Source organism: Gallinula chloropus (genome assembly GCF_964237585.1).
Source record: "Gallinula chloropus genome assembly, chromosome: Z".
NCBI classification, from domain to species: domain Eukaryota; kingdom Metazoa; phylum Chordata; class Aves; order Gruiformes; family Rallidae; genus Gallinula; species Gallinula chloropus.
The window spans coordinates 24,538,500-24,610,588 of record NC_140089.1 but is presented as its reverse complement, the minus strand read 5'-3'; the positions used below and the strand labels follow the sequence as shown (position 1 = coordinate 24,610,588).

Sequence of the window (72,089 nt, the reverse complement as noted above, 5' to 3'; positions counted from 1 at the left end):
GCAAGAAATTACTTATAGTTTCTTGAATTAAAATGAAGATGTTTTATTGCAAAAAGCTCTGTTCAGTAATTCAGACCTGTATTTATATCCAATTCCATGGGTCTCATTCCACGTGCAAAAATAATAGGTGTTTTGAGGTGTTCCTGTTTATCTTACTGACACTAGCATAGCATACTATTCCTAATTCTTCTTGACCAGCCTGTCAGTTTGATACTGTTTAGTGTCTTAAGACTTGTGAACTGCCTGGTTATTTTAGTAACATGCTGATGTTTTAATTTTTGTTAAGTTTTTCAAGATGCAGATCTGAAACTAGTCATCCCTTCTGTCCTATTCGCGGCTGTGGGAACGGCAGGTCAGAGGTGCACAACTGCTAGAAGGCTGGTGAGTAAGTTTATATTGTCCTGGGTAGCTCTGAATATAAACTTAATTCCGAATTAGCTCAGAAAATGCCTAACAATTCCAAACAATGTGGAGAGCAAAAATAGTATTTGAAATACATTTTACTTTGTCAAAACTCAGTATGATGGGAAAATAACATGGTAGGTTTCATTCCACTATAATTCTAGCACTAAAATGTTTCTTTGTATGTGTTTCCAAATGTACCTCGTGCTAAAACTCAGGAAAACAAAACTTACCATACTTTTTGTGTGTCATTTGTTTTCATTGCGAAAGCTTCTTTGCTTCTGCCTGCTACAAATTTTGGTGCAGGGTTTAGATTTCAGCAGAGCAAGGTGTGTTTCTTAATTTACTGTTCTTAACCATTATTTTTGACAAGTATAAAGTTGTCCATAATCTCAGCCTGTGTCTGTACAGCCTTTTCAGAGTAGGGTTGACTGGGTGAGTATTTGTTGAAATTCATGCAGGTTAACTTTGTGTGTATAGGAAGGGCAGCGACTCCTCAAATTATAGCAATAAATATTACTTCAGTATTTGTCCTGAAACACTTTACTGAAGAGTTTACAGAACACATACTGTTGATGGGAGATGGGATAAAATTAAAGCAGGCTTTTATGTCTCTTAAATATTCAAGATGAAGATTTCACGGTGTTGGTTCTTTTTTTGAGGCCTTGCTCATGTATTTATGTTCAATTTTGGGATTTGCTGAATATGGGCAACACTTTCTGTGTTTCCTCCAGCCCTCTTGAAAGTACATCAGTACTTCAGGAATAGTTAAAAGGCTGATCTGTCTTATGACCTTTTTGCCTAATTTTGTTTAGTTCCTCCATGAAAGCATCCACGACCAGGTGGTGGCACAGCTTCTTAACGCCTATGCCCAGGTCCGCATCGGCGATCCATGGGATTGTAAGTAGCCATTTCCAACTCTTGGGTTTAGGAGGGAAATTTGTGTTCTGTTTCTTTCTTTTTGAAGTCTAAAGGGACAGCAGAGCAAAGCTGTCTAATTTTGGGAATTTACCAGGACGTGGGGATAGCTGGTTTCATTTAGAGTACAAACTGTGCAAGGGGCATGAAGAATCCAGCTAAAACTGCTCATCTGACATTACATAATTAATCCATGAATATCATAAGAAGAATATTTGCAAATGTATTCAGTTTTGCTGTAAGAATGTCTTTGGGTTTATTTTTTTTTAGCTGATACACTGTATGGGCCTCTTCATACTGCAGAAGCAGTGAAAATGTACCTCAGTGCAGTACAGCAAGCAAAAGAGCAGGGTGGAACTGTCGTCTATGGTGGAAAGGTGACTTAATTTTATTCTCCCTGATACATGGACTGCTCTAAGAAAAAAAACCAAAAAAAACTGTAACATGGTGGCTGAGGCCAAGATCATACGTCAGCTTGTCCTGTCAATCCTTACAGGATGTTTAAAGTTGGTTAGTCTGAAAAGATTTGAATTGCAATTCTGTTGTTGGGGTAAAAGCAGGAAGCTACTTACTTCTCCAAGAAATGGCAAAGCACTTTTGCTGTTCCTTGCACTACGCCCCAGTTTTAGGTGATGGGGGAAATAAAAATGGCAATGTAAATAAATATCAAACACAAAACAACGAAAAATGTGGGTCCAGGGGCAAAACAGCCAATATCCAGGAAACAGTGAAGATTCAGGAGATATACTTGCACAGCTTCAGATGTTTAGTTCTTTTGGGCATAATGTTCTGGGAATTCTTGTCTTTCACTGGTACCTTCTTTATTCCGAAAACCTTTAAAATTCTAATTAGCTTACAAGTGGGAGAAAGGAAACTTTTTTGTCAGTTGCTAGACTTTGAGATTTGATTATCTGCTTAATAGAAGAAGTTGCGCTTCTGTATTTTAAATACATGAGTAAAATTTAAGTTTCTGTTTCTGATTGCTAGACACAACATTAGTAATCAGACCATGAAGGATTCCATTCCTATGCTAGTACTAAACCAGGATGTGAGTTTGAATTTACTCTTCTTAATATTCTTTTTATGTGTTTTGAAGGTTATAGATCGCCCTGGAAACTATGTTGAACCAACCATTGTGACTGGCCTTCCTCATAATGCTCCCATTGTCCATACTGAGACATTTGTCCCCATACTGTATGTGCTGAAATTTAAGGTAAAATAACAATGAGGAATTACTTAATTGTCAAGAATGCTAGGGAGAGATTTCAGATGTGTATCACATTCATGTAATTGTCCTGGCATTTCAAGAAGTGGTAACTATTATTCTGCAGTGTGGGATATCTACTTTAATAGCTTACTGCACTGCATAGCTATATTTATGCATTTTCTGGTAAGGTTCTGGAGTTAAGATGAGGAATTCCTGCACAGGAATAGATTTTTATTATCCATGTCAACATGCTCCAAAGCAGGTTGTGTTTGTTGCAGTGGTAGAGTTATCCTATCCATGGCTTGGTGCCACTTCAAATATATTGAATGCCACTTGGTCAAGTGGCATTCAATATATTTGCATCATGGCTGTGATACGTTGGGTTTTTTCTCACAGTGCCTCTGTTGCTGCTTTGCTTTGAATGGTCATAGTTTAACTGTTGACACGTGCTCCTTCTAGAATGAAGAGGAGGTTTTTGCCTGGAATAACGAAGTAAAACATGGTCTTTCCAGCAGTATCTTCACCAAGGATTTGGGAAGGATTTTCCGCTGGCTTGGGTATCACTTAAATTATTTTTCTGCCTTCTGGAAACACAATACCAGTCTTTCATGCCTTCTATAAACCTATGTACAATGCTAGTTGAGCATTTTATAATACTCATTTTAGGGAATGAACCTTTCCTGATCCTGAGGAGTAATAGTGTTGTCTTTGTGCATAGGCCAAAGGGATCTGACTGTGGTATTGTGAATGTCAACATCCCAACCAGTGGGGCTGAGATTGGAGGTGCTTTTGGTATGTTTCTTATGCTTTTTTCTTTATTCTTTAAATGACTAAATCTCCAAGCATCAGGTCCAGAAACTTGGTATTATTCTGTAAGCTGCCCTCTTTTTTTTTAATCTGGGGGTGGGGATTTTTTTCCTAATACCTCTGGAAGAGAGTAAAACACTACCACTGTAAAGCTAGTGTAATTTAGGTGGCATCATCTTATTTTTCAATGGTTTAATCAGTCCATTTAAATGACTAAAGAAATCAATTAAGTTTATTTTAAATTACATTACTTGAGCAGAAATCAGAAAGTGAGTAGAGGTAGTTGGATTTCAGTTTTTAAAAAAACCCTGTATTTGATTTAAAAATATTTATGTATCTTTCTTCCCCTCATGAAGGGAATGTATCTCAAAGTATGTTCTGAATGTGTTTGAGGTGTGGCTGAGTGGAAAACCGTTTAAAACAGTTTGAATTAAGGTCTTGAGCTTTTTCGTTGTGTGTGTTTTCATGTGGATACAAAAATCACAGTGTAAAGTTATTTTATGAGAAAGTCTTTAAATTAGTTTTTTGTCTTTTTGTTTTTTACATATACTGAAGGAAGTGGGAGAAGGGAAGAAGAAATGTTCACCTTAACATTTAAACAGTACAAGAACCAGTGTTTTCTTGTACTTTTCTGTTAAAGTATCTTTAAAACAGGTCCTCTGTGCCAGCATGATGAGGCATTCAGCTCCAGTCAAATGTGTTTTAGATCAAGCATGAGGAGAGAGCTAGCTGTGTGAGTTGATGTTGTAGTGTTATGGTAGTTTTTTGAGAACAAGGGCAAAGGAATACATTTTCCCATTCATTTTTACAAAATCTATCTCCTGAAGTTAGTCCAGATTCACATGCTCAAAAAAATTTCCAAGTTCTCATTTGCAACCTCTCCTTACAGGTGGTGAAAAGCACACCGGTGGGGGAAGAGAATCTGGAAGTGATTCATGGAAACTTTATATGAGACGATCTACCTGGTAAGACAGACTTCTAAAATTCCAAACAGCTGTAAATTGCAGTGAAATCTGCAAAAGTTCAAAACATATAAATCCTTAACTACAGATTGCTGTCTTTGCTAGCTATGATATAGCCAGCTGTGAGTGTAACTTGTCTTCATACAAGAATTTACATTTGTGTTCCTAATAGTAGGTGATTTGAAAGGTCTAGACAGAGACCTTTCTTTACACACTGTTCCTCAGAAGGAAAAGAGAAACTGGCTTTTTTGTCTGGTTGTCGGAGTTTAAACTCAGCTAAAATTTAAATTACTAAGGCTTGTCAGAAAATAAATTAAATTACAGCCATAGTGAGGGGCCATCACCACCAGTATTTGCTCTGGGTTTATCTATCCGTAAATCTCCTGGCATCCTGACCATTTTCACTCTCTGCTGGCCTCCTTGTGCTAACTTTGGTTTCCATGCAAGTGCTTAGGAAAATGAGAAATCCCACCTTGATTTTTCTGTATGGACATTCTCCCAGTAAGAGATTAAATAGAGAATGATGCTTTGATCTCTCAAGAAAGAGATAATGGGGAGTGTGGTCTTTCCCCATGCACAGATTCTGTCTTGAAAATGGGAGTGAATTCAGTTTATAACTTTAAATAGGCAAACTGGTTACCGAAGTCTTCTGTATACATGAGACAAAGTAGGAGCCTTGTACATAGGAAATGGATTGTCTGATCTATGTCAGTGTTCAAGTCTTATAATATGAAATACATATAAATCCTTGTTTCTCTTCCAGTACAATCAACTACAGCAACGATTTACCTCTGGCTCAAGGAATCAAGTTTCAGTAACAGCCTTACGAACAGCCAGCCATGCCATGAACTCTCCTAGCATTTCAGAACCAGCCACTTTCTAAGTCTCATAGTTTCAGATAATTGATTTTTTTCATTATCTAAAATGGGGATACTGACTCTGTCTTCAGCCAACGTTTTTTTTTTCTATTGAGTCTCCTACAGCCAGGTTAACACTATCCTGTAGTTCTTTGTCCTTGGCCATTTAACAAGGAGACATTTCATGAATTGAAATCTTCTAAGGAGACAAAACAATCCAGTTCTCAAATTATTCTGAGAACAGCACAATTTACAGAAGCTGTAGTCTTCTGCACTGTTCTGTGGAACTGAATGTTACAATAAAACTCTCAGCTATGAAAAGTAAGTTCAAGAACTTCTCTGCCCCTTCCTGTTGCTTATTAATAGTTGATAGCTTCATATTGCATCTCTTCTAGAAAATAAAGGACTTTTTACTCTTTGGATTAAATAATTTCATGTATACACTGGTTTAATTTGTGGGAATACATTTAACACATGCAACAGAATACAAGTGGGATAGTGAGTCTGATGTTTGATCTTCAAATTAAAAAAAAAATGTATAATATATAATCAAACGTGTGATATATAGAATCATAGAATATACCAGAGTTGGCAGGGATCCATAAGGATCATCATCCTCCTGGCTCCACACAGAACCAGCCAAGTCAGAGCATGTGACTGAGTGCATTGTCCAGACACTTCCTGAACTCAGCCAGGATCAGTGCTGTGACCCCTTCCCTGGGGAGCCTGTTCCAGTGCCCAACCACCCTCTCATTAAAGAACCTCTTCCAAACATCCAACCTAACTCTCCCCTGTCGCAGCTTCATTCTGATGTTCCCTCAGGCCTCCAGTGTCTCAGTCCCCAGTCTGCATGTGCAGCCAGGGCTGCCCCTTCCCAGGGCCAGAATCTGGCACTTGCCCTTGTTAGACTTCATGCTGTTTGTGGTTGCCCAGTTCTTCAATTTGTCCAGGTCTCTCTGCAAGGCATCTCCACCCTCAACAGAGCCAACAGCTCCTCCAAATTTGGTGTCATCTGCAAACTGTATTTTGAGTCCTGAGTCCAGATGGGTTTTGAAAACGTTAAAGAGAACTGGACTTAAAATGGAGCCCAGGGGAACCCCACCAGTCACTGGCTGCCAGCCAGAGGTAACCCCATCTACTGTCACCCTCTGGGCTTGACCCTTCAGCCAGTTGCCCACCCAGCACATTATGGCTTTGTCTCAGTGTATGCTGGACATTTTGTGCAGCAAGATGCTGTGTGACACAGTATTGAAAGCTGTTCTGACATCCAAAAAGATAACATCACCTGACTTCCCTTGGTCAACCAACTGGGTGACCTTGTTATAAAAGGAAATCAGATTGGATAGACAGGACCTTCTCCTGACCCTGTGTTGGCTGTGACCAATGACTGTGGTGTCCTTTAGGTGTTTTTCAATCGCTCCCAGTATGATTTTCTCCATCATTTTACCAGGCACTGGGGTGAGACTGACAAGCCTGTAATTAGCAGGGTCTTCTTTCTTACCCTTCTTGAAGACTGGGACAATGTTTGCCAGCTGCCAGTCAACTGGGGCCTCTCCAGACTCCCAAGACCATTGAAAAATAATTGAGAGAGGTCTCACAGTGACACCAGCCAGCTTCTTGAGTACCCTGGGATGAATCCTTTTGGGGCCTATGGACTTCTGTGGATCCAGAAGGAGCAGCAAATCACCCACAAGTTCAGGGTTCACTGGGAGTTTATCATTGCTACAGTTGTGGTTTTCCAACTTGAGGCATGTGAAGTCCCAGAGCCCATCCACTGTGTTGAAGAGAGAGGCAAAGAAGGTGTTAAACGTCTCTGCTTTGACTTTGTCCCTGTAAGTAAGGTGACCATTCTTGTTGAGTAATGGACCAGTGTTCCCTCTGGTCCTCCTCTTGTTCAAGTATTTGAAACCCCCCTTTTTTTTCTACCACAGTATTGGTCAGCCTCTGCTCTAACTGAGCTTTGGCCACACAAAAACTGTCCTTGTAAAGGTGAATAGTGTCCCTGTTATCCTCGCACCTTGCCTGACCTTGCTTCCATTGGCCTTATGCTTTCTGTTTCCACCTAAGCTCTAGAAGGTCCCTGTTCAGCCGAGCTGGCTTCCCACTTGACTTCCAATGTTTTGGAATTGCCTGTTCCTGTGCTTTTAGAAGGTGGGACTTAAAAAGTGACCAGCATTGATAGACCCTGATTCCTTCAAAAGCAGTTTCCCAGGCGACCTTACCAACTACTTTCTTGAGCAGTCCAAAATCTGCTCTTCCCATACCTACTGTTGAAGTTTTAAAGGCAGTTTTTCTCATCTCACCAAAGATTTAAAATTCCACTACTTCACGGTCACTATGGCCAAGATGGCCACCTACCTCCACTTTCCACACAAGACCTTCTCTGTTCACAAGCAAGATATCTAGGAGGGCACCTTTCCTTGTTGGCTCCCATGATACCTGAACAAGGAGGTTATCATCCAGTTGCTTTAGGGATCTCCTAGACCTGATTGCATTAGCTGTGTGGTGTTCCCGGTTAACATCTGGCAAGTTGAAGTCCCACATAAGGACAAGAGCAGATGATCTTACAGGTGCCTCAGTTCCTCGAAGAAGAATGCATTGATGTAGTCACTCTGAACAGGCAGTCTATAGTAGATTCACACTACAACATCACCTTTATTTGTTTGTCCCTTTATCCTTACCCAGAGACCTTCAGCAGTGTTGTTGCCAACTGACAGCTCTGTGCAGTCCAGCCCCTCCATTCCATGCACTGCACCCTACCCTCCTCTCCCCCCCCGACCCCATGCCCTGTTTGTCTCTTCTGAAGAGCCTGCAACCATCCATCACCACACACCAGTCACAGAGCTCTTCCCACCAGGTTTACTGAAGCCAATGATGTCATACTTACACAGTCCCCCATCACCTCCTTATCTCTAAATTGGAGAGATGTGGATTTGATGGGTGGGCCATCCAGTGGATAAGAAACTGGTTGACAGAATGTAGCCAAAGGGTGGTGGTCAATGGGTCTATGTCCAGGTGGAGGCCGGTGACAAGCGGTGTCCCCCAGGGGTCTGTCTTGGGACCGGTGCTCTTTAACATCTTTATCAATGACATGGATGATGGAATTGAGTGCACCCTCAGCAAGTCTGCGGATGACACCAAGCTGAGTGGTGTGGTTGACACAACAGAAGGAAAGGAAGCCATCCAGAGGGATCTTGACAGGCTGGAAAGGTGGGACTGGGTGAACCTAATGAGGTTCAACACTGCCAAGTGTAAGGTGTTGCACTTGGGCCAGAGGAATCCCAGACACAGATACAGACTGGGAGAAGAGCTCCTTGAGAGTAGCCCTGCTGAGAAGGACTTGGGGATTCTGGTGGATGAGAAACTTAACATGAGCCAGCAGTGTGCTCTTGCAGCTCGCAAGGCCAATGGTATCCTGGGCTCCATCAGAAGAGGGGTGGCCAGCAGGGACAGGGAGGTGATTGTCCCTCTCTACTCTGCCCTCATGAGGCCCCATCTGGAGTCCTGTGTCCAGGTCTGGGGCCTGCAATACAAGGAAGATGTGGAACTGTTGGAGAGGGTTCAGAGGATGGCCACAAAGATGATTAAAGGGCTGGAGCACCTGCCCTGTGAAGACAGGCTGAGGGAGCTGGGCTTGTTCAGCCTGGAGAAGAGAAGGCTGTGGGGGGACCTCATTGCAGCCTTCCAGTACCTGAAGGGAACATGCAAACAGGAGGGGATTCAACTTTTTAAAAGGGTAGACAATGGCAGGACAAGGGGGAATGGACTAAAGCTAAAAGAAGGAAGGTTTAGATTAGATATTAAAGGGAAGTTTTTTACAGAGAGCGTGGTGAGGTGCTGGAACAGGCTGCCCAGAGAGGTGGTGGATGCCCCATCCCTTGAGGTGTTCAAGGCCAGGTTGGATGGGGCCCTGGGCAACCTTGCATAAATCCAGGCCTGGTGGTTGGTGTCCCTTGCCTGTGGCAGGGGGGTTGGAGTTCTATGATCCTTGTGGTCCCTTCCAACCCATGCCATTCTATGATTCTATGATACCTCTGGGAACGAGCCAGGACTTCTAGCTCTTCTTGCTTGCTCCTCATGCTACTTGCATTGGTGTAGAAGCACTTCAGATGTGCTTCAACATACCCTGCACTTCTTCGAGCAGACATAAGGAACTCCCTGACACATGCTTGATTGTAGTATGCTGTGTCATATTTTATCACCATCCATGTGGACATACTTCACCTGGACTTTTGGTCCCAGCCCTGACTCTTGACATACTGCCTCTCAGCTCCTTTCTAGGTAGCCTGGTTTTACCCCCTTCCTCCTTCACACCTTGTTTAGCAAACATGCTGGTTTTAATATTTTTTTTTTAAGATTAAGTTTGGCATTTTGATACATAACAATCTTCTTCAACACAAATATTTGAGTAGTCTTGCAGAGGACTCAGCTTGAAATGCTTGTGTAGCTAACTCTGTTATTTGTAAGCACACTAGACCGACTTTACCTAGACAAATATGGTCTCTCTCTCTAAGTAGATTACAAATTCATCCAGACATCTGCTGATTATATGAATTACTCTTCCAAAGATCATGTTATCTACACTGCCATTGAACAGCTAGTATGGCATTACAGCAGGTAGTCATAATGCTTCATCTGCTTCCCAGACGGCTCTGTGTTCCTTGGATGATTTTGCAATATGCTTCTCTCCACCCCTCTATATTTAGTTACCTGTTGTTGAAGAATCCTACCTGAATTGACCAGCTGAATGACTTCCAGTGACGTGGCTCTGGGGAGAGTACCTTTTAAAGACAGCTGCAGCTTGTAATAGGTTTTGGCAAGCATTCATAAGACATTGATTATGATGAAGTATGAAACTAAGGAGGTTTAAAGATGCTGTAAGCACCCTCTTTCTCAATTTCTGCTTTAATTTGGAAGGTCCACTCAGGAGATTATAAACTGCGTTAGCTGCCATGGGGCTGTCTCACCCAAGGGAAGCAATTTGAGAATTCATGAAATGTGTCTTGGAGCTACTTGTATGCCCAACATAATGGAACTTGCAGTTTTAATACAAATTCTATCTGCGGCTTCCACAGTTGCATAAACTTAATTACCACTGAGCGTGTAACAGAAGTGAATAACAAGTGTTAAATGACACGTGATCAATAATTCATTTGTTAGCACAGTATTGCTTACTGTGAAATGACCTTGATGAGAACAGTCTTGCAAATAACTTCTTTTCTTTTTGCTGTATTATTCACAGAAGAAAAAAAATGCAAATTCTACTAATGTCACTGATAAACAAGCAGCAACTGCTTTTTTAATGAGCGGTGAAGGATGGGATCTGCAGGCTGTGAGCTGCAGCCTATTGCTCTTCAATTCTACTGCACCCTAACACAACTTCTAATAGCAGAGCTGGTGCCAGAATCATTTTCAGGAGACAGAAATACTACTTGCCCATAGCAGGTCTCATCTTGGTGTTTTTCAAATAGCTGCCCCGCAGTGCTGAATTTGAAACAACTGGGGAAGTGCTCACTGTTATCCTTCAACACTAACAGACCAATGGATTCGTGTTATATCATGTTTTCTCATCGTATTTCTGTCATTCAGTTCTATGTGGTGTTTCTGGATGGGCTCAGATCCATGAGGCTGCAGTAACTCTTTAATTCGAGGCAGCTGCCTCTGTTGCTGTATGAGGCATCATACATATACCTGCTGCATTCAGGTCTCATTAGCCTGCACTAATCTGTTCAAGTCTCTGGGTTAGTCTCAACAGGACCCGTGTAAAAAATAATTTGCACATTACAGGAGAGCTCTTTGCCTGGATTGTTTTCTGAAGTACTGCCCACATCGGTGCTGCACCAGCATGCCAGGCATGTATTGCACAAGTGTATACCCTTATTTCCCTGTGTGGAAGAGGATGACAATTTTTAGGGCAAAGAACGGAACAGAATAGAAATTCAATTAATTGAATTAAATTCTTGAGTCTTGGCAAGGCCTTTTAAAATATCTTTTGTTCAGTACCCTGAGGAGTGTATTCCTTGAGTAGTGAAGCACACTGTCATGTGCGACGTGCTAGAGTTTGAAAAGTAATGGGTTATTTGCATTCAGTTGTCCCCAGACTTCTGCCACTTCTGCAGCAGTCTTGCTTGCCCTGGTGTGCTGACCGTGGCTGCCTCCCGGTGGCTGGTACGATGCTACGTACCCTTTCACAGCCTCTCTTTCTAGTGCTAGAATTATTAGCGCTGATTTTCCACACAGCTTATTGCTTTTCTCCTGATAATAGGGAAATGCTTCTGCATTTTGGGACAGGGACTCTCACGGTAAGGTTTAGTGGAGTCTTTATTTTTTGTTGGGTTTTTTTTTTTTCCCCCAAACCATCGTGTTCCTGCCGGTGTCGCTGTTGGTCAGGCTAAAGCCTCCCAAGGGTGCGCAGCAGCAGCCCCGTCTCTGCGGAGCGTCCCCGCCTTGCCCCAGGCAGACGCGCGTAACGCCGCCTTCCTCGCCTGGATTCCCCTGTGCCACACCCGGGAGCACTACTTTTGAGCGGGCAAATACATTTGATTCTGCAAAAGCCTCAGCTGATTAGTGCAATTGTTCTACACAACATTAACTACAGAAGCCAAAGGATACAAATAACAGCGTTTCATCTGGCTACTTGTCTCCAGGGAAGAAGAAGTTGCTTAGTGCGTGTTTTACCCAGAATGTTGCTGTTCCCTGGTGTTACCGCTGTTTTCCCGCAGCCCGGTTCCAAGGTGGGGTTGTAGGGAACAAGCAGTGCAGTCCCCATCTCTGAAGTTTAGAGGAAGGCACGCCCCTTCATTACGCTGAAGTCTAGAGAGCTGGAAGTCAGCAGTAGTTGTGTTTCTCACCTCCCTGGCACTCTGCTTGCAGGAGTCCCAAACCTCCTCAGATGCAGTAGTGGAGTTAGTGTCACCCCTTCACTTATTCAAGGAAGTGTTACAGAGCAAATGAAATGATAGCATGACAACTTAAACACTGAGGAGCAACAAAAGATTAATTCTCTCTTGCTACCAAAGCTTTTATTTCATCCCCAAACTATTAATAAATTCTTATTGTCTCATCTGTAGCAGATTTTAAGAGGCCACTCACTCGTGTGCCTCAGATTGCCCTATAACGATACAACCCCCACAGGCAGCTGTATTTGAAAGCCAGCTAAAAAGCGTGACACATACCTCTTCTTTCAGTAGTATTTCTTTTAACACTTCTGGACTTTTTTAGTATTTTTAACGCATTTATCACTGGAAATATGCAGGATATGCATATAACCCCAAAACATAGCTCACATGTGACAGTACATGCTCAAAATGATGTGTTTGAGACATGAGGGATATCTCTTTTCCCCATAAAGAGTAAAAACATTCCTTGTCTCAGTTTGACCCAAACAGCACTTGATTTGTGGTCTTGGTTTAAGGCAGACCAAAGAGCAGAGGAAGGTTATGGTGATGTTTCATGGTGCAGTGCAAGCCAAACTACCAAGCTTTGCTATGGCATTGCATCTTTGTAGGTTGAAAAAAAAGACAAGAGGTTCTTAGCTGAAGGAGAGGACATGTAGCATCATGAAGTGGCAGCAAAGGAGACAGAAACTTAGAGCAGTAAGAAAAGTCAGGGGCAGAGCAAAAGGTAGGAAATATAAAAATGGCAAGTCAGGAGCTGCTGTTCCACAGCAGGCTTAGCCACCATGGCTACTGTGACCCTGTCCCATAATTCCCATACTTTTTGGTTTGCTGTGTTACTGATTTTTTTTTCCCCTGAAAATTTAATGCTGAAGTGACTCCCCACAAAGTCTGACACGCACCATAGCTGTGCAGGAGGGCCTGCAGGAAGAGAGCGACCGACTGCAGAAAAAGGAAAGTCTTTGGAAGAGAGCTTGAGGAATGCAAAACACCAACAAAAGGGTGGTTAATGCAGAGGAGTGAAAGATGCAGTATTGCAGAATAGAGGGAGGACCTAGTACCAGGCTTTTAGATGCTGGATATTACATTGGGAATGACAGGGAATCATGGAATCACAGAACCTTAAAGATCATCAAGTTCCAACCCCCCTGCCATGGGCAGGGGCACCTCTCATTAGCCCAGGCTGCCCAAAGCCCCATCCAACCTGTCCTTGAACACTGCCAGGAAGGGGGCAGCCACAGCTTGTCTGGGCAGCCTGTGCCAGGGACTCACCACCCTCATACTGAAAAATTTCTTCCTAATATCCAATCGAAATATAACCCCATTTAATTTAACACCCTGCCTCTCCCACATCCCATCACTGCCCTCCCTGATATACAGTCCCTCTCCCACTTTCCACGTAGGACCCTTCAGGTACTGGAAGGCTGCAATAAGGTCTCCCTGCAGCCTTCTCTTCTCCAGGCGGAATAACCCCAACTCTCTCAGCCAGTCTTTGTTGGAGAGGTGCTCCAGCCCTCTGATCATCTTTGTGGCCTTCCTCTGGACTCACTCAACAGGGAAGAAAAGGTTGGACCGTTACTGCAAATGGGAGATGGGTCAGGGTGCACAAAATATGATAGTTTGGAAAAGCATACTTTTAAACATTGTATAATGGAACAAAAGGATTGGAGAATTGCTGAATGAGGAGAACAGGGAAAGGAGCCAGATGCAGTTTAGTTAACACATAAGGCTGTAATTAAGGCAGATAAAGCACAGAGAGACATTCACTATGGAACAATGTCATCCTAAACATTCAAATCTGTTATGGGTTCATTGATTGGAGCATGAATCTGGCAATAGGACAGGCTGCCAAAACTGCCTGTTGTGATCAAGGAAAAAACCACCAACTATACAAAGGAAAGCATCTGTGAACTGAAGAAATATTCTTGGTTTGGTATTCGTGTTTCTCTTAATGTTTCCTTTTCTGTAAAAAAGGTCCTAATGTCATTCGCCATGTTTTGTGTAAAAAAAAGTCATAAAGCCCCACACCAGCCCCTTTGTTCTCTGCTTTTTAAAATCAGCTCTGATGTATTAATTCATGCATTTCTAATCAAATCAAATTTATGCCAGGCAGTATTTACCTAAGTACTCTAGCTGCATGCTGATCATGCCATTTACTCTTCTGACTCTTCACTGCCTTCTTTCTGAACAATAAATGGTGAGAGTTCACAGCAAGGCTAAGCCTTGCTGGTACTTACCCCATGCTTTTCCGTGTTGTGCTGTTCCTATAGGAAACAGCAAATACAAAGCATACTTTGCTCAACTCTTTTTATGAGCTCTTCAAATCACGAATTTCCTCCTTGCCGTAAGTGAGAAGTTTGTCATTCCTCAGGGTCTTAGCCTGTTTCTTTGGGGTTTTTCTGAAGATGGGTCAGTCCATCGGTATTTTGGAGTCTGCTGCATTTGCAAAGAGTGAGCGATCTGCTTGGCTTACAATCAGCTAATCAGAAAAAGCATTTTGAATTTTGGGTTTAAACTGTTAAGAAAACTTGGTTTGTGATGCGGTTTAAAATACAGGGAAATCATGGTCTACCGTTATTTCCATACCTGGAGATCAAAATAAGTTCAGGCATAGGATTACAGCAGATATGACAGAAGCCAAAACAATTACATTTCCCCCTAAACACCTATGGACTATGCCATTTCCATGACTTTGCACCTGTTTTAATTGCTTATCAAGGTCATAATTCTGTGGCTTCTCATTCCTCCGCACTGAACTGAGATTAGTCAGCCTTTGTTTTCAGTGAACCACCAGAGCAGAGCTCTTCTCATTACTCTAGTTTAGCCTTCTTTCTGTTCAAACACTGCACAGCTCTGGATAAGTAACTAACTACTCCGGAGTGATCCTGGCTGCTCCCCAGTTACGCAGCGCAGTGACCGCAACATGGAGGTGTCTGTACAAAGACAGCTTCTTTCCCACAGCTGTGGCTAGAGCTCCACAAAGCAGGATTTTGGTTTGTGTGTTGAATTAGAGGCTGAACGGGGTCCTGGCTGAAGTGCTGCCTAGTCCTGGCAGTTCCCACACAGCTGTTTATTCCGTGACCCGCCAAACTCTGGCAGTGTGTCAGCCACTGTCCAGAAGCCTTTGGCTGCTGGATCCAGTAGGGTTTCCCTGTGCCAGCCACGGGAATCTCACAAACTCTAGCTGTGAGTGTGCTCTTTTATGACTGGGGATGTATGTGATGTATGATCCTATTCAATCTCACTCTTAAATATAGATTAGTGCCACCAAAAGGGCATTAGACATCCCAAACAGTATCTTCCACATTTACCTGTAGGTGATAAGAGTTGTTGTTTTTTTTTTTACCCTGGACACTCATAATTTCCAGCTCCTCCTTTCTCTGCCAAACTGGTTGCTCAGATGCTCTAATCTGTTTAGCAGAGCTGATAGAGCAGAGATGATGCAACATACCTTTGCACTCTGGACTTATTTTCCAGAAAGCAAATTAAGGATACTGATGGCACTGCACAACAGGCGTATTGGTGGGGATGGAAAGGGGCAGCATGTGACCAGGAAGGGGGTAATGGTTGGGTGGCAGCAGTACTGGTCCTTAATGAAGACAACTGCTGTCTGGTTGGACAGCTGTCACAGTCTGCCTCACTTAAGTGCTTAATGGTATAGGAGATGGAAATGTGCATGTGTGTGAAGTGACTTGGGCAGCTGGATAACTAAAGAATCAGGCAAAAATGATTTCTTTATGCTCATTTTTAATCTCAGGAAAGACACCAGCTGCTCAACTGTTCAGGTGGCACAAAAAGAAGTAATAATAATGTAGCTGGGCACAAGTGTTTTGTGAGGGATTGCTCATTGCAAGCAGTAGGGAGGTGGCAGAAAGACAGGTACTGTAATTTATTCATAAAGCCCTGCTGTCCCATGGCTTAGCTCGTGATGCATGCTATTGCCAATAAAATCCCAGGTGAGCAACTCATCTACCTGCCCTGGGAGAGAAAAGGGTCGATTGCCTGTGACTTAGAGGAAGAAGAAGAACCACAGAGCCAACAGCAGTGGTGTGAATGGATTTTTTTTCGTTCATTTGGCTCATTTGCACTTCCTGAACTGTGCCCTCACTAAGCTAACTAGATTTTGTTAGTAAAATTACCGATTTTTTTTTTCCTTTCAAGAAACCTATACGAAAAGTAGCAGCTTGGCACAGAACTTCCACAGTGCTGCTTCTTGGGTGTTGTCATTCATGCTGCTGCCAAAAGTTTGTCAGTGCTCTGATCCAGAAGCCACTGTTTGCTCAGACTTAAGAGCCAGGACACTCTAACCCGCTGAGGCAATTCAAATTTAAATTGCATTATCATACGTGTTATACAATTCTATGTAATGCAAAGCAGCAGGGAAATGCCCTGGGAGTCAAAATCAAGGCCATCACAGTACACAGACTTCTGTCCTTTGGGCAATATCTTGATCATAACTTGACTAGATAATCTAGGCTGCCAATATTTACTCTCTGTTGGGGTGGATTTTCTACCTACTTTCTTAATAAAGGCCATCAGATTGATGATAGGTACAAGGACAAATATGTTGGAAGAAACAGCAAGACTTCATTTCAGCTCATGAAAGATCTGTGTTTCATTTGCTCAAAGTGCACTTTTCATCCCAGCAGGACTGGTAAGAATGCTGCAGTCTCTCGTCATGAGGTTGTGGTTGTCAGCCTGTGTGCAAGCTTAATTACAAAATTTTTAGTGTCAGGTTCAACATAGGTAGGAATAGTTCTTTCCTCCCAAGGCTACTGATGGCACCAGTGCAGATGAGCCGCTGCCAGAAGCTCACCCCCTCACCTAGCAGCAGTGGCACGTAGCTTTAAGTGGTGGTATCACCTGTAGAAATAACCACTGGCAAAAGTGGTTAAATTGGTGGAGATTTAAAACTTCCCTAGTGAAGGTGTCTTAGAGAAGGACTTTGCCTGGGGTCAACGGGAGTGGAACTGTTTTGCTGCATGGGGGGCTTCCCTGGGCAGAGCCAGGGAAGGGTGGCAAGGAAAATCCTGTACTGCTCCAAGCTGCCCCAGTCCTGTCTCCCGGGTACCCTTCTAGGGTGGTTTAGACACTATGCAGTTACAATTTAGCGGGCAAAGCAGCAGAGCTGTTGCACACTCACTCATCCCTGCTTTTGCTGTGTATTGTGAGGAGTTTCAACTTGTTGGAAAAACTGTCCGGAGAAAGAACAAACAAACAAAAGAAAGGCATGTGGTGTGATTTAGACATTAACATCTCTGTTTTTGCATTGCAATTGGAATACATCTGTTTTTGTGGTACATTCTTGAACATTGTAAGAGAAAGAAAGGATGGATTCAGGCCAGAATAAATACCCGCACTCTGTAAATCAAACTGGCTTAAAGGTCTCTCAGTCTGAGAGCTAAAAAAAAAAAGGTTTCAGAAAAAGAAAAAAAAGGTTTTGAAAAGAACACTGTATAGTGCCCTGTGCAGTTGTTACTGTATGTCTCCAACACAAAAAGAAACACATTTTTGTTACCAAATGTAAAAACTGAAATGGATTTTCTAGTATTAGCTTAAAGAGCTTATTATATACATTAAAACAGACCCAGGATTTGCTGGCTCTGCTTCTTTTACAGTAGGGCAGGCTGATTCATGAAGAAGAAGTGATTGGAAAAACTGGTAAGTGGAGAAAGTAAGGGAGGAGGGTGGTGATTTCAGCTTGGTGTTGATCCCTAAAGACTAATTACACTCTTAAAAGTAAGGAGGAAAAAAATCCAATAAAGTGTATCACATATAACTTTTATTTTGTCATATATGAAGAGGAGTTTCCTCTGATGATTATGGTTGAGGAGCGCAAGCAGAGTTGTGCAGAAACCTCAGTTACTGCTGCTGACTCATACAGAACCACAGGGTTGGAAAAGACCTTTAAGATTATCAAGTCCAACTGTTCCCATCCTATGCTAAACCATATCCCTAAGTACCTCATCTACCCTATTTTTAAACACATCCAGGGATCATGACTCTATCCCCTCCCTGGCCAGCCTGTTCCAGGCCCTGATGACTTTCAGTAAAATTTTTTTCCTAATATCCAATCTAAACCTGCCTTGGCAAAGCTTTGTGCCATTTCCCCTTGTCCTATCTCCTGTCAGCTGTTTGAGGAGACCATTGCCCACCTCTCTACAACCTCCCTTCAGGTAGTTGTAGATGGTGATAAGGTCTCCCCTCAGCCTCCTCTTCTCCAAAGATGGACTCATTTGGTCCATCACATGATTCTGGCTTTTCAAGGCTTCAACGCTTGTCTGTGCCTGTGGCTCCTTGGGGAAGCAGAGGAATGGGGCAGGTGTACAGAGAAATTGCCTCAGAATATTCTTGCAGCTTCCAATTTTTGTTTCACTTTGTGTGGAATAAAATTATGGAAAACAGTGGATGGAAAAAATAGTAATGACAGCAAAGCATATAAAATTTTATTTCAGGCATTGCACAACAGGTCTGTCTGATACTGGGCTGTCTTACAGACTCTTCTTCATATATCTGGTGGAAAATTAGCTATTTTTGGATGGGTTCCTATTTAGCAGATCAACTTTTGTGTCTGGGTTAAATCTGGTAGCACAAGAAGGGAAATGGAGGCAGAGAATGGGCTACAAGTAGAAGGAGGGTGTAACAGAGTAGGGCAGCTCTCAACAGTCAGCTCTGAGCACCCTCTTCTTTCATCCTAACCCCTAACCCAACTCTTGTGCTTTCATTAGCTCAATTAATCTTCACGCATTGCGGAGCTATTGTGATGGTCGAAGAGTAATTTCAGGACCAGAAATGTCTGTAGGACCTTGGCAGAGAAGTGTGAAAGACGCATTCCCACCGCCTAGTCTTTGAGTCAAAGTCAAGTCTTTGAGTTCAACAGCCTCCTTCCTGATAGCTGTTTCCATCGACCAGTGTCTTTAGCAGGCTGACCGTTCCCAAACCAGCTGGCAGAGAGGTTTTGCGTGTGTGAGAGCTGTTAGGGGCACGGCTCAGAACTGGTTTTGGGGAAAGCACCGAAGGACGTCTCTTCACGCTAGCATCATAAACGTTTATTTTTCACATGATTCATCTGTGAGGGAAGGTTCATGGTTCATTACATATGTCACGGAAACAGATGTTAGTACAAGCTGACTTTCTTCCCACCTCGCCCCAGCTCCAGAACGTGGCCATGTGTGCATATTGCCACGACAGCAATCTGCAAGTGCAGGAAGGAATCACAGTTATATTTTGCCCTGTGTCCCAGGTCCAGCACGTAAGGTTACAATTAAGTTACTTATTACCTTCTCTTCTTGGAAGGAGCCCTTATCTATCTATCTCTAGATAGTGTGAAGAGCTGGTTTTTAATTTTGTACTTGACAGCACATTGAAATGATTTTCCTTTAATCTCCTGCTAAGCACTGCTGAAATGCTTACTCAGTGGAAAATTACCTTATCAATACCATTAAGTGAGAACAGCAGTTGGAGAGGCCTTTATTGTACAGTCCAAACTACCTCCGTTGCCAAAGGCTAATAAATCCTTGTTATGAAGCTTAATACAGGACGTCATACCTCCAGAATAGGATGTACTTGCTACATTATCCTGTATCATGACACCAGCTTTGGTGTTTGTTATGTAAAGCCCAGGAAAAATTTTCTTTTTGTCTTTAAGAACATAATGAACTTTTAAGCAGTTATCCAAACAAGCTCAGTACAGAAATTGACAAAGTGAAAAGGTCACTTACTTACACAATTAAATACAGGACAATGGTAATGCAATGGACAAAAGAAGAAAAGAAAAGGGGTGGGGGAGGAAGAGGCTGAATTGACAGAGGCTGGCAGCCACAGAGCTAAGCCTAGTTAGTATGGAATATATAGGGAGGGCAATAATTTCTAGGCCACTCTCTTCAAGGAGCTAATTTCCAAGTATTTTGTCACAGATGTTTACTTAGTAAACAGTCGTCTAGCTCAGGGTGGTTACTCCTTCCACCAACAATTACACCGTTGGGAAGGTGTTTAGACCTTCCAGGAGAGGGAAGGTTTTTGATAAGAGCACTGCCTGTTGTGGGGAAAAAGGTAAAAGCAATTCATGTAAAGCATTTGTAACTTCAGTGGGGGATAGCTGAAATATTCTTAGAGGTTTTGTATCAGAAACACAAGCCTGGGAAAGGTTTCTCTAATACACAATTGCCTGGAATCCCTGCTCCAAGTCTCCTTGGTAAGATACTACAGCCAGGCAACTTGTTTGTAAATTATAATAGAGATGATACCAGCTAGGATACTGCTAATTATTACACCAATCCTACTGATACCCTCTCTGAGCACTTTTCTAATCAGTTCTTTCTTGGGATCACCTCTTTTGAGGGTCCTACCAACTGCAGGTGTAGACAAGGGCTCCTAACCACAGTGCTGTAAGGACATAGGCCTAGTCCCCTAAATCCTTCTAGGTTTTATCTGAGTAGGCACAGTACAGCTGGTCTATTTGACTAAATGGAAACCTGAAGTTCAGTAGAAGACACCAGGAGGAAAAACAGAATGTCAAAAAACCCCAACTATCTGTGTATCATCAAAACGCCTGTTTTGGGCAGGAAGAGTTACATGTATCGTAGCCTCTTATCAGGCTCAGAGAATAAAATCTCTCAAGCGCTGATGAGTCAGTGCATATAGTATACAGTTGTTTTATCATATGTATTTGATTTTTTTGCTAAAATACAGGAAGGTGACTGATAAACAAGGAACAGCTTAAGCAACAATTAAGTTAATACACTGGCACATAGTATGTCATGGCTGTTGGCTGAAGAGCAGACCATCATGCAGCTCTACAACTTTAAAATTATATCATCATGCTGATTTTATAACCCAAGAAAGCAAGAAAACCCCATTCCTTCTGTAAAGTCTCACTACTTGCACCCATGTTTAGCAGAAAGCTGCACTGTGTTTAAATCATAAACTTTTGGGGGTATCAAATGAGGTTGGTCAGTGTTCCCTCCTGAGCAAATTTGCATGCCAGACTTGGATAGCCTCACCAAGCAACTGGAAAGCAGGTGCTGGCAAAATCCTTTCAAACAACACTCTTCCTCTTCTCTCTACAGATGGATACGCACAGGCGCTCAGCACAAAAGGAGCTCTTTGCTCAGTTTAATTGTTTGCTCGGTTTTCTGTCTAAACAGATGGCTTTTTCATGATCTTTACTGCACGTCAACACCTGCTCTGTAAATGCAAAATCTCCCATGTTCTTGAAAGTAACAACTCGCCAGCAGCTGCAGCTGAGCCAGCTGAGCCATAACCCACAGGGGCCTGGGTAACACCAGCCCAGAGATTGATTTAGCTTTAGTCAGCTGACTATTAGGTGGAAACTTGGAAACGAAAGCACAGGCATGTCAGGAAGCAGCGAGCATTGCCACACACCTGCGTGAAGGATCGGGCGAAAGCAGCGCTAGCCTTAGACTCACACACACACAACTGCGTGTCTTCTCTGCTAATGCTGATGTTACTACTCTGCCTGTTCTGCTGAGAGGGGGCTTTATAAAACTTACCCTTCCGAGAATACCAGCTGTTTCATAAATTTACACCCCCAAGCCCAAGCCAATCCAGGCGATCCACTTGGCAGAAACCTAGTTTAACAGCCCTTCAACCCAAGGAGCCCCTCCAACCCCCCAGGACATTTTTAACTTCCTCCTTTCTGCTCTCTGTGGAAATGCACAAGATGATAACAACTAGAAATATGGTAGAGGGGAGAAACAGAAAAGACCACGACTCCTCTTGACAGCAGCCTCAAGGCAGATGAATTCCAAAACATCTGAAAAAGCTACACTTCCATGTCATCTGCCCCGTTCCCCTCCCCCAGAACCCCAGAGACTATTAGTGACTATTTGGTACGTGTTCATATTAGTGATGTGGAGAAAATCACTTTAAATTGGTCTTGCCAGTCTGGGGTGTAAGGAGTCCACTCGTGGGATGTTGGCAGGTGCAAGATTCAGGTCTGTGCCTCCTACCCACAACCACCAAAGTGTCTTGGGGGTTTCTTTGAAATTCATTTTCTGAGAAAGAAAAACAAGTAGCTGTTTGCCTGTTTGTTTGTTTTTCCTGTCTTAGAATAAGCACTCATATGATCTAAGCAAAGTTAGGCTAAGACTGTTAAGAAAAAAACAGTCACCAATTGCAACCAGAGAAAGCATTACTGATTCACTCTTGTTGCTGTTTGTACATCTGCAGTTTCAATGTGTCTTGCCAGAACCTGATCCCACTGCAGGTCCTTCATGGCTTCTGGAACCCAGTTATTTTTCCAGCTTCTCTGCTGTGAGGGATAACAGACAAAAATGCAGAAACAAAACAAAAAGAAATTAAAAAATGGCTTTAAAATCAGATTTCCAGGCAGCCTATGAAGTAAATTGTAAGTGATCATTAGTAACATCTTGTGCTAGACATTTGGTGGTAGATTTCTGGCTTCCTTGAAGTTGTGCATCCTTCCCAGCTACTTCTGCAAACCAACACTTCACCCTTGCAAAACAGAGAAACCTCTGTCCTGGCCTTCCTGTGCACTACAGGGACACTGGGAGGAGAAGCCCCCTTGCTCTTTGTCCTACTTCCACCCTTGCAGGAAGCAGGTTTTCCTTGCTCTTCACTACAGGTGTTACTTCCCTTCCAAACAGGTTTGGGGCAACACCCTGCTTTTCAGTCACAAGACTGAATCACAGGATTGAAAACAATCCATTCGCATGTCTAAACTTTGCCACTACCACCTTTTGCATGTGCCCTTGGCTCCCAGCTTGGAAGTACCACTGTGCTACACACTGCCTGGCTCCACACTGACTCCTGAACAGTACAACATCCTCAACCATGCTAATGGGAGAGCAGAGAGAAGGCCACACCAAATTGCATCAGTGAGCAGCTGTGACCAGAGTCATACTTCTTTCTTTGGGCCTGTCCTGGTTTTGGCTGAGGTTTTGAGCTATTTTTTTTTCCTAGCAGCTGGTGTGGTGCTGTGTTTGGGAGTTAGGATGGGAGGAATGCCAATAACACTGATGATTTTGTTGTTGCCCAGAAGCCAAGGACTTTCCAGCTTCTCACACTGCCCTGCTAACAAGAAGGAGGGGGGCACCCAGGAGGCTGTGAGGGGGCACAGCCAGGGGACCTGACCTAAACTGGCCAAAGGGGGTATTCCCATCCATCCATGATGTCATGATCGTTGTATGACTGGGGGCATGTGTGGTCAGTTCAGGGTCTTGTGGAGCATTAGCTTCAGGTGATGAGAAATTGTGCTGTTTGTCACTTGCTTTGTATACACTATTATTATTGTTGTTGTTATCTTCCCTTTTTTTATCCCAACACATGAGTTTTCCTTTTTTCCCCATTTCAATCCCCTCCCCCCCACTTTTAGTTCCTAGGGAGGTGGAGGGTGAGTGAATGGCTTTGTGGTTGTTTTAGCTGCCTGGTGGGTTAAACCATGAGGGGAGGATAATTTGCTGCTTCTCTGTTTGGAAGACAGCTTTACACCTTTGTCCAGGCTCGCTGCCCTGGCATGCTGCCGCAACGGGCTGAAGGGCATGCATCCACCTCCGATTACTCATTCACCCCGGTAATTTTGTTCCTCATGTCTAGTGATAAGGGGTTAGCAAGCCTGCTTTACATAAGGCACATGCCAAATATTCTCTCCCTCCACGTGTTTTCCTGTAGCAAACCACATCGTTGCTGATGTAATGGAGCAACAGGCTAACTCAGTTCAGTTGCTGGACACAATCAAGTTTCCTTGAAGTTTCTTTCATAAAGGTCACTTGTGGCATCAATTTTTAAACCATAAACAGAACTACAAACTTCTGTTACTGACAGAGGATTAAAGGGAGGAAAGTAGAGAAGGGAGAGGATGAGGTCAGAGTCCAAAGTGTTGCACAAGCTGTCAAGAGAGTAGAAGGGATGGAAAAAGAAGAAAAAAATAAATTATTTCAATAGTTTTCTAGAGAAACCAAGTATTTCAGTAATCTCACAATTGCTGAGGAAGGTAAGGCAGAGGCCGAAAAAGGGAGAACAGGCAACTCACACAGTCTTCCGACAGACCACGCTGTGCTAGTTTCAACTAATTTTCTTCACAGCAGCTGGCATGGGGCTGTGTTTTTGTGCTGCAAACAAGGTTGATAACGCAGGGGTGTGTTTGTTACTGCTGAAGCAGGGCTCACACAGAGCCAAGGCCTGTTCTGCTCTGCACCCCACTCCACCGACAGGATGGATAGGGGTGCACAAGGAGTTGGAGGGGACATGACTGGTCCAGCTGACCCCAGCTGACCAAAGGGATAGTCCATGACATATGACATCATGCTCAGCCTGTACAGCTGTGAGAAAAAGAGGGGGGTTTGGAATGACTGCATTGGTCTTCCCAAATCAGTGCTAGGCCATGCTTTCCTCGAGATGACTGGACCCCTGCATGCCCATGGGCAGCAGGGAATTAATTCCATGCCTTGCTTTGCTTGCACACATGGCTTTTGCTTTGCCTTTGAAACTGTCTTTATCTCAACCCAAAGTTGAGGGTGTTCCCTCATTTTCACCCTTCCTTCTGCCCCCCTACCCTGCTGTGAGATAAGCTGTGTGAGGGGCTGCTGCTGGGATTAAACCACAACAGATGCTCCGATGGAGTCTTGAGCCAGGCAGGCACATTAGGAAACACAAAGGGCTCTCCAAGGTGCCTCAACATTACGATGCTCATCCAATATCCTTCAAGGAGCAATCACTTGAGAAAAATATTTAAATTTTCCTCAAAACTCTGGGGGCCAAATTTGTTTCTACTGTTCTGACACCACAGTCTGAGGAGACCTTGAGTACAGCTGAGTAAGAGAAGGCACAGCAGCAGGATGCAGCTCCTAACCCTCTGTGTGGGGACTGGGTTTTGCACAAACTTGTCCTGTGAAGTATGAGCCTACTCAAATCACGAGTATCACGATCTGACTAAAACTGATGGCCGGAATTGTGCTCATGCAAACTAAAGTACTGAGTCACTCATTTTAAAAAAATTTATTTAAAGTAGGTACATTTCACAGAAATGGTTATAAAATGCATAGCATATTATAAACAATACTGGTACTTTACAGATACTAGTCATTATTTGTCCCAAATATTGCTTTTTTAACAGCAAATCAGCCTGCTTAGTGAATCAGAAAGCTAAAAATCCCCAGGCACTCTGAAAGAAAAAGAAGTATGTATAACAAAGCAGGTGTCCACCTTTTCATTCACTCTACTGATTGTTTGTATTGCTGCATCCTTAATTCACCAGTTCCTATGATCTGAGGACAACCTGCACTTGCTCAGCCAACCAAAACCCCATGCAACTTCACAGAAAGCTGACTGAAGGTCTTCACACTGATTAACTTAAAGGACAGAAACTCTACAGGTGGACAAAAGACCTCGCAGTTCTTCCAACTGGTGCAGATATCTCACACTGCTATTCCTAAGAAACTTGATTGTAAATTGGCAAGAACATACATATTTCAAGCTTTACTTCAGTGGGAATTGAAAGCCCAGCAGAAGCAGACCTTACCTTCAGTGGTGATGCAATGCCACAGAAAGAGGAATTGAGCCTTTCTGTAGCACCTGAGAACCAAGCACACCTCTGGCGTTCAGAACTTCACATAACCATAATCCAGAGGTGTCTGATCTTTGGGATGCCAGGGCACAAAGAAGTGAAAGGAAGAGCACAGCACCAATCCATAGCTATAGCTGAGGCAGATACCAGCTCATTCACACAACACTTCAGCACACAAGCCATGACTGACATTCTTCCAACTTACACTTCTATGACAATCGGCAGAAAGCAAATGCTGAGGTAAAAGGAGCTGCACCAGCTTAGCACTGGTGTAAGCAGATCTAGAATCAAGCAGGCTATAAAATCCATTAATTCACACACAATAAAGAAAAAAAATCCCCATATTTCTGAAACATATAGATAGGTGTAGATCAAAACATGTTTTCAAAACATACAGATACATGCTCAAGAATAAACTGACTTTTCTGCATTATGACATGAGCTCTACAGTAGCTTAAGCTTGACTTGGACTGAAAATAAAGAACTTTGAACTCTGGCCAGCAGGGCTCCTTTGGAACTGTTTGTGAAGAGACAAGAATGAGGTCTGGAGCAGTCCAAGAACATCAACGTTTTATTCACTGTCTTCAAGTAGTTTTTGTAAGTTGTTCTGTATCTTAGAAAAAAAGAGAGAAAAATAATTGGGAGGCAGGAAGTGTTGTATTGCATTTAAAAAATTGAAAATAAACTTAAGATATACTCTTCAATATACTCTGTGTGCACATCAATTCTGTTACAACTATTCATAGCCATGGAATTCATGTTAAATGCTTTCTGCACGAGTGTCAAAGGAAACATCTGGTTCTGATCAGCCAGCAGCATACCTAGCTTTCATATTATGAATATCTCCTGCAATTTCCTCCTACAGATTCTCCTTCATTTGGTAGGAGAAAATAACACAGAAAAAAACTAGAGCTCGAAAGAAAGGGACAAGAAACCAAGTTATTTTGAACTTCACCAAAGCCCAATAAAAGCCTCAAATTTCAAAGTCACAGCTCTTAGGTTTAAGTGGATAATTCAAACAGTTTTGCAACAGCTTCAGCTACACAGCCAGCTATGATGTGTGTGCAGCAAAATAAGGTCTCCTAACCATTAGCAGACAGGTCCCATTTCCCAGATTTAGTCACTGATTGTAGGTTACCTTCCCTTAGTTACACTGAAGGCAATGCCAGCCTGTCACATCCTCAAGGATGACTTGTGCAGACCTATTTTACACAGCCTATTTATCCACTTTTCATCTCCCTGTCCTCAAAAGCTGGGGCAGGAGGTAGGGGGAAATACAGTGGGTCACATCCCTTGGCACGTGCATTCTCTGTGTCTTTGTAACCAGCAGTCGCAGGCTACAAAAGGTTTAGTCTCAGCTGCTTTCAGACTTTGCAAAGCCTGATCTGTATCACTTCTTAACCCCACCTCAGGATCTCTAGCCCTGATGCATACCTTTTCAAGAGAAGCATTTTGGAGAAAGGAAAACACTAAGCACCACCTAATTTTCTAAGAGCCAATACATACAAGCTACAAGAGAATGAGTAACATGAGGCAGTGTTTTCCCTCCCCCAATTTAACACTCTGTCCTCCAATTGCACATGTTACATTTTAACAACCTGTTAAATACATGTAAATGCCAAAGCAAAATTCTGCTAAGCCATGGTAATTCCTTGGCTCCAAGTATGAAGCAGAGATTGTAAAAATCACAAAGTCACACTGAAAAAGTTAACTGCAGCATGCTCTTGCACTGAACGTTTTTTAACTGGAGAGTAGTTTTCAGTTTTTAATCTAGACAATTTCTGTGCTCTACTTGAGGATGCTGCGGTCGCACAGGAAGCGAGGAGACAGATGACAAGTCACACTGCAACGTTTATGCTACATCTGCTGCTGAACCCCTTGCAGCCAAGTACTAGCCCTTTTTGCTAAGGCACATGAAACAGTTAAGCAACTCCAGTGACTTTGCTCAGAGAGCATACAGCTATGAGATCTTCAGTTCCACTGTACAAAAGCAGGGCCAAACACTTCGCTGTAACCACTGCTCATCCAGATTAGCGAGGACCAGGATGTGGCAATATGCAGCTACCGCTGATGCTGATCTCCCTTGTGTGCACAGCAGCTGATCACATCTTGAGCATTTGGCAAATACAAGGTAAGACTAAGGGTACCCTGTAGGCAGTAACCGAAAAAAGCACATGACTTAAGACTCTAATTCAGGACAGAGGGTCACTTCTCTGGGAATAGCTGAGTGATCCAACCACCCGGCTGCCTTTTACTGTGTCTCCAAGCAGAGGCTATATAAGGGAGTGGGAAAGTGCCTATCCTTGGTGCAAAGGGCTGGCTGGCTGGCTGGCTTCCAGTGAGGTCTCTCATGAACCATCTTGCCAGCCTGTCCCAGACAGCTGGAAAGCAGTAACCTCTTAAATGACCTAATTTGGCTAAAGATTGTAACTGGTAATCATCTGGTAAGCATTTTCCCTTTGTATTCATATTGTTATTATCCAGAACATACAGAATGGTTATGCTAGTGTTATTACTCTAGACTTCCACAGCCAAGGGGGTAGAGATGTGTAGGGAAGAAACCTCTTTTTGACACTCTTTGTAAAACTTATGCCACACATATAAAAAGGGATGTTATATAATCCTAGCTTTATGTTGTTTCATAAACTGGTTTGGGAAAAAAAGCTGGTGAAAGACCTTGGCATGCACTCTGTTTAGAAACAGAGGCAAAAATGTCCTGTGTGATGTAAGCATGTAGGAATTCAAGTAACTTTTTTTTCGCTCTACTAGTTCTTTCATACGAAGCCAGTGTATGTCTTACCAACCCATAACATCTCGTACACTTGTACTGGGTGCAGTTGCCGAGGTTTGGGGTGCAGGGTCAGGGCAGGGGACTGCAGGGGCTGGGTGTGGGAAGAAGCCAGGGTCTACCCCGTGCTGTGGACACGGTTGTTCCAGCAGCTTTCAGCAGACCCACTGAAAGGTATAGCTCAACCCCTCGCCAAGATGGTGGTAAAGCTTCTGGGAAAAGGTATTTAAGAAAGGGGAAAAACACCAAACAGAGAGAGGGGGAGAGTAGGATGGTGCAAAAAAGCAGAAGCAACACTAAGATCGGAGAAGGAGGAGATGCAGACAAGATGTCCAGGCTGCAGTTCACGGAGAACCCACACCACAGCAGGTGTTTACTTCCTGGACAACTAGAGCCCTTGGAGGAGCCTATGTTGCATCAGGGGGAAAATGGGAGAAGACAGGAGGAGCACAGAGTTAGGTACTGACTGTAACACCCCCAGCCCCACTTGGGAGACAGGGAAAGGCTAATCTATTCTAATTGGTTCTATGTTAAATTGATTATCCCCATGTTGAGTCTGTTTTGCCTGCGATGGTAACTGGTAAGCAATTCCCCTGCCTCCCACAAGCTTTCTCATCCTATTTTCTCCCCCTGCCCTGCTTAGCAGTGGGACTGAGAGTGCGGCTGTGTGGGCAGCAGACTGCTGGCCAAGGTTAGCCCAACGCAGCACCTACAGCAAAGTATGGCCTGTGCAGACGCTCTTTGTTCCGCGCAGGTTTTACGTCAGCAAGGGGGTTTAGTTTTGCAACTGAAGAATGGTAAAAAGTACAGGTCAGGTACAGGGAATGACACAACTGGTGTGGCAACATTTTTGCTACTGAAGTGAAACAGGCAGGTTCCAGCCCCTTCGTGTGATGAGGCTGACTACGTAAGTAAGCCGGAATTGCTTTTCTTTATCAAAAATTCCAAAACTCAAACAGAAAACCCAGACAGAAGATTTCATCAAACAGTAATAAAGGTTAAGTTCAGAATGCTTTGCCTTGATGGACAAATAAAATAAAACTGAGATGAGTACATGCAATAATCACCCTCTAAGTATTACTGTGCCTGGTGGTAAGCCTTGGTTCAAGGCCAAACATTTACATATACTAATGCTTGTACCTGGCAAAATTTTAGTCTGAAAAACAGTCCTTTGCCGAGGAAAACATGCCAGCTGCTGGTATCAAATCTGGGGGTAACGGCAATTTTCAAAATAACAGACTACAGAAACTCAGTAAGAACCTGATTAGTGTATCAGCATTTGCACTTTATCATAGGAAGTTACCTTTTCCAATTTTATAAGATTAGCAGTTAACTCATCACAAAGGACATCAGCATTTATTTGCAGGTGGGATCCCAAGCCTTGGTGCACTGGATGTCTGTCAAACAGAATGAAGAAGTAAGTGTGACGGAAATGAAAAACAGGAAAACAGAACTGAGATACACATGGATAGGAATACAGATTATGAACTGTACTTCTTCACAGAAACAAAGGCCTAAGTCATTTCTGTACTCTTGACTACATCCTTTATACAGGCTCACTCTCCAGAAGTTTGGATGGAAAACTTTACAGACATTTCCACTGGAAATAATTTGAAAAGTTGCATTAAGTTCCATGTCCCATGACTTGGAGGAAATCAAAAAGCCCATCCCTTTGACAGTGTAGAAGTGCACATTAGATCATCCTGTCCCTTGTACTGTTTGGGATCAGAGCAACAAAACCCAGGATTTTTTGTATAAGCATGCTTCAGAAGAGGGACACAGCATTCTGCTAATCAAACAGGCCAGAAGTGGAAAAATGGGTTTTGACATTTTTACAAGAGGTAGGTTTACCCCTCTCCTTGCCTTACTGGTAAAATTTAAATGCAAGCCTCTTTAAAATAAAGAACCATCTCCTATTTTCTTTTGTGGTTGGTTGGTTTTTGGTTTTGTTTGGGTTGTTCTTTTTTTTTTTTTTTTCCCAGTCCAGAACTTAGCTTTATCTTCTGACACTCACTTGCAAGTTCACAGAAGACAGCTGAGAGCAGCTGGATCATAAGCAGCACAGTTATTGTTCAGTATGACGACAAGTGCATTGTCAAGGTCACCTGCTTATCATGGATCAGTCATCAAAGAAAGCTGAATTAACAAGCACCCTACTCCATAACTTGCCACAGGTTTAAAACACTTTGCAGGCAGTTACCTTGAGCCTGGATACAGCTCTGACTTGAATTTTATTCTTTTTTCCTGTTTTTAAGGTGGTGCTTCTCCAGCTGTCAGCATTCCCACTCACACTGCATATGGCTACAGATTTTGCACTGAAATTTATTTACAAGTGACTTTTGAAGCTCTGTTTTTCAGAGCAGCTCAGAAAAACACAGTTAGGAGAAGTGGAAAATTTAATGCTGAATAACCTGATTAGTATTCTCAGCAGTATCCAGTTAACTGACTTCTGAGTAAGAGAAGAGCAGGAGGCTGATATAACTTAACAGTTGACATACTGTGACGGTGTATGCCCTTGCGCTGCCTCTCATTTGATGTTTGCATATTTCTTATCCATGCAACATGGAAATTAAAACAAACAAAAATGCAGGGGTAGATGAAATCCACGACTTTAGCTGCAGGATGGAACTATCTATGGAACTGTGGTTCCTTTCTGCATTTCCTCTTAAAAAACGCAAAGAACCTTCCCCTGGTCTGTTGTGGTCTTATTTCGGAGGTTTTTTTTGTTTGTTTGATTTTGTGGTGGGGGGTGTTTTTCTGTTTTTGGTTTGGGGGTGGGTTTTTTATAAAATTATTTTAGCAAGACAGGATATCAGTTTCTAAAGAGCATAAAGGCAGACCAATGCTTTAGAAAGCATCATGCAAGCAAGTCAGATGTATTAGCCCAAGTACCTTCTCATTTTAGACTAATCAAATGACATCAAGGCTGAAGGCAGAAGTTATGATTTCCATGGAGTCATAGCTCTGGAAAGGAACTGCTCACTTCAGCAGTTGACACTAAAGTTACTCACAGCTATCTGAAACATTCTCAAGTAGTGCACAATGATCTATCACATTTGTACTAAAACTTCTAAATGGTAAACTGTGAGATGAGGTTAGTACAGATACAAGAACCACAGGACACTAAAGTACCACAAGGGCACTACAGCACCACAGTGATTTCTGAAGAAAATAGGTGAGCATGACAGATACTGGAGAAAGATTTTAACACACCCTTCCCACCCCAAATTTCACAGTGTATCTTACTCCTTAATATGTGAATCAAAGGATGTGATGGAAATAAGGCGTTCTTCCAGGACACTGATTTTGTATCTCATGTAGAAGGTAGAAAATATTAATATACAAACACTGTAAGAGAGGAAAATAAGGAACATCAGTTATCGGAAACATTAGAAGTACCTGACAAATTTAATGTTACAAGCCATTCAAACTGTTACTTGTTCATGTCGAATGACAAAGGTATCATTCTAAGAAACACCTCAAGAACACCCATCAATGGCATTCAGACAGTTATGAAAATCTCAAACCTGAATATGGCTTTGCTAAGTGACATGTAAAACAAGCTTCCAAGTAGTTAAACTCTTTTAACATTTCCTAACCCAGAAGACCCTTTGCTTTTAAAAGGCCTGTTAAGTAAGCTTGCCCCAGCACTTCTACTCCTGAAAAGTTTAAAGGCCACCATTCCAAATAACTTCCTTTTTTCAAGTGAACCTTAGAATACATTATTCTATGTAAACATGAGAACTTACAGGACTGCGTAAAATATAAGTACATGGTTCAGGGATAAGAAGTTCTGGGACTTCAGTTTGTGAAGGAATCCGAAGGCTTCAGAATGGCCTGCAAGAAGAACCAAGTACTACTTTGAACAAAGGAAACCATGGCACACAAGTGGTGTTTTGAAGCATGCAACAGATAATATATACAGGGGGGTAAGCAAGAAAGAGATCTTCCAAATTACGTGAACTATGCAAACTGATCTCAACTCTCTCCACGTGACCCCTTACCATTTCGAGGACTGTTCCGGGCCTTTCCATCAGGTCCGCGTTTACTGTGTGCATCTGAACGGACAGACTTCCCCTCAGTCTTGGAAACTTTCAAGTGAGTCTGTGTCTTGACGACGTGAAAATCTGTCAAAAGCAAGATTCTCAGTAAAGCTGAAATATGAAGTCAAAGGTAGCTGTTGGTAGCTTAAGTTAGTCAAGGAGTAGGGGAAGAGGATGATTTTAAATGGTGCATTTCTGGACTTGGATAGAAAGCACCATTTGGTTTAGTAGCCTTAAAACAGTTTGCACAATTATTCCACACCATCACAAAATAGAGGAAGCATCAGGGCTAGAGGAGGATGATATATGCTGCACTCACATTTACAGACCCTTTGAGGAAAGATGGCAACCTGTGCAAACTTAGGAGTTTATCACTAAATTTCCAGTCAGAAGATTATACAGACACAAAAGTCATCTCTCAAAAGGACAAGAGTAGCGATCCTAAATCCAATAGAGATACTGCACTGTTACTTTAAAACCAGAGACTATAGCTCCCTTTTCTGCCTCTTCTTTAAATGCAGGTGATGTCTTGAAAGAGATGGTACAGAAAAATCCAGTCACACTTTGTTTTGTTTATGCTTTACTTGCACATCCTGAGCGGTCCTAATGAAGCACAAGAAACTGAATCACAAGTGGCAGATATGCTCCCCACTCCTCAATTCCTTTTCTTTGGGTGATTCTTTAACTGGACATTGTTTTTTTTATTTGTGCAAAATAAAAATGGAAAGGTTTGAAGTAGCTGTTAGTGATAAGAAATTAAAATAGCAAGTAAAATCATTATTCAGAAGCATTCCTGTGGCAAGTGATGACACCACAATTTACATACTGTTTCACAAACACCACCAAACTGAAAATACACACGCAGCAAATAGGAAAAACCAATGAAAGCAAATCATACCACTGAACAAAAGACATGCAGGATAAAAAGAAGAGTTAATTATGTGGCATAGAGTTAATAATGTGGCAGAAACCGACTAAAAATTATAGTACTGAATTTAAAATTAATGGTAAAGATTTCTTATTTTGCAAATTATTTTACAAAAATAAAAGTAATAACAGCATAACACCACATTAATATGTTAATATATAATAATAGTACACCAGAATAATATCCTAGGTTTTGCTAATAACACTCAGAATGTGTTACATAAAACAAGTTCATCTGTATTTATGAACGTGTATGCAGTGGGTTTTCTTGCTAATCAGATGAAGAACTTGAGGCATATGAGACTAAAAACAGTAGTGTTAAGAAAGAACAACTTTGGACAATATTCTCAAGTGTGTCAGTAACTGTGAAGACTAAAATGAGGGTTTATAAAACAAACCCACAAAAACAAAATACCTTCTGTGATGACCAAAAGCTATCACGGTATGGGATGTTTATTTGTATGGATTAGAAGTTAATACTATGACTTGAACTGGTTTAGAATGGGGGGGGGGTTCTTTCATTGTTTTCCTTTTTTTTTTTTTTTTTAAAGGAGGAACACTTCCTACATTGTGTATCTGCTAGCATAACTGATGGTGGATGTGGGGAGTAGATAGTACATGGATAAATAACTGCAGGCAGTAATGAAAAATCAGATCCACTGCTAATCAAGTCATTGCCCAAGTCTGAATTGCAAAAGGATATAATAACAGAAATGCAGCTATTGTGGCTTGGAGGAAGACCTTAAAAAACATGTCATCCTCCAGGACTGTGGAGAATGCAGATTCCACATCAGAATGAGAGTACAGAAGCAAAACTGAGAGCTAAATCATTCTCATTTTCTCGGGGCCCTGTGATCCCACTCACCCTGGAAGCATTCCGGCTCTGGGGTCTGTGAGCTTGTGCTGCTGGACTCTTCCATTTCTTGTCTCCGCTGCTGCACTATTCCATCCAGATCAGAATAGTCTTCATTGAAATCCTGATGAGGAGAAGAGAGTCACAAGAAAGCTCAGCTCTGTTCTAAGTCTAAACAAACTTATTTCCTCTTACCTCCCTCTAAAAAATGAACCAACAATTACAAATTTAAAACTGTTCAACCAGGAACAATCTCTGATACTAAGATGTTAAGATCCAGTTAGTAAAATAAGCCATGTATCATCACTAGAATTCAAGCCTCATCCCCTGCCTTCAAATGAAGAGATTAAGTCTGTCTAATTTAAGTCTTTCTATTGCACACAAAGTGAGAAGTTCAGGAGAGGCATTAGAATTAGACTGCTCAACACATGTGGCTACACGGCTCTGAACTGATTCACAGAGGAAAGAGTGTAATTAGAAACACTTCAGAAACTCTTCATGGCAGAGGAAGAAACAGCTTAAAGTCAGTACACAGCACAGTGAAAGCTGACTACTAAAGGGAGATATGTAGAGCACAGAGATTTTGGAATATATCCAAAGCATACACATGTATATATACTGCATGGGATCAGATCAAATTACACCTATGCCCATCATTCCCACTGCTTCCTAATGCTAAAAAATGTATAGAAGTATTAGAAACAGATGTCCTGATATCCTTCAGTTTCTTCAGACATTACTAATAATTGCAATGAAAGGTGCCATGCAACAAAAGAACAAACCTCTAAGCCATTTACTAAGGGCAGAGTTGTAGGTCGATCAGCCCTGAAGCTGTTTTCTAAAGAAGAAGGATTTGGACTGTTGCCCACACTTGTATCCTGAAAGAAAGCAGCAGTGTTAACAAGGAACATACTCAGAAACTACCTAGCATTTAAAAGCAGGAAAGCAGTAAAAATGAACACAAAGCTACATAAACTTTCACTCATGTGAATACTTACTTCAAGATGTCTACAGATAGATTTTAGTAGTTTGTACGTGGTATGTCTGGAGAGCAAGGAGACAAACATGTACTGAAAAACAAAGAGTTGCAAAACTGTTTGAGAAAAGGCCTTGGTTACAAGCTTCCTTTTGTCTAAATAAAACTGATAGGTGGTTTTGCTGATCATGTAACTATTGTCAACTTTGATTACTTAACTTCCATATAGCAGGAAAAACCTCCACTCCTACTAGGCCTATGACTTGAGGTTAATCACAAGGAACAAAGAAGAGGCACATACAAGTTACCATGTTCTGCTGCAGGGACTAGAGCTTAGCTTGATCTGTTCCTTTATTAAAGACTTTGCATACTATGTTTTACCTATGCCTCTAAAAAAAAAAACCTAAACCGAAAACTCCACAACTTGTTTTTTGAACAGTCTCCTGTGTCCAGAAAATATTTATACAATGAAAATGGGCTGGGTCTAAAGCTGCTCTTAGGTTAATCATATTTTCTACTGATACAATTACTTTTCCCGTGTATTGCTGTAAGCGACTGTATTTTGTGCATCTAATGTACTGCTGGTCAAGTAAGAGACCCTAGTACATGAAAAAATACTGTCAGAGCTGCCACTACAGCAAGTAACCCTCTGTGCATGCAATTCATGCCCTAGCTGTTCCATTTTCCCAGTGTTATTTACACAGCAGTCTTGGAGAACAGGAAATGAGATCAGAGAAAGCAGGTGGCAACAATAAACTCAATTTCTTATTTTCTCACTAAGTTGTACATAGTTCTGTTTACTGCAGATCCAAAGAAAAAAGGGAGACAGAAGAAAAAGACCCCATCCTTGTGCATCACAAAAGAGGAGGCAGAAGAAACTAAAATCTTCTGCTATGGAACCAAATCTTCCACGGTTCCAAGTCCACGTGCTCAAATGTGACCAGTTCCTGTAGCTGTTTAAATAGCCAGCTGGTACTTTCAAGAATGCCTTGTATTACTGCCAAGAAGTAGGGAGGGAAAAGAAAAGGAAAAAAAAAAAAAATCAGGTAGAATGCAACAGCTTTGCCTTTGCCCTCCGCTGGCACTTACCCTATCTGTGACTGTTGCTATGATCAGAGCATTTGGCACAAGAAGGGCAGTTTTGGTTTTCTTCAAAAGTGTCACTGAGAGCACAGGGATACTAATCTGAAAAACAAGACCAATGTAGTGTTAGAGTCCCAGTACCTGCATACAAATCTGCATGCTCTTTCACAAGGAGACAGCCTACCAACTGTGGAAAGCCAGAAACTTGTCATTTAAAGATTTTTCCACTATGTGCCTGATTACTAATATTTCATATGAAGCTGGTAAGATTTCAGATTATTAACTTAACTACTTTTACTTCCATTTTTCTCAGATGCCAATGGAGGCTTTTGTTTATACTTTCCTTTCCCGATCCCTTCTTGCTCTTTCAAGTCTAGCAAGGGCTCAGGTCATTGTAGACCTGCAGAACAAACCAGCAGTAAAAATAGGCTTCTTTGTTCAGAAACAAAACATTTCAGAACAGATCAGACAAGACAGACTTGTTGAAGAATGAAGATGAAAGCTCACTAGTTACAGGTCCTTTAGTCTGCAACAAGTAGCTGAGTAAACAGCTCGTCCATCAGTAATGTCAAAGATCCAACACATCCCACTGACTTATTTAAACTGATTCCTGCCTGTGCCATCCAGACTGCCTACATTTACATTGAAAAGTTCTCAAATTTCCTTTCTGTTTCGTGTTTACATCCGACCCCATTAGCTTAATGCCTGTTAAGTGTCATGGTATTTCACTTCAGATCTTCTGTATGGAGTCTTCTTGTAAAGCCCGTATTACAAAAGACCAAATACCTGGTTTGACTTTTGGTCCAAAAGCCTAAAGCTTAGCACGTTTGGCAAATACAATAACCCTGTATGCACTGTATACACTGTTAGGCTACAGCTCCTGTTAAAAAAATCTCTTGGCACACACTGTCACAACTACCCTAAAAATTCTGAATCAAGATTAACAGATACTATTAATCACAAAGATTGTTCAACAAACGATCACATCACTGAATTCAAAACCCATCAGTGCAGGAGAATGAAGGTACTCTGTGCACTGTTTCATTAAACCTCACTAACTTTTGTTCAGAACACCAACACAATGTCAGGAAATGTAAAATTGTTTCAGGAAACAAAAATTGTGTTTGTCTCATTAGTCTGGTGCAAAATTGCCAACCACTACTGACGTATGGCTAGCCAAGTCATCTCAGGACTTGTCATCTAAGGGCTAGAAACTTTCTCTTTACCTTGTTTTTTTTTTTATTTTTTTAAGTGCTAACAGAAATAAAAACAACACCACAACCAAAAAAGCATATGATTTAAAATATTCTTAGTCGCAGGGACAGGTCTAAGAATCTGTAAATCGCTCTTTATTTGTTCTATTGATACTTAACATGACAACTTTTATTTGTCCTGCTTCAGAACCTGCCTTTTGAAAATGGGTAATCAAACAGTCCCCCACTATACCTTTTCTTATTAACCTGGACATTGTATTGACCTGCAAAGGTTTTGCAAAACCTTTTAAAACAGATTTTTCTGGGAGGGGGGAGAAGGGAGCAGCTAGGATGTGTGTTTGATAGGAAAAGCCCAGAATCTGCAAAACTTTAAAAAAACCAAAACAAACCTACAAACCAAAACAAAACCAAACTAGAAGATTTTTCAGCAGAAATCCTGATGAAGAAAGCACCTTAGAAGTTTTCTATGGGTACAGTTCATCTCAAAGAACTTAAGTCAGATATGTTAATGGCATTCTACTGCATACTATTTTGATGGATAACATTACTGTAATCAAGACTAAAGTGTTCTTAAGTGGGATTAAGTACTTGCTTACTGCATCCAGCATTAGATTAAAATGGTAAAATCACTGCAAAGCACTTTATGTCTAATTGGATTAATTATTATTTCAGGAAACAACTTTTACCTACAGGCAACTTTGAAAGCAACTAAAATGTGTAAAATTGTGGGTAACTCCAGGAAAGATTACCTGGAAAGACACTGATGTTCTTCAAAATCTATTAAATCCTGCAGAAGCAATCTTTTATTTTTGAATATGCAGTGTTTACACTGCAGACACGAGTTTCCTGATTTGCATGGTTATTACTTCCACTAAAAAGATCCTGCAGGTAGAAGAACTCACATAGAAAAAATTACTGGAATGTGTAGATCTGCTATTTCTGACAACACAACACTTTATTACTAAACTCAAATTGTTCTGCAAGTGCTAATCAACAGAGGTTTTTTGCCTTGAAAACTTTGTCAGTGCATCTCCCTGCTAAAACTGTTCCTTTTGCTGTCAAACTTAATTTCCTCCTCCCTCTCCCATTCCATTTTTTTTTCACTACATTCCCAATTTTCCTTCATTATTGATGGTATTCTTAAATACTTGTGCCTGTTGTATGTGATTAAACAAAGCTTTAAGCATGTGCTCCAGGGGTAGGGATAGATAGCTGGCAGTAAATGATCAGGTCTACCCACTTCACTCATAATTTTTCCCACAGAGTCTTCCGAAAACAATGATCCAGAATTGAAAAATCTGGAATATGACTATAGCCCCATTTACAAATACTGTCTACAAATGCTGTCAACTTGCAATATGTTTTCCCTTCTCATGATATATGTAAGTATGTATATATTCCTGTATTTAAATGACAATTTTCTAGTACTACATCATTACTATGCTGCCCAGGATGGGACCCTGGGCAACCTTGTGTAGATCCAGGCCTGGAGGTTGGTGGCCCTGCCTGTGGGAGGGGGGGTTGGAGCTCTATGTTCCTTGGGGTCCCTTCCAATCCATGCCATTCTATGATTCTATTATTTCATGATCTTTTTTTGCCAGGTTTTGTTTAGTCTACTTGGTAGAGTTCTACTACATTTTTGTATATATGTAGCTTAGTTTGAATTTAGAAAGCTGTCCCAATTTAAAGCAGTCACAATTGTTCATGGAAAACTTCAATTTTAATGAAACTAAATGCCAAACAGTTGTTAATAATTATGACTGGCAGTATCCGTCCTTGTTTGTTCCACATGACTTTCACTTACATGCACACTGTACACGTTAACATACTGCCTATGACTAATAGAATCCATTACCTAGGAATCAACAACTCAGTTTCTTGGGTCAAGCAATAAAACACAACAACCCATACGATCACCGTGAACAATGTGTTGTTAGTAATTTAAGCATTCTTTAAACCTATTCTGATTTCTTAAAAGACCTTTTCAAGACAGATGGTGTTCCACCAAAAGAAATACTGTCAAGTCCTGAAGTAGTTTCAGCACCCAATTCACTGACAAAGGGACTGGATCTAATCAAGAACTCTATTCAAGGAAGTACTTCAGAAAGAAGCCAAAGAAATATTTGAAGTAAATCAAGCCATTTCCCAATAGAAGCTTAGAAACAAAGCAGAGTTTATGCAAAGAAAACCACTCCAGAAGCTCCAAATCAATAGAACAAGAACACAAATACTTTTGAAAAGGCTTTATTTTCACCTGTATGCATATTAATTAGCACAGTGGGCCCCAGCTTTAGGTGGGTTGTATCTGTACCAAGAAGGAATCACAGAATCACATAACTGTAGGGATTGGAAGAGATCTCAAGAGATTATCAAATCCAACCGCCTGCCAAAGCAGGTTCCTGCTTATGAGTAAATGATGATCTTGCAATTCACTGCTGATGTCTCATTTTTGCCCTTCATACTATTCTCACAAGTAAAAACCTAGCAAGTTCTTTTTTGTTTTTCCTCTGTTCTCTGCTTATGCAGAACAGGAGGAGTGCTACAAGAATACCTCATAGAACTTTTCCACTCAACTCAGAAAACAGTTTTAGTTCTTCCTCTTTAACTGTCTTACAACATTTGATCCTTACCTCTAGTTGCCCAACTACAGCCCTTACACTTTTCAGCCTTCCTTCTCCCTATGTCCTTCTCTTTTCCATATGAACCCCAAGAGAAAGATTTTTGTGCGATTTAACAATGCCCTTACTACTGCATGCTAGATCCTTTCCTTTCACCTATTTTTTTCAGACAGGAAATCCTTAAGACAGAGACTTGATCTTTAATAATAGTGCTCCAGTTCTCGAGTGACCTATGGGCATCACTTCTGAACAGTGATTGTATTCAATAATACTTAGAAGTAGTAGCAGTATTCTGGCTTTGCATAATAATGTGAACTGGTGATAAAGTGGAATGGGCCCATGTGAACGTAATCAGGTTCAACACTGCAAAGTGTAAGGTCTTGCACTTGGGCTGGAAGAACCCCAGACATAGATACAGACAGGGAGAAGGGGTCCTGCTGAGAAGGACCTGGGTGTCATGGTGCATGAGAAGCTTGACATGAGCCAGCAGTGTGCTCTTGCAGCTCGCAAGGCCAATGGTATCCTGGGCTCCATCAGAAGAGGAGTGGCCAGCAGGGACAGGGAGGTGATTGTCCCTCTCTACTCTGCCCTCGTGAGGCCCCATCTGGAGTCCTGTGTCCAGATCTGGGGCCCTCAATACAAGAAAGATGTGGAACTGTTGGAGAGGGTTCAGAGGAGGCCACAAAGGTGATTAGAGGGCTGGAGCACCTGCCCTACGAAGACAGGCTGAGGGAGCTGGGCTTGTTCAGTCTAGAGAAGAGAAGGCTGCGGGGGGACCTCATTGCAGCCTTCCAGTACCTGAAGGGAGCAGAGAAACAGGAGGGGAATCACCTTTTTAAAAGGGTAGACAATGGCAGGACAAGGGGGGATGGATTAAAGCTAAAGGAAGGAAGGTTTATATTAGCTATTGGGGGAAGTTCTTTACAGAGAGAGTGGTGAGGTGCTGGAACAGGCTGACCAGAGTGGTGGTGGATGCCCCATCCCTTGAGGTGTTCAAGGACAGGTTGGATGGGGCCCTGGGCAACCTTGCATAGATCCAGGCCTGGTGGTTGGTGTCCCTGGCTGTGGCAGGGGGTTGAAACTCTATGATCCTTGGGGTCCCTTCTAACCCAGACCATTCTGTGATTCTATGATTCTATGAACAAATCATTATGGAATAGCATTTTTGTTCAGTACATAGAGAATTTACTAACCTTAGTGTCTTTACCAAAAACCTTGGAATAGAAGCAAATCCAGTTTTCAGAAATGAATAATTTTCCTTGGTACAGAATTTCTTTTTGCAGAGCACAGGTAAAGCCTGAAACAAATAGATGTTTTATAACCTTTTAGGTAACCACAACTCAAGCCAACCATTACCAATTCCTCTTTTTTTCAAAGGTGTAATGTTTTCATTTACACTTTCTGCTAAACATTATCAAACCTTGAAATACTCGATAAGGTTCCTAATACTACCAAGCTCTGAAGACTTCAAAGGACTAAGTTTAGTCTCAAAGTATCTGAAAGACAAAGACTGAAATGCATAAAAATATGCAACTGGCTCCCAGATGCCAAGAGTCCTTTCTGATTGAGTACCACGTAGCTTCCTAGATGACCAATGGAGGTACAACACACATGAAGTCATAATACTGATTTTACTTCACATCCATTGAACAAGACACTTCTCACTCAAGAACTGCTTTCTCTGTATTCCTTTATAGAAATATTTCTTATACATATCTATGTATAATTCACTTCTTATAACTACCACAGAGATCTGTAAAATTTTAAAGACGTTTCAAGTCCTTCTCCTATCAGTGTTTTTAAATATTAAAGCACTGTCAACAGCACAAACTTGAGCTAGCACTTGCCCAGTGCTTTCTCAATTCAGTGGCATCTTTAGCAAGGAAGCTTCAGTTTCAAATACATGTTGTGCCAGCTGACTCTGCTGAGAAGTACAGGTGAGGCTACAATTCCCAAAGATGCCCCAACAGCTGATGATTTCTGTTCTGCAAGATTACAACAAAAACACCTACTCCATGCAGATGAATGCCTCATGACCCTAGGCAGCTGGCGTTTAAGGTTTTTAAAATTTACATAGTCCCACTTGTACATCACCACAGTTGGCAAGTAAGAACATTATCCTAGATCTACATCTAGCAATGACAAAGGGGTTAGTACTTACTTTGTTTCAGTGGCTCATCAGTGGGAACATCTAGAAACAGCTTATGAAAGTGTGCATTTGCCTTCAGCTAAAAAACAAAAAGCCACACACACAGAGACACATACTTTATTAGATAGTCTTACAACCAAGTGACCCATTCCACTTCCCATCCTCCCAATACCTTCTCATTTTGCCCATCTGTTTTACAGTAAATCCTCATTTTTGCTATGTGGCTATTAGGTCTGTATCCTGCTTTACCCAGACTATAACAGTGATAAAAAAGGAACCTTCATCTTTATACAACAATGAACTATAATATTGCTCAACAAGGGGGCTCTTGTGGTAGTTACATATTTACTCTTACTACACATAAACAAATTTGTCCACCCTCTGCCCTACCTGATTTGAGGCACGTTTTTTTCTTTCAATCTTGGAGTCACTCTTGATATCCGTTGTCAGGAGTGGACTATCTGTGGTGCTCTTTGGCCTGATGATTAAAAAAGGCATCTCAGATAAGCTTGGCCTCAGTTCATTAGTCTTGGTATAGGATAGAATAGCATAGGGCTTTTCCACGAAACATGTTTTTTAATGATGAGAATTATGCAGCAATAAAGAGGAGCATGTCCTATTCTTAAATTTTGCCAGCCCTCACTGAAGGTCCTCTTTTAATTTGAAAGGAATATTCTGTATTACTAGTTGTAGAGAAGTAAAAAAAATAAATAAATTCAGGACTTCTTTACAACTTAATGAATTATCACAGTGCTTAGCTTCACATTTGTTGGTTTCTTGGCAACATGTGAAATACTGACACTAAGCATATTACTTGCTAATGCAAGTTAAAGTAAGAGAAAACTTAGTAGCTGAGAGTTCAAGGTAGTGTACTGAAAGCTATGAATGTGTAGTACAAATTGTGAGCTCATTAGGAAAGTGCAACAGATAAGAAATACAGATGCTCAAGTCAAAGGATGGCTATGGACTGTGTAGTGAAATGAAATAATTAAGATAGCCAGCAATCCTAGAGGAGATGAAATGGAATTGTGACTGACAGTTGTGTAGGAAGCCACACTGATGCAGCCCTAGCCATTCATACTGGAAAAATAAAATAAACCAAAAAAGCAGCAACTCTAGAGGAGAACAAGTACAGATGAAAGTCTCTGTGGATGGCTGGAAAAGTAAGATTAGTTTGTTTTATAAAGCAAAAATTAATGGCACAGACAGTTCAGAAAACAAAAACAGAAGTGTGATAGTACTGTTTCACAAAAAAAGGAAAAAAGTAATTACTGAGAGCTATTTAGCGCAGAACAAAAGGATACCGACAGGCTAGAAAAATGTTAGCTCTTTTTTAGGGGTGTTCAGATGCAGACTGAAGAGCAGAAGGAAAAACACTACAGAAAACTCCTAGACTGAAAGACCTGAAGAACATTCTATGCTAAAGACTCAATGGGAAGAGAAAGGTGCTACGAATTTCCATTACTACACCTTATCCTGCACAGTAGCTCTTTACTTACCTATATTTGAAAAGTCAGGTTTTCCAGTAAAAACCACAAGGGTGTAAGAGAACCACCAAGTGTAGTAGAGATATAGTCAGGTTTATGAAGGAGATTGTACAGCAGAACTGCTAGATAGCAGGGGGACTTGCTGCCTATCTCAGGTGGTCCCTCATGGAAGTAAATTCTAAAATAAATATGTACATGTATTTATGTGCCTATGTGAAGTACAGGTCAAACTGAAATGAACAGTGAAAAAACTTATGCTACCCTCTCACCAGCACACACTCAATTACACTGTACATGAGAAGTAAGACTGGAGGAGGGTTTGAAAAAAAGTAATCTATTTCTTGAAGTACCTTTCAGGAAACTAGGTGATGTTTTTTAAGTATCTGCCTTCTGATGAAAACCAGTGTCACGCTGACTGCTGACTTTTGCATTGCCTACTCAGTTGACAAAGTGAAAGGGATGCAAAACTTGCATTCATGCTCTCCAAGTGGAATTTTAGTATTATAGAAGAGTTTCAAATGCCTTCCAATTCTCCAAAAAGGAAGAATGATTGCTTTTGCAGAGACATTACAATAATCTGATGCAATATAGAGCACAGAGTCCAAAATTAAAACTTTTGTCACAGTTGTACCATGGGCAATCAATATTCTAGCATGACAGCATTCTGGAAACAGTCCAGGATTCAAACTGCAGGTCAGTTTGACTGTCAAATTGACTGTGAAAGGGATGTAGCTAGCAGTGGTGCCAAACAATGCAATGTAGTTTTTCCCTAGGACAGGGAAGCCTGCCCAAAATCTAAATTCCCACTATCCTGATGGCTTGTGGTGAGTAACAGAGGAACTCCTGAAAGGCAGCTCTGACTCTGACTGTTTACTTGCACAATGTGCAAGCTGACCCACAACTAGGTTGTCTGACAAACATTGCTACTCAGCCTAGCTTCTTTAATGGGTGTAACCATTATGATTACCTGACCAGAAGAAAACTGACAGCACTTCTGACATTACCTTGCAACATCAGCTTTTTTACGATCTTCAAAATATTCCATTTCAATGGTAGGGGGCTGCAGCAACACCGTAGGCGATTTTCCTGCCTTTCTTTTTTCATCAGCTCCATATTCTCCATCTGAACTGCAGAGGGAAAAATAAAGAGATGTAAGGTGTATTGCAGGATTCATACTAATGTCAAATGCCACAGCAACAAGTTGACAATACAGCACATATTAAAGAATAGAATTATGACATATCTTTTATATTAAGGCCCTGAAAAGTATTCATCTACTGACTTGACAGTATTATATATCTGAAGAACATTCTGAGCTCCAGTACTGGAATTTCAGCAATGAAGAGAGGAAAATTGAAATACTGCCATGGATATTTCAGTGCTTATAAAATTTGTAGCTCCAGCTTCTGTTCCAAAGAGAATGTCTTGTTCAGGAAAAATGCATTCCATGCTCAGTATTCAGAGCCGATGAGTAATGGAAATTAATTTGATTGACAAGCTGGGGAAAAAACCATCCTGCATGACAGTACCTAGTGCTTAGCAGATTATTTGTGGCTCAATGTTGAAAGAGGAAGCTGGGTCTTACTGTTCTCACTTATCTCTTCTGTGAGAGTCCACCTGCAGGATTTTCACCAAAAAATGGCCCTCTCAAAGTATCAAAAGTCCTGGTCTTATTTTACCAAACCAACACGGCCACCACAGCACACTGCCTTTTCACAGCCCAGGACACTGCCTCAGAAATACAAGTAAAGGACCTAGAGTCTGAACACTAAGAGATGGGCCATCAGAGCCTTTTCCTGTCTTCCTGGTTCATATTTTTCTAATAAAATGTTAACTCAGAAAATGTAGTGGAAAAAAGTGGTCATTAAGAGCAGGGTCTGAAGAATGTCAATACTGTGAAATAAAACATGACAAGTATATACACACACCCTCCTTCAGAAGTCTAAAGCCTCAGAAAGACTTCAGGAAGTGCTTAGCATTAAAAAAGAAAGCCAAACTATGTTGCCCGTTAATTTAATGCCTGACCTGAATGACCCCATTTACAGAAGTTTCCATTGCAATGTTTAATTTCTGAAAATTTATGGCAACAATGCAGCCTCTGTAATCATGTGATGCTGTCTTTACAACAAACAAGTTTCTTTTCCTACTAAGACAAAAGTTTTGCACACAGAGGTTCCCAGACTAATTTAATCTCTTCTCTTTTAGGATGGGCATAAAAAGTTCCATTGCTTTGATTACACTTTGGTAAAGAAGATCAGAAGATATATCTCACGGTATCTTAACTAATATCTAATGAGGTTGTATCCTACTTCACAGCTAAACTAGAGCTTATGTCACAGGACAAAGCCATGGAGTTTTGCCTTACTTGTGCTGGGACTTATTTTTAAGGGGCCTTATGCTTATATACAGCAACAATTTCCCTATCTAATCTTTATTCAAACTTTAACACTTCCCTCTGCAAGGGCACTGAAATGACACTAAGTCACACTTTGAATACACTTGAAAGGGTTACAGCACTAATTAAGTCAATGAGGAAAAAACTCAATTGTTTCCCCATGGCTTCACTCTTGGATCAGCCCTACGTGACCACTGGGCACCAGCTTTCATTTTTGGACGATATAAACTACAATTAAACAGGCAATTCAAGAGATTCAAGTGGAATCTAGTCTTCTGACTGAAAGACTCAAATAAACAGTGTTATGCTGTTTGAGATTTTAAGCAGACAGTAGAACTACCAATCCATGGTGCCCTCAAGCTTACCACAGCTTGTATTCCAAAAGTCTGTAAATCCTGCAAGTATCTTAGTCACAGACTTGTTATCTGTTATTTTTCAGTTCCCCAAATTCCTGGGCTACAAGAGAAGTCAGAGGATACCAGACATGAGTGGGATAAGGAGCAGAGTGAGGCGGAATTGTTAGGTTTATCACACCTGCATCTCAAAAGGGCCACACAGCATGGAAACTCCCAAATGAATAAGACTACATGAAAAAGAAGCATTTTTAAGATGCAGCTGCTTGAGCCTGGAGCCTGGCTGGTGTCCATGATTGCCCTGGGTAGCCTCCTATTTTTACACAGCAATGCTAGCGACTGATGGAAGCAGCTTGCATCACACCCACACCTTTGTACTACAAATTTGTTTCAAAATTACCTGCAACACAGATTTTAGCATTCACTTACAACTGCTAGCATCGTTAGATGTTTTGTTGGTCTTAAATGCTTCATTTACATACCACTCGTATTCCCTTTTCCCTCACCCATAAATTAATCCCTACTTCACAGTTAAAACTATAAGCCTGTTCTATCCTGTCTTCCCAATTAACTACTCCTCCTCCTGATCCTTGCTAAGGCATTTCAACACACTGTTCCTGCTGAATGTTGTGTGTGGTAATGCTGAGCTACCTCATGGCAGTCTGGTCATCTTCTGCAGCTGAGACCAGGGAGAATGTACCCAAAGCACAGCAAGAATTTCTCCTGAAACATGTCAGGTCTGAGGAGACACGCTCATGTAACACATGCCACCAACAGTAGCCATCAGGTGTATTCCTACTGGTTGGTAAGGCTTTGCGGTGTTTATCTTTCATCCTTCCTTCCACATGCCTCCTTCACATAATGAAAAAATTACAAAAAGATCTGTCCTTACATTTCTGATAACTACAGCTTCACACAGCAGCTAAGTTCACAGTCAGTGTCTTTATAGTATCAGAAGAATCTCAGCTGAGCTTTTGTAAAATGAAAGCTCACATTAGTATAATATTGTCCATCAAGTCACAAGTAAATCAATGCACTCCTTACATTTTCATGTACTTTGTAAAAAGAGGACAAATCACCGATCCATTAAAAGTTTGATCAAGAGCACTTAGAATTATTGAACAGTTGAATTATTACATCACTGGACTGAAGAAAACAGCTTTTCCATTGTAAACTCTCCTACTGTCCTCTTCATAGCAGATCAGAGTGGTCTCTGTACTGGATAAACTAACAACAGTGCTCAAGTTAGTCTGTTTCTACAAAATCTGATCACTCAGAAGCAAAACGTCTCTAGTACCTCTACAGACATGGTCCAGTGTTAGAAGACACAAGTGTTATATGCCCCATTGCACATCTCCTAAAAAAACATGCCTCAAAATAATGCTACAATTTACTCTAAGTATCACTTTCACTGTGCAAATGGAAAGCCAAACATTGATTAAGATGCCAAAACTATCAAATCAGAAAATGAGCTACAGCTACCATAATCACAAAGGAGCAGAACACTGCTTAACAGCTGCTATAATAGATGTCAAGGATAGCCACAATGTATGCATTTGGTATTTGTGTAATTCCATATACTTAGTACAAAGCTTGTACTTAAGCCTGAAAAGTGTAAAAGAAGTAAAAGAAATGTAGAAGTAAAGCAGCTGATTCTGAAGAACATAGTTTCTTACTGCCCTGGTTTTGGCTAGGAGTTAAGTTTCACAAGGAGCCACGACAGCTGAAACAAGATGGCCAAGGAAGTATTCTGTACCAAGTGATGTGATGTTCACTATAAAAGGGGGTGGCTTCAGGATGGTCTGAGTGTGGGCAGAGCGTCTGTCCAGTCAGTTCTCAGATCACTAAACTGCCTTGTGTTATCACCCGCTGTGTATGTTTGTACATCACTGTATGCCAATTCATTGTCAGTAACAGACTGTAAAAGTTGAAAAGGCCCCAGTAATGGATGAAGTAGCTGGCTGACTCCAGCAATATTAAGAGTCTCTCGCCCTCCCTTGTCTCAGCTACGCAGAAATTGTCCCAGGAGGTCTGGCAGCTCAAAGAGGATACTAGTCTCCAACCATATAGACCAGTATCTTGGGTAATTGAAATAAGCATTCCTCTGCTCAAGAAAGAAAATAGAACAAAGAACCCTGTGGTGTCCAGGACAGGACATGAGTAAGTGGGATGGAAAGCCTACTGTGACCCTACAGGCATGAGTAAATGAGTTGCAAGGTCAAGTAGTCACAAAAAAGGGATTACTCCAGGAATAACGCTGCTTGTCTCCCAGACTGAGTGGAAGGCCCACTTGTACATAAAATCCTCTTGAAGGGACCTCTAAGTCCTTTTTGCAAGAAGTGAGGAGCAAATGTGATGGCCAGGTGGAAGAGAAGCATAACTGGGTTTGTTGCACTGTGTGGATCCAATGTCCTGGCACATCAGATCCGCAAGAGTACAAGACTAGCCAACACCAACACAGACTGGATCCTAATGTCATTGAGCCATGAAGGGGTGGAACCATCTGTATTTCTGGAGTGAAAGAGAGATCCCAAGAGTTGACTCTATTGGAAGTTGAATTGAGTCTAACTGGGAATGACTGGCAAAAGCACTCCATTGTGACTGGCGCAGAGGCTCTGTGCATCCCGGGCACAGACTTCCTCCAAAGAGGGTATTTCAAGGACCCAAAAAGGTGCTAGTGGGGTTTTGGCATAGCTGTCTTGAAGAAGGAGAGAACTGAACCATTGTTTACTCTGTCTGGTCTCTCAGAGGACCCTTCTATTGTGGGGTTGCTGAAGGTTGAAGAACAGGTGCCAATTGCTACCACAACAGTGCACTGACAGCAATTCTGCACCAACTGAGACTCCTCATTTGCCATCTATAAACTGATTTATCAAGTGGAGAGTCACAGAGTCATCAGTAGAACCTGCTCACCCTGTAACAGTCCCAGATGGCCAGTGCAGAAGTCTAATAGAGAGTGGAGACTGGGCATTGACTACTGTGGCCTGCATGAAGTCACATCACCACTGAGCGCTGCTGTTCCAGACATACTGGAACTCCAATATGAACTGGAGTCAAAGGCAGCCAAGTGGTATGCCACAATTGTTATCACTAATGTATTTTTCTCACTCCCTTTGGCAGCACAGTGCAGGCCACAGCTTGCTTTCACTTGGAGGTGCATCCAGTACATCTGGAATCAACTGCCTCAGGGGTGGAAATGCAGATTGAAGTGGCTCAGGTAGATCTAGACTGGCAACATAAGGGTGAATTATTTACAGCTTGTAGGGCCCATGACACCTCAGGCCATCAAGAAAGAGCTGCAACATATAGATGAGCTCATGATCAAGGGGTGGACTTAACCGTGGATGGTCTCTCACATATTATCAATGATTGTGAGAGATACGCTGCAATCAGACAAGCCAGGCAGGTAAAGCCTCTCTGGTATGGAAGACAATGGCTGAAATATGGGGAGCCCTGGCAGATCAATACATCACACTCCTACAAACCTGCCAAGGCCAGTGGTATGTGCTTACAATAGTGGAAGCAACCACCAGTGGAAACACATCCCACGCCCTGTGCCACCACCTGGAATGCTATCCTAGGCCTTGAAAAGCAAGTCCAGTGGTGACTTGGCACCCTAGAAAAAAACTGAGTCAGACAATGAGGCTCATTTCTAGAACACCCTCACAGAAATCTGGACCAAAGAGCATGTAGGTGCATCACATCCCCTGTCGTGCACCAGCCTCCAGGAAAATTGAATGATACAGGGACTGCTAAAAACTACACTGAGACCAATGAATGGTGGGACCTTCAAACACTGGGATACACATTTAACTCTAACCTGGTTAGTTGACTGTAGAGGGTTTACCAATCAAGCTGGCCCCACCCAACTGGAACTTCCATGCACTGCAGTAGATAGTGTCCCCATAGCGTGTATGAAGAATATTTTGGGGAAGACAGTCCAGGTTAGCCCTGCTTCAGGCAAAGGCAAACCCATTTGCGGGATTATTTTTGCTCTTGCTCAAGGACCTGGGTGCACTTGGTGGGTGATGTAAAAGACTGGAGAAGTCCAATGTGCACCTCAAAGTGGTGTGATTTTGGGTGAGAGTAGTTAATGAATTAACATATTACAATTTGTTAAATAACCCTGCCATTGTTTATTATCATTGCTACAATTGCCATATGCTGTATCAATGGTATTACTGCAAGAATCACCCAAAGTAACGGAGCAAAACGACAAAAGGCAGTGATGACAGAACTAGAACTGACTTCAGCAACTGACACCCAGCAACTCTCTTGAAATCAACATCTTCAACGCACAGACTGCAAGCATGGACTGTGCCAGATAAACCAGCTCTGAATGCAGCATGAAACAATCCAGCAGCACACACTATCTCTCCTGCTCTGAGAGATGGCTCAGACTAGTAAAGCCCAAAGTCATGGACTAAATGATTTAAGAGACATTTTAGAGGGATGATCAATAGATTAAAGAACTATACATATACAAAATAATATATCTATTTCGAAGCCAGAGAAAGTAGTAATGATTAACTGGAAGTGTAGGATCAGGGCATGACGAAGGTGATGCAAGGGGTTGATAATGGTTTTGACTAGGACAGAGTTAATTCTCACAAGTAGCTTGGACAGTTGATGCAAGGTGGTCAAGGGGGTATTCCATACCATATGATTATCATGCTCACCATAAAAGGGGATTGCAGAGGGAAGGGAGGAGTGGCAATTCAGCACAGCTCCTGGATGGGTTGAGCATCCAGTCCACCATTGGGTTCACAAATTGCCTTGTGTTATCACCTGTTGTGTATATTCTGTGCTGCTGTTGTTATTTCCCTTTCCCTTTGCTGTCCCAGTAAACTGTCACCCCAACCCATAAAGTTTCACAGAATAACAGAACGTTAGGGGTTAGAAGGGACCTCAAAAGATCATCTAGTCCATCCCCCCACCAGAGCAGGACTGCTTAAGGTAGGTCACAGAAGAACACGTTCAGGTGGGTTCTGAATGTCTTCAGAGAAGAGACTCCTCAACTTCTCTGGGCAGTCTCTTCCAGTGGTCTGTCACCCCTCAGTCTCCTCAGTCATACGTAGCATAATTGAGGCAAATTCATAAAACTGTGCATTAACTGACTATCATGTGGATAGACACACATGCATATACACCATGTGTTTCCTCTATGCTTTTCTAGGATTAAACAGGACTCTAGGGACAGGTGGAATCTTAAAGTCAGCAAGCACTGAAAGAAAAAACAACTCAGTTGTTCCAAAGACTTCTTTTCATTAATTTATATTCAAGGTAACTAATATCAGAAATATGTACTGTGTTTTATTTCACAGCTCTCTTGGAACACAATTACTTCCCTGTGAGTGATTTCAAACATCTGTGTTGTTGTATCTTTATTAGAAGGATGAATGAAAATTTTGAGTTATTACTACACTGGGTTGGATAGAGGAAATCAGTTTTTTTCAACTGAACAGACATTTCACATAATAACCAGATCAAGTTTCACAGTACCTTACCACTTGGACATCAGCAAGATCACTGTGACACCGCAGACGTCATTAGCAAGTATGTAAATTCTCTCCTCTAAATACCATCTATTATTAACTGGCTGTATTCCCTGTCTAATCAAAACCAGACAGCTATCAAGTTCCATAGAAAAAAACAAAACACAAGAATTCCCCGTGCTCTGAAACTTGAGACACTATAACAAGATATTTTATTAAGTTAACACTAGAGCAGGAACATAAGCCTTTTAGCTCTCCTGTCTTTTCAAGAGTTTCCGTTTCAGATATTCACTTCAGAAAGCAAAGGCCCTCTCATATGTATCTTCACTCAACCCCCACAAGACTCCTGTGATGCAGTTTACACAGGACTCTCAGCAGGGTGATGCGTTACTATTTATCCGGACATAGACATGGCCAAATCCAGCACACAACACAAATATTCAACAGACATTTCTGAAAAAAACCAAACCCAAACCCAACCCAACCCAACCCAAAAAATCCAAAACCCAAACGGAAGGGAAGCAAAAGACCTTGGGGGAGACGCTCATTCACATTTACTTTGGACTGCAGCATTACAACCTCCTGACAGCCTCCAGGAAGAAAGGTTTTTTCTGTCTCCTAGGTCTATCCTGCCTTATCTTCTAACCCTGAAAAAGACCAAAAAGTAGGATCACAATTCCTACTGAAAAGGAAGCATGCAGCCTTGTCGCAGATCACATTTTTTACCTCTAGCTTCCAGAGGTAACATAAAAAAAGGAAAAGAAAAAAGAATTCATCATGTAGGAGTTGTTCAGGGTGCAGAAAAAAGGGCAAAGGTCTACCTGACACTTGTATACCCAGTTCAATAAAAAAAGGACAAATACTGCATCTATACACAATCCATGTGTTCTGTATCACCTCACAAACATGTATCAATTAGATCTACTGCAGAAACACCACAAGTCTCCTCTGGAATAACACAAGCACCTTTACAAATGAAGCTTAACCACCAGATCATAAGCATAAAGGTTTGTACTCATTACCTGAAGCTCTCTCTCTTTTTCTGGAGGAAGAACTCCAGATCAACATGCCTCCACTTGATAGAAGACTTGGCTGCCAGTTTTCCAGTATAATTGTGTATTTGAAAAAAAAAACTAAATCATTACAACAGACTGAATTAGCATTAAAAAAAAAAAAAGGAATCATACACCAGCAATTGGACAGTTAGAGATGACAGCAGAAGTTTGGGAACAATTTTACTAACACCTTTATTCCTTTTTCTTCTGCTTAAAAAAATAAAGTTAAAAAATTAAGATGCATGAATCATTTGATCAGAAGGTTCTGGTTTATGGAATTTTAGAAATAATGACTCACACAAAGTGTTGTAATCAATGTACAGGAGAAAGTAATTTTGATTCTTGGGACAAGTTACACACAAAGAGAAGGATTGATAGGCTTGACCATGTAGCAGTTTCTTTGAGAACTAGCACTGACAACAGAACACCCACAATCATTAATGAGGCTTCTCTCTTTAAAAGACAGCACTAATTGAGCAGAGAAAATCTGAAGTAGATATTCCAAGAGATTCAAGAGTACAATGCTTTTTTTGGTTCCCTGGCAAGAATAGTGCACAACAAAGCCCAGTGGAAAACACTACCTGAGATGAACATCTAATTGTGTTCATCTACCCTGCTTCATCACACCTTCCATCAAGAATGGAAGTGGATCAAAGTGAAATCACTGTTGGACACTCACTGTTCACCAAGGGCAATGCTGAATTTCCCATAATTATCTTTGTGTCCTACAATTTCTCTTAACAGACCCACCCATGTGTTCATGGCAAACACCAGAAAAATGTAGATAATATAATACAAAAGCTACTATTTCACACTAGGAAATACTAGCTTCCAACAATGGCTCGCTCTGACAACAATCACAATATTGCCTTTGACTGTGTCACTCTATGTATGTAAGGATTTTCCTTCCCAAGTCTTGGGAAAATTAGTTCTTATTAGAGTCAGATGTGACACATGGTGGTCAGACCTCTGCTAGGGGTAGCTTGACCACCTCTTTTCAGTGCCACCATGACATTAATGCCCTGTAAGTCTCCTTCTTCAGTATGAGCCTTTCCACTGGCCACACATCATCTTCCATGGCAACATCTACCTTCTCCTATGCTGGCCACAGCATATTTACATGTATCATAAAAATCAAATAGGCATATATATAATTTTGTTATTTACTGGACTTTTGTACTGTAGCATTACTTTTTGTCCAGAAAAAGTCTGAAAAATCCTAAACAACACTTCCTGAGCTAGCGTAGCATAGGTAGCCTAGGTGGTCTATCTTGCTTAGCCTAAGCAAAGATTCCCAGAGGGCTAAACCACTGATGCATCTACAGGAATGGATCTTCGTAGAGGACACGCCTAAGTACAGTTGTATTTTGGGGGGCATGTCAGGAACTGTGCTTCATAGCACAGTAACTAGGAGGCTTTCCCCCATCTAAACACAGAGGAGGAGGGCTTCAGTCTGCCTCTACATCCTCTACCTTGCTGAGTTTCTTTGCTCCCTATGGACAATCTACACATTATTTCCTGCCTACACATTCTCTCTGGAAGCTTGTTAACCTCCCTCACCTTAGTGTGCTATTTTTTCAAGGATGGAGGCAGAAGACAGTCAGTGCCAGGTAAGTTTAGTTAAAGGACGTGAATACTTCAGCACAGCACTTAAGCTCAGTTGCCAGGGAATTAAGAAGAGGCAACTGTGTTCTCCTTGTACATATTACTACAGCCCCTGGTTCTCTCTTTATTCAGGTGCCCAACATCCCAGTACTTAATTCCATGACTGTAACCGTCACCCCAGCATGAGCCAATTTACAAAGAGGAAAACGAGGCTCTTATAGAGCATGTGGGCAGGGAGCAGGTGTCCCCATGTCCTCCTGGAATCTCTCACTGACCCTTGCATTATCTGGAAGGAAAAACGGATTTTTAAAATATTTGTTTACAGTTTCCTGGCAAGAAAACATAATCTCTCTGTGGTAGCTCAGAAATCTTCTAGATAAAGAAAGAGCGGGTTTTTTTTTTTTTCAAGAAAAAGCGTCAAAACAGAGAAAGAAAGCTTGTCCTACCATATTCCTACTACCTGCAGGAATATGTTTTGCTCTGTGATGACAACAATTGAAGAGGCTTTTGCTGATCAGCCTAGCAGAATCCAGATGGCTACCTAGGAATTTTGGGTAAAATAAGTACTACGGAAAGACATCTGCAAAGATTGCTAGACCAAACACACAATCTCTCTGGCAACACAAGCCTAAAAAGGTTAACTGGAAAGGATATATATGGACTTGGCAACAGCTACGTACAGAGCATGAAGATCATCAGTCCCAGCAGTGGCATCATTAGATAAGTGCATAACTTCTAACCACATAACTGCAACATTTATGGAGATGGTAGTAAAAAGACATAGTCTGATACTATGTTTATGCATCACCTGTCAAATACCAGCAACAAATCCTGCTGCCTAAAGATTATCTGTAGTATTATGTTGCCTAACAAGCATTTCTCACAGGCTGCCTGTAACCAGTAAAGAGAGCACATTTGGGAGTGTTTCAGGTTAGCCAATGAGGCCCTTTGATACAAAGAAAGGGGTGCTCTGATTCATGGCATGCCTTTACAATTGGCACAATTATTTTTAAAAAGCTGCTTCTATAACTTAACCATTTATATACGTTGAACAAAGAATGTCAAGAAAAAAGGGAAAAAACCCAGGAGAATTTTAAAACATCATAATGAACAAATGGAGGTTACCCAGACTGGAAATTTATTCTGTCACACTTCAAATTTAAATGTCTTATTTTGGCAGCCTATCCTTTTCAGATCACACATTACAACTTTCGCTGTAAAAATAGGGAAGAAGTACCACGAAAGAACTACTAAATATGATACTTAATGTGTGCAAATATTTCCATCCACTGAAAGTACAGAGCATGAATAATATGGGCGTATACCTATACTTTTTTCTGAAAAAAAAAACCAACTCACAAACCTCCCTAAAATCCCTAACAGTATAAGTTTGGCCACTGGAAAGGACTTAATCTGGATCAAAGCTAAAATAAAACTTTGAATGTGTAATAAATAATCTCCCTTTTTTTCTCTGCATTTTGTATTTCTCTCCAGTAAGAGAGTTTAGGGAAAAATGTTACACTTGCGATTACACACAGGTCAGTCAATTGTCTTTTAACTTATTAACAGTTATTAGAAGGTGATCAACTGTTATTAGAAGACGATTGTTATGGCAGCACAATACGTCAGACAAACCAGTCATGGTATGCAATTTGCCTATAAGCATTTCCCACTGCTTCAGTAATGTACTTTCCCCAAGATCCACAATGTAAAAAAATGTAACAAAATCTAAACCATTCCATACCCATCAGTCTTATACCCCAGCCTCCTCATTTCCTAAGTTACACCCAGAAACTGGACATTACCTTATGCTGTAACTGTGTGCTGTTTAACATTAGTGGTATCTTACCATACAGTAACTCAGCACACTGCCCTAATACAGAGAAATTTAATGGTACGAGGCCAAATACTATCTGTGCAAACCAGAAAATGCTGTATTAGCTTCAACAGAAGCAAGTGTGTGTAAAAGGAGGATGATGATACGGAATATGAACTGCTTGTTACTATACCTCTGCCATTTCTCCTTAATGTACCACACTGTTTTCAATGGTACAACATCTGTTCCACCAGCTGTCCCTGCAGAGGGGCTGACAGCTTCTGAAGCAGGTTCAGCACCATCACAAACATAACACACCCCACTTTCAAGTCAGAAAAATAAATATCCTCCAAGGACAATGCAAGGGTTAATTCATTTTTGGTCTAAGGCCACATTAGGATGCAATGGTCAGGTAACAACATGCAGAAGGTGTTTTCTGTCCAGGAGCAGTTGATTTACTTGGGAGAAAATCCACAAACTCTTAGCACATCAGTATTTTAGCTGCAAATAATAGAAGTGCTCCTCTTCCACACAGCCTTATCTCTGGGGTTAAGCCCTAGAGATGTACTACAAACTTTGCAAAGATAAAACCATTTGCCTGACATGCCAGAGAAGCCCATTTTCTTAATCAGTATGAACACACTTATGTCCTTCTATATAAAGCTTTCTGAATTACTGGAGGTAAATATAATCTTCTCGGATCTAATATTGAAATAATAATAATTAAAAAAAATTCCAACAAAACCCTCCTCAAAAACTTCTACAGCTTCAATCCTGCAGAAGCACCTATTCCCAAGGATACTGTTATGGTAACAGCAGAAGTGTGTTGAGCTATAAAGTTCATCTCTAAACTGAACATTTTAAGCATAGCTCCAGGAAGTACAGATTACAATACACACATAAATCTCTCTCCTGAGCTTTGGACAGCACTAAAAGATTCCCTGAACTCCTATAACTCTGTGAGGATTTGTTTCAAACAGAGGTCAGCATGAGCTCTGTTGGTTGCATATTGTTCTTTGGAAGTACATGAAAGGAACAAAACAAATACACACACTTATTTACAAAATTTTCTAAAAACAAATCTTCAGCAATCCAGTTTTTAACAAGTCCACTTCTAACTGAATCAAACCTGAGACTCTGTTCTTGTTCTTCAGATGAACAATCCTGCCTGTAGCTTCATGGTAGACAAACCAAATTTCCTTGGTTTCAGAGGTTCACTCATAGTTAAGTGAATGTGACTTTCCCTGAAAGATCCATCTACCAGTTAAATGGGATTGGCAAATAAATTCCAACTTTGTTTCTACTCAACAAATGCTTAAACAATTTTCTAGTTTAAGACAAGGCATTTCAACTTTTCTGCCTACCCCAGTCTCTTCACCCACTTGCTGCCTAGGCTAGCATTTCCGAACGCTGCAGCTTGCATTGTAACAGCCTGCATAGCTTTCCCCTGCACAACACCAACCTTCTACTCAACAGCAAAGACTGACCACTAAAAACCAGGAAAGTCACAGAGAGTGAGACTTCTCCACTTACGACACTAGTTAAGACTGAACTCACATTGAAAAATTAAACACCTACGGACAAACCAAAGATCACTTGGCTGCGCATGTACAACATCTCTGACATGAAGCTTTCTATACACTGTCTCAGAATTCTTCTCAAGAGAAAAAATAGATACAGACCTCATGTCCCTGAAGAACTTCTTGAAGCTCATTAGCATAATTCTGTGGGGGGAAAGAGGACCCAAGGCTTGAAGTCAGAAGGCTCTACAGAAGGTCAGGGAATTATGTCTCATTTGTGTAGTCGCATGCGGTGTAGTCGCATCAGAAGCCACTGATGCGACTACACCGTAGAGGATTAAGGACACTTAGAAGACACTTTGATTCTCAGTGCTCTCTAACAAGCAAGTTATTTCTGGCAACAGACTTCACTGTGATACACCTGCTTAGAGACTAGAGATACAACAGATGGGTGGGGGGGAATGGACCAACACAGACCTTCTCAGAGCTCTTTCCAGAAAAAGTTGCTGGTAACTTGTCCTTTCTCTTGGAGGCTAAGATGAAATCTTTCTTAAAAAAAAGTTCTTTGCAGAGGGGAATCATCCCAGATTAGGAGAAAGTGACTTTTTTCCAGGGGGAAGAAGAGTACAGAAAGCCTCAGATTTTTTAGTGTCTTGTTTCACACAGACTCTTCTCAAACAGCATCCCTGTGACTCGTAACTGGGAGCCTGGTATGGAACCCGGCAGCTGCTTCATTCCAGCAATTTGCATATGTCATTGCATACAAGCACCTAAACAACTTGAGACCTCCACAGGAAGCCAAAGACCAACGCAGGTGATGCAGCCTTTAACCTCTAATGTCCCCAGCAAACGAGAGGCTGGGAAGGTCAGTGGCCTCAGGGGAGTGCTGGAAGTCCTCCCACCCATGTTAAGGGGCAGCCCTCTGACTGCCCTAGCTTCCATCATTTAGCCCAAGCAGCCAGCAAGGTTTCCTCTTCCTGCCAAAGAATCTAAAGTATTTTTTATCTCTTCATCTGCTCCATTGTTACAGTATCTCTCAGCTTAAAAAGCAGGAGGCCAGGTATAGGCACAGGTATGGCCATGCTGGGCAAGGACTGTGGTGGGAAAACGTATCAAGGCAGACAGGTGCCCACCTCCTTGTCGGACTGGCCCATCCCATCTCTGCCTGGGACTGGAGTCAGAGTGAATTCACACCTTACAGCATCCTGCCCGTATCACAGTTTGCAAACTTTCAATCAAATCCTGTGTTTCCCCGTCACCCAGAGGAGCGGATCACAGCTTCCCCCAGGAGCCCATACACATTCCCGCAAGCAATAAAGCACAGCTGCTGGATTTCTGTGCCACGGCTGAGAAGGATTTCCAGGCGGTTGCACGAAATTAATGGTAACAACGCTCACACGCCTTGCTCCCAAAAGTACAACTTCGGAGTTCAACGCTGTGCTTGGGGCCGCCTCCCGAAGAGCCCAGATCTCGCCTGGGCAGAGACGTTCGTGCTTAATTTCAGCCCGGGCGCGGAGATCCCTTGGCGACTCTGCCCTATGAAGTTCAGACCAAAGCCAACGCCCACAACAGCGAAGCCCCCAACGCGCCAAATCCCCACCGCCCCGGAGGGCTCTGCCGGCCACCCGCTCCTCACAGGGCCCGGTGGGCGCCGCGACTCCACCGAGCAACTCTCCGCGGCCTCTCTCCCGCGGGGCGGCCCGGGCAGGAGCCGCGGTCCCCGCATCGCTGCGCCGGGTCCCGGCGGGCGGGCAGGCGGCCGGGCTCGCATCCGCCCTCCCGCTCCGGGCAGTACTCACAGCCGCAGGGCGCCCCTGTTTTCCCGCCGGGCAGCGGCCCGCGCAGCCTTCGGCTCCTCCGCATCGCACCGCTGCTCGGTCATGAGCACCATCGGCACCACGCAGTACGACACAGCCCGCCGCCGCCGCACGGCACTCCACCGGCGGCCCGAGCCGCCCCGCCCCGGGGCGGGCCCCAGCGCGGCCACCGCCTCGCTGGGCCGGCTGGAGCTGGAACGCGGGCCAGCGGTGGGAAGGCGCTGAAAACCGGTTCGTCCCGTCCGGCCGCGGCTGGCAGCCGTCCCAGGCCGCGGCAGGCAAGTTGGACCCGGTTCCGGCCGCAACGTGCCTGGCGCGGGCGGTGGCGGCAGCTCACGCTCCCCGCGTGGCCGATCCGTTACGCGCCTTAAATTATTTAGGCGGGACGTTGTCGCGTGAGCCGCAGCCTCCCGCGGGCTCGAACAAAAGGCGCCCTTAATCTTTCATGCGGCGGGCCGGGAGATGTGGTTTCACCCACACTGGGTCTGAGGAGAGAAGGGGGCGGTGAACGCGGGCCGGGCCCCTCGGGTGAAGGCAGCCGGGCCCCTCGGGTGAAGGCAGCCGGGCCCCTCGGGTGAAGGCAGCCGGGCCCCTCGGGTGAAGGCAGCCGGGCCAGCCACACAGGCAGCTGCCCGGCCCAGCCTGGGAGAGGGCTCGGTAGCAGTTCACAAAAAGCAGGCTTCCGCCGCAGGTTCCTGTCAGTGCCCTTCTCCAGTATCTCTTTGGAGCAGCTGGTAGTCCAAATATTAACGCTGGCCGCCAGACAGGTGTGCACACTCAAATTCCTGTGGTGATCAGCTGAGTACTTCTACCTTTGGCTGCCTCGGGTGTGGGGTTTTGTTTGTTTCCTTTCTCCTCAGCAGCACCCCGGGCTGGGTTACCTGCTTGGGAGATGACCTGATGTCATTCAAAAACTGGAGCAAACTTCCTCCCAGCTCGTGCTGGTGGGGCAGTTGGGGAAGTTGTGTGCCCCCAGGTTAAATAGCTGTGCATCTCAACCCCAGCTGCTGTTCGGTTTAGTGAGTTAGCGTTTTCCTGAAGAAAAGATGGACGTCTCTGGCTATAGCAGTACAATATAAGGAAAGCCAACTGTGGGATGAGAGTTGGAAGTAGTATCTCTAGAGAAAAGGTCAGTTTTCTTGGTTTAATATGATAGAATGTAGCAACAGAGTAACAGGAGTATATTAAAGTTTTCTTTCTTAATCATGAGACTGTGGGAAGTAAGGGGGCAGTATGTACCAGAAAGTGGTCTGTGCTAGTGAGCATAAGGCTAGAAGGCAAAGAGTAATGCACATTTCAGATTAAAGGATGTACAAAGCATCTTTTCAGTGGCACTGTTAGGTTTCACAGAATCACAGTATCACAGAATTGTAGGGGTTGGAAGGGACCTCAAGAGATCACCGGGTCCAACCCCCCTGCCAAAGCAGGCTCCCTAGGACACATCACTCAGATAGGCGTCAGTTTGCGTGATACTAAAACAGTATTCTGAAAGTGCAAGATCTAAGTATTTAGTAGTGTTGTGATACATTCAGATAATCAGTAAAAAGAAAGAGGTGTTAATGGTAGAAAGGCTCAGGATTCCCATAGCTGTTCGAGCACACAGGTCCTGCAGAAAAAAGTTGGATTGCTGTATGGTCTTAGACCAGTGGGTTTAATTAGCTCTAGGTACAATGTCTTTGGACAAGTTGCATAGAAAGGAAGACATAGAAAGGAAGACATTTAAAATGGCCACGTGTCTGGGAAACACCATTGACTAATGTTTATGTATTATTTAACATGAAAACTGAGGGACATGTGGAAAAGAAATGAGATGTAATTTGAAAGAAAAATTATTTAGACCTCTTAGATTGGTACCTATGAAACTGAGTCTGCCTTATGCTCCTCTGCAGAGCAGCTGGGCAGGTTTGGCACTGCATTGCATACCCTTTCCAACCTCCTTATGCCAGATGCAACCTAAGGTAACATAGTGGCCTCCCATTTATCCAAAGGATGACAGAATAGACCCCATTTCATCTGTCTGGCCTGCAAGTAGAGCTGGAAATGAAAGAGAAAAAAGCAGGTTGTCATCCTGTGTCTTTCTGGACCCAGGACCCTTTGCTGGGATGCAGTGATTTCCATAAGGTTTTGGGTCCCCTGGGAATTTTTCCCATAGCATTGTGCACTACCATGCACAGTATGTATGGAATCAATATGAAAAGTGGCTGCCTACCCTTCATCTTGTTTTTAGAGATTGCACTGGAAAGGTATCAGTTCCTATTTCAATCCTAACTTGGAGACTGAAGGGAGTCTTGTGGTTGAGTAACTCTTGCATAGCTATTCCCACTTCACCATAGCAATGCTAGTTTACAGTAGGTGAGAATCTGACTTTTAGATACTTGAACAAATAAAATCAGCTTCCTCCTGAGTTTGTACATTTTCAGTCTCTGGCAGGTTTAGCCACAGAAGAGAATTGCTACCACGGACTGTTTTGTTCACTCATTCCCCAGTTTCCTGCCTCTACAGAGCACTGCAAGAACTGGAAAGGAGCTGCTTGGTCCCCGGAGCTCAGTCTCTGATTTAGTTTCATTTGGCTCAATTTTCAAGGAATGCAAAGCTCTCTGTTTTAATTAGTCAGAGTATTTACTATAGAAGAAACTCACATGCCAAAAATTGGTGCCTGCAGCCTGGACACTGAAAATGAATCCTTACTGAATGTTTTGTTCCATATCAGGGTATATTAACTTGTTGGAGACTTGCTTCTAGCAAATTTCCAATGGTGCATTTTGTTATTATTGTTAATGACAGTGGAAGTAATCACTAATGATTATAGCTTGTGCTTTTTGGCAGATTTGAAAGAGAAACTCTGTGGCCAAGCTTTCTCGCACAGTGCATGGTGGGGCAAGTAGAGAGTGAAAGGACACAAGCCCTGAATGCCAGATTCTTAGTCATGTGCAGTGAGGAGGGCCTTGTATTGAACAACCAAATCTGCAGTTGCTTATGTGGGTGGAATATACTTGAAAACCGTATACTTTTATTTTGATATGCTGTGGCAAGTCTTACATATGCAAAGAAATCCCCACAAAGAACCTTTTACTGCACACATAATTGCTCATGTATATAAATACAGTAAAGCAAGTATGTGAAGACCAAGCTGTCATCAACAGAGACCCACTGTGGTGTGAAAATCTGAACTGTGTGTTTCTGTAATTGCTGAAGTGCAGACTGAGGAGAAAAAGAGAAATTAGTGTACTATAAAATTACTGATTACTGTTTAATGCCTGCAGTACCAGTGATGCCACGTAGGTAAAAAATGTCATGCTCCTGCTCTGATAAGACTACATTAAGCCTTAGAGAGGATTGAGGTTTTTGATAATTGGGACCTTCACCATTATGTGTAACACAGCAAAGTTTGAAAAACTAGAGATTAAGTAATAGGAAAAACTTTATTTGTGATTTTGTATCTATCTTAAATTATTTTTTTAACAGAAAGGCAGAAAGACACTCACTGACTTACGAATTTCATTCCCTATCCCAAGGCAAGGCCTGCTCTTCTTGTGTTGTTCCTGAAAAGACAGTTGTCTAAATTCTTAAAAATAAACACTGTGTCCATGCAATCAATTCCAGTGTTTGCTGTCATCCAGGGAAAGAATCGCTGATGTGATCCTGAATCCTTCTTTCTAAAATTTAAAGCCATTGCTTCTTAATTTATTCAGTATGAAGAACTAGAAAAAACCTTCTCCCATTTTGCCAATTTTCTTCTTTTCTTTAGCTTTAGATTAAAAAATATAAATTGTGTTTTCTGTACTCTCTTCCCTACACCTTCCCCCTAGCTGGACACCAGAAGCTTTACAAAGGCTGAATAGAGGCAAGATTAAAAGATTTCTTTATCTGTGACATACACACTACCATTATTTATAAGTTGTAGTAAAAATATTTGTGTTTCACAGCACGGTGAGGCTGGCTCAGGTTTAATTGTTGAACACTATGACCTGGTGAAGCTTTTATGAAGGACAACTGAGGTGCTCTCCTCTTGTACACTGAGCAGCTGATTGTTAGATTTGACTCTGTGTGACATTCTACATATCACATATCCTTTTAAAAATCTTTTTCTTTTCCCCAAGCTTTTTTCTTCATTTTATCAAAATAATGATTAATCCTGTCTTGAATGACATGAGGAAAAGTACAAAAAGGAGCCCAATGAAGTACTGGAAGGGTGACTATAAAAAGCAGTAGTACTGCTACCAATGCCTAGAGGTTCTTGGATAGCATGTTGCTGATGGCTGCTAAAGACTATTTTGATGGAAATAAATAGGGTTGAGATTGTTTTAATCAACAGTATTTATGTATGTTGAGGTTTTATTTCAGTATAGTCATTGACGCTGTTCACAAAGTATTTCTCAGCATATATGGTGAGTATCAGCATGCCTGAGGGACACTGCAGGGGTGGCTTCTGCAGGAAGCAGCTAGAAGTGTCCCCCAGGCCCAACAGAGCAAACAGCTCAAGGCTGGACCCAGTGCTGAACAATGCCAAGCCAATCAGCAGTGGTCACAGTGCCTCTGGGAATCACATTTAGGAGGAAATAAACCACAAGCAGATGCTTTCTGCCACCAGATAAGGGAGTGAGAAGATGTGAGAAACTGTGCAGACACCAAGGCCAGGGAAGAAGTGGGGGGATGCGGTGCCCCAGGTGCCAGAGAGAGAGATTCCCCTGCAGCCTGTGGAGAAGACCATGGTAAAGCAGGCTGTTCCCTCGCAGCCTGTGGAGGACCCTATGCTGGAGTGGGTAGAGACACCTGTAGGACCCTGTGACCCTGTAGGAAGCCTGCATTGGAGCAAGCTTCTGGCAGTGAAACCTGCAGCCTGTGGAGAGACTGATCCATGCTGGAACAGGTTTGCGGGGGGAACTTGTGACTCTGTTGGGGACCAGGCTGGAGCAGTCCGGGCCTGAAGGTCAGCAGCCCATGGAAGGGAGCCACACTGAGCCAGTTGGTGAGGAGCTGAAACCCCGACAGAAAGGACTCGGGGAGAAGTTTGTGGAGGACTGTCTCCTGTGGCTGGAACCCCTTGCTGGAGCAGAGGAAGAGTGTGAGGAATACCCCCACTCTGCTTCCTGGCTAAGAAGAAAAATGACTTGTGGGGAACTGACTGAAACTCCCGTTTCCCCAGTCTCTGCCCCTCCCCATGCCACAATGGCAGGGGGCGGGGGAAGAAAGGACTTCTCGTTACCCAACTCTGGTGTCACTGGATGTGCAGTGCAGTGTAATAAATGAGAGTTTATTCTGTGTTGAGTCTGTTTTGCCCATGACGCTGATTGCGTGATGATCCCTCCCTGTCCTTATCTCAACTCCTAAGTCTCTCAATATCTACTTTTTCCCTTGTCCAGCTGGAATAGGAGTGATAGAGTAGCTTTGGTGGGCATCTGGCCTCTAGCTAGGGTCACCACAGCCCTGAGTATGTTTTTCCTCAGTAAAGAATTCATCTGTACTTCCTTGCAGGTGTGAAAACATACAAAGAGATACAGCCTTAACAGTATCTGAATACAGATACTTTTGGATTGTAAGTCATTATATATCTTGTCTTCAGTTTTCTGTATGATGCTCTGCATTGCTAGGATTCTGTGAAAACTACTTGTATGTCTTGAAAGCCATTGAGTAATGAAAGACCTGCTAAATCTGTTCTTGTATTAATCTTTTGAAAAATACAATAGGAAAGAAGTCTGCTGTTAGGTACTGTCAAAATAGTATCTGTGATAGTATGAGATGTAATCTAAGATATTTGGAAAGATATTGAGAAACAGTGAAAAATTTTGATTTCTAAAATACACACAAGTCAGGCACAAAGTGAAATGGCTTACAGCTTGGGAGTTGCAGATGAGGAAAGAGAAAAATAGTGCACTGAAAGAGTGATGCAGTGTTTAAAGAGTTTGCCCAGAGAGGCTGTAAGCTCTGTCTTTGGAGGTTACAAGACCCAGCAAGAAAAACATGTACCTGATCTGATCTGGTGTCAGTGATACTCCTCCCTCAAACAAAAATGCTCAGAAACATCTGCAAGTCATTTGGCATACTTGAAGCACGCTTAAAATAAACGCAGTAAACCAAGGTCCTAAATAGTCTATACAAGATAACTCGGGCCAGAACACAGTTAGTGGTGCAGTTTTATAAGGTCTAAAATGCTGTTTGGGTTAATGATCTCCATTTTTTGCCTGGGTTAGGAGTTTAGTAATTTTATTTGTTTTTAAAAGTGTGAGGTCGATTAGCAACCTCTATCAGGTGACCATTTGTTTTCTGAGCAGTTTGCTAGATGCTGTATCTGCCTATCCATTCCTCCTTTGTTTTTGTTGTTGTTTTTGTTTAAAGGAGCCTGGATTACTATATTGGTTGAACTTTCCTCTGGGCAGGGAGATTCATAGGATGTATGAAGTCAGGTGAGCTGACAGCTGCTTGCATCATTTCTTGCCACAGATGATAAGGCATGCTGAGGCTGTTCATTGTGGGTTAAGCAAGTGGATGAAATAAACTGCGCTACAGTTACGTACTGTAGCACCCATAAGGAAAAAGGAGATAAATTATCACCCAAAACTCTTGGGGTATTAGAAGTGTGGTGTCAGCCCCCTCACACTGAACGTGTAGTGCGTTATACATGTGCTCCATCAGCACATTTCCTGCCATTTTGATATGAGTGACCTTCACATGGCTTGCTGTGTAGGGTCACAGAAGACACACTGCATGCTGTGTGTGTTACTGATACATCTTACTGTGTGTAACAGTATGGGAAAGAGGGTTAATGGCAAAACACAACAGAACTGGTGAAGTAATTCAGTTCCTCTCCAAATCGTTCAGGGCAATTTCCTTATACTCTGAAAAAAGCATCTGAGTGACATGTAACAACTCAGTTCTCCTACCTAGGAGATACATTTTTCAGCAAAGTGTCAACTGGCTGAATACTAAGTTAGTTTCCTCTTAGTTCAGAAAAAAAGTGTTCATGGCATACTTCCCAAGCAATATACTGCCTTGGGTGCCTGGTAGATGGCATTGTTAGAATGCTGCAGTGCCTAGGTCTTGTTATTTGTAATGAAAGAACCAAATCCCATGGCAGTGAAATTAATTTTTTTTCTGCATTTATAACTGTCATTTAATACATTGGCTACCTAGGCAGGAAAAGTTAAATACAAATGTTGCTTGTTCTGCCCTGGTGGATTAGTTTTGCTTGATTTGTTATCCTTTGCGCACAGATGTCCTGGGTGACATCCAAATGTGACATCTATGTAGGCAGATTGCATGGACAAAAAATTTGATCCAGGTGCACCAGTATGTTTAAGATACAAAACAGATAAGCTGTGTCTAATAAATATTGTGCATGCATTTATGTAATTATCAATAGTTATGTTGTGTCGCATAAAATAATACACATGGATACCTCTTTGAACCAGTTGTACATGCATGCAAATATTCATGGTGTATCTAAATACAATTATCATGTCTTTGAGAGAAGCCTTTAGTCATGCAACAGTGTCTGAAGAGTAGCAGTGTAGCATGTTAAGTAAGAAAGTGAAAGTTAGCACAGCTTCTTTGAGGTTAAATGGAATCTCCCACCAAAAAAGAGAACCCCAAAACAACAATGCCTGACTTTCCAGCAGTTTAGGAAAGCATTGTTCTTACTCTGAGGTGAAGAAGGTTAAAGTGAGGGACACAAGATAATATGAATGACTCATGTTATCACTTCTCTCACGGTCACAAAGACCCTTTTGACTCCTGTTTCTAAGCCTTCACTTTAAGAAAACGTGCCTCTCCTTACTGTACTTTTTTCTTTTTTAATTTATAATTTTTATCTAATATCAATGTTAGTGGAAAATGCTGATTCTTTATGGTATTTTTAACAAGCACTTGATATACAACCTACATTTGCTTATTGCTAGGGTTGATACTAACATATGTAACAGTATGACATAAACAGAGTTGGTGGTTAGCAGTCCTGATCTAAATTGATTCAAAATCTCATTGCATTATACTCAACATATTTTTTTCAGGGTATTTCTGAAGACTGGTCAAAGACACCAGGCTTTAGATTTTTCTGGAGTTTAGGAAATCTGGGTAGAGGGTATTGGCTTAGATTATAGGGATGGGCTCCAAAGGGCACGTAGAGATCCCTGTTGGTTTTGTCAACATTTTCATGTGGACTATGGGAAAATGCTCTGTGTCAGAACAATTCTATATGTTCATGCTGATAAAATGCTGCATACACATGTGGCAAATACTTTATCAATACAATTCTTTCATCTTTAGTGCATGGCTGACATCTTATCTATAGCTCTAGAGTCTTAATTTGATTCTGAAATCAGATCTGCTCTGTGTCAGGAATAACATGCTGCCATGGTGGTAAACTGTGAGCTCCCCTGTCCAAAATGTTAATAACCCCCTGGATTCTGACAAATTTGTGCTCATCCACATGATGCCAATTACAGAAAGGTGAAAAAAAGGGGTATATAAACCTCAAACATATAGTCAGTTTTTGTCCTCAGGCATGAATAATTGGTATGAATAAGAACAATCATCAATTTTGTCAATTTTCTCTGTGGATGCATCCTCATGTATGGGAAATATGCTGTAACTAAATAGAATTGTATTGAAAATAGTACCTACAAATGCAGAACCTGCATTTCTTCTTTCTGAAAGCACTTTCCCTGATTTTTCATGTGGCTTGTTTTGTAGAAGTGTATCATGACTGTGACAAATCCATGAAAAGCAAGTTCACGAGAGCTCAGTCCAGCTACTAGCTCTCTGTGTGCAATCATGCATTCTTATTAGATTGTCTAGTATTTGCAGCCTGATATTTCATCTGTGCTGTTAATAGGTGTATAGATTCACAGCAGGGCTCTATGATCATGTTATCCTTCTTACTGAAACAGCAGTTGAGTAAACTGGTTTTCTAGAAGGTTTGCCCCTGCCACTCACTACTTGGCAGGCAGGTTGATTATTGAGAAATCTGAGGCAAAGGACTCTGTTCTTTGTAAAGACTGATCACACTGCTATCAGAGCATATATGGTAGCTTTTGTGTACTGGTTATCTAGTGGTAAATAAAAAAGTAGGTAAATCTGTCTGCCCAGTGGTCCAGGCTAGGTAGAGAAAAGAAAGCAAACCTATTACCCAAACTAGAAGTGGTTAAGCATCACCTACTTGTGTTGAACCCTCCATACACCACTGTAGGTACTTCTGTCCTGTGCCTAATCAGAAAATGGGATCAAGAGAGGCATACAAAAATGCTTGTGCATGTCATTTAAAAAAAAATGGCCTGAAGTGATTAGTTTTAGGTAAGAGTGTTTGAGAGCTCTAATTAATATTTCCGAGTCCTTTTTCTGTGTTCAAACTGTTGGATGTTATCTCACTGACATTTGAGTTCGAAGAAAGGACATTATGCTAATATACTATTAAAAAGCCCTCCTTCAAAAGATGAAAAATTAGGCCAGCAGACTTAATTTATACTTGTGACCCACTTAGTGATGTGAGCATCACCCTGTATAAAGAATCTGTGCACAACTACAAAGAAATACAATTCACTCACACAAAGACTACATAGAGGTGCTACCTCCGAATCGCTCTTCAGGCATATTAAGAACCATGCTTGGTAAAGAATTTTCAAGTTGGGTAAGGAACAGCACATCTCCAAAGCTACTTTGAAGCTACTTTTTAAAGCTACTTTATTCAGAATGGGTTACTTCTGTCCTCTGCAGTAGGTAGGGAAGGATAAATGGCAGTAGCTCTCTGACACTGCATTCCCTTATTTATCTATGCTGTCTAAAAGTCACATGATTTGCCCACAATACAAGTCCACCCTTCCAAAGTAAGAAAACAGATTTCCCCTTAAAACTGTAATTGTTCTATCAGCAAACCCTTTAGCAGTACTCATTCATGTAAGCAATGAACCTCCATGAATACTCCTTGTGGTTATAGCAGTATTTCTCTTGAAACAGAATTCAATAAACATTGTAAAGTTTCATATATGCCAAAACACACATGAAAGTATTTTGTTAAATTCCCTTTTCTAACAAAGCTTACATTTTTCGCACAGAGAACCACTCAAATATCTAGATAGCATTGGATGAACTCACAGAGGTCATTTTAAGACTTGAGTTTATTAGTGTAAAGTGCTGTACACATTCAAAGCCCCACTTCAGTGTAATAGATACAGAAAGAGAGAACAACACCCTCCTGTCCTCCCTTACAAACTTCTCCTTTACAGTAGCACTCCCCAGTGCAATCAGTAATGCGAGTGAAATTACTGCCTCTACATGCATTGCCTTCTAATACTGAGCTGCTTCATCAGGGTATTTTCACCAGAGCATTTGTCACAGTTCCCTGCCTTCCTCCCCCCCAGCGACAAGTTTATATAGAACATTCAAAACATGTCAGGATTTACCTTACAAATACTGATCCAAAACTCTCTGTAGGGCTGACAGGGGTGTCATTACTTGATTTTCGGAAGCTGTTCTGACTTTCAGAAAGGAAAACTGAGTCCTCTGAGGAATTCCCTTTTCTCATCATTTTGCCGGAGTTAACTGCGGAGTTAAGGAAGTTCAGTTGTTCCAAGGCACAGCCTTTCACTGCTCTAGGAAGTGCAGTCTTGGTGTGGCGCCAGCTCAGGCTAGTTTTTAAAACCAGTTAATGAGTAACGTATTGATGTGACATAAGTTCGTTTTCTTCCATAACTGCAGCACTTCATAGATTTACTTGGAAATGAAACTCACCAAATCCAGGCACACTGTGACTTTGGAATGTTGTTTTTAATATCAATAACTTGTTTTGATGAGTTAAGAAAAAGAAAGAATGTAAAACAAGAAATCTAATTCAAATGATGTCTCATTGACAGGTTTTCACCAAATACTGTAACATGGTCTGTCATAAATTCAAACTGTGAATTACCTACCTCTAATTACCCAAGTTTGAAGAACTTAATGGTGTATCTTTCAAAAGTGACTATATCCACCCATTCTGACATGTCAAAAATGCTACATTGCACTCCTCCAGTGACAAATTGCTGTGTACGCATGCAAGTAGCTGCTATAAAGTGAGTTCATTATGGTCTATTTTATGCACAGATAGTATTCTTAGTGCACCAAAGCCCAACTGAACAAAACCAGTTTGCTTAACCATTTTTCCCATAGGAGTTGACAAACATTAACTATGAACCTACACAGTTTTCTGTTTGTTGAAGATTGCTGTAATGATTAGGGTAGTCAAGGAAATGATAAGTGATGGTTCTTCAGATTGTACGTCTGTCTTGTAACAGTGAATTAGCACCCCAGCGCCCCCAGAAATTCTGTTAAACTTCATTTAGGGCCTGCATAGTAATAAGGGTCTGTCTGTGAGACCGAGCAAGTATGTGTAATGTAGTGTACTCTTTCCATTCTCAGCATCTGTAAAGAGATTACAAACCAGCACAAATACATGTGGACTATTCCTAGGTTTTACCCATAAACTCATTTGTCCACCTAGCCAAACTATGTTGTCTTCCTCCAGGGTTTGTTGTGGGTTTTGCATGTGTCTGGTTTCTCTGCATGACTAAACACCTTTGCTTTTTTTAAATATAAAATTTATTTTGTAATCAGTACTAAGCAAACTGTGATGAAATCTACACATCAGAAACCAAAGGAAAAACAGTGACTAAATAATAGAATGAGTATAATAGCTAAGAAAAAAAAGGTAGAGGTGAAACAGCAGTTTCCTTGGAGAATTCTGAATACATGTGAGAACTCTTGAAAGAATAAAGGCAGAGATGGAATGAATACAAACCGTTCATCATCTTAGGTATTCCCTGTGAAATGGAACAAATTGAACACTTTTACTTAGGAACAGGATTTAAGCTGCTTGGAAATTGAGTTGGACTTCCTGTTTTTCCCAAGTTAAGTGTTCTGAATTAATGCCTTATTCAGTAGCTCTGCTATAATTCTTTGGTATTCTACCAGCTAGGTCTTTTTGTTTCTTCGATTCTGCTTGATCCTGCATGATCATAAACACCAGGCTGGCTAGCTATGCAAAGTCTCTGTACTTTATTCCTTCCCCATAAAACAAGTGATATACAGTAAACTAAAGCTATTTTCCTCCTCTAGTCACAAGGAGAATTGGCCTTGGCTCTGTTGTGCTGTTTGCATCTATCCACTGGTGATAAGAAATCTTTGTTCTTTTTAAAGGTACAAACATCCTTAAAACTGCTAAGAAAACTTAAGTGAAATAGCAAACTTATAAGTCATTAATACAAAATATTCATCTTTTAAAACAGTATAGTAAAATGTAATGAAACCCCTTAATTAAAAGTCTGAATGGTG

The 72,089-nt window shown here is 41.8% G+C and overlaps 2 protein-coding genes across 2 annotated transcripts in view; one reads left to right on the top strand and one right to left on the bottom strand.

The window, feature by feature from the left end:
• Positions 1-5,583, top strand: part of ALDH7A1 (aldehyde dehydrogenase 7 family member A1) — a 16,432-nt gene extending 10,849 nt beyond the window's left edge. The window contains exons 11-18 of the mRNA XM_084278843.1: positions 287-381; positions 1,218-1,302; positions 1,591-1,697; positions 2,417-2,533; positions 2,987-3,084; positions 3,246-3,319; positions 4,224-4,299; positions 5,060-5,583. Of these exons, the coding sequence (XP_084134969.1) occupies positions 287-381; positions 1,218-1,302; positions 1,591-1,697; positions 2,417-2,533; positions 2,987-3,084; positions 3,246-3,319; positions 4,224-4,299; positions 5,060-5,114 (707 nt within the window). The 3' untranslated portion in view covers positions 5,115-5,583. The remainder of the gene's footprint in view (positions 1-286; positions 382-1,217; positions 1,303-1,590; positions 1,698-2,416; positions 2,534-2,986; positions 3,085-3,245; positions 3,320-4,223; positions 4,300-5,059) is intronic.
• Positions 5,584-26,166: 20,583 nt separating this feature from the next.
• GRAMD2B (GRAM domain containing 2B) lies at positions 26,167-70,308 on the bottom strand (the record flags this gene model as incomplete). Its single annotated transcript, XM_084278037.1, has 14 exons — positions 26,167-26,208; positions 29,687-29,780; positions 31,630-31,731; positions 32,133-32,220; positions 32,388-32,510; positions 34,219-34,330; positions 34,989-35,084; positions 35,205-35,276; positions 36,272-36,367; positions 41,291-41,394; positions 42,259-42,325; positions 42,637-42,724; positions 44,738-44,860; positions 70,184-70,308. The coding sequence occupies 14 exons, from the start codon at positions 70,306-70,308 to the stop codon at positions 26,167-26,169; spliced, it is 1,332 nt and encodes a 443-aa protein (XP_084134163.1).
• Between the last annotated feature and the right edge of the window lie 1,781 nt (positions 70,309-72,089).